The sequence below is a fragment of the Pipistrellus kuhlii genome, unplaced genomic scaffold (assembly GCF_014108245.1).
Source record: "Pipistrellus kuhlii isolate mPipKuh1 unplaced genomic scaffold, mPipKuh1.p scaffold_m20_p_124, whole genome shotgun sequence".
Classification (NCBI taxonomy): Eukaryota; Metazoa; Chordata; class Mammalia; order Chiroptera; family Vespertilionidae; genus Pipistrellus; species Pipistrellus kuhlii.
Window position 1 is genome coordinate 293,717 of NW_023425432.1, and position 72,089 is coordinate 365,805.

Consider the following 72,089-nt stretch of genomic DNA (forward strand, 5'->3'; position numbering starts at 1 on the left):
CACTGCTGGAAGAGCTAATGTCATATCCTGCCCTAGCCAGTTAGGCTCAGTGGATAGATCCTTGGCCTGCCAACCGCAGGGTGTTGATTCAATTCTGATAAAGGGCATGTGCCTAGGTTGCAGGCTGCTCCCTGGCCGGGGCCCAGATCAGGGCTCATACAGGAGGCAACCAATCAAAGTGTCCCTCTTACAATGGTGTTTCTCTCTGTCTCTCCCTCTTTCTCTCTTCCACACTCTAAAAATCAATATCCTCAGATAAGGACAAAAACAAACAAACAAACAAACAAACAAAAGAAATGTCATATCCTATGAAAGACACATCTTGAAAATGCCTAAAGAAAGTTGTAATTTTTTCATGGTTAAGGGACTGGAGTCCGTGTTGAAACACCTTGGAGACTGCGGTGGCTGGCAGTGGCTGTAGCAGTGGGATGATGGGGCTGGCGCCTTCCCCTGATAAGCCCTCTTGCCTCCCACAGAGGGAGGCCAGACTGTGGCTTAGGCCCTTTCCCCATGGGAGTGGGCCTAAGTTGTCAGTAGGACATCCCCAAAGGACTCCCAGTCTGTGGGAGGGGGCAGGCTGGGCTGAGGGACATTCCCCAAGTGCATGAATTTCATGCACCAGGCCCCTAGTATGACAATAATAGGACTTAACCAAAGCCTCACATACCGAATTTTCCATAGTATTTGTACCTCTCTGCTTCAAATTAGCTGCGATTTCATGGAAAGCAAAGTTGTCCTGTGGCTCACACCCCTGGGCAGGCTGGAGGTCAGGCACATGGCAGGTCAGCAGTCTCCTACACAGTACCCACAGGGACTGTACTCGCTTGCATCCACATGTGGGTGTCTACGGGTCTATGGGGTCCTTGATAGGTCCTCTGGGTGCTGGGCAAACATGGCTTTGCCTCTGATTTGCCTTGTGGATACCCACTGTGTCACACACTACATCCTTCCACCCTGCCACGAGCCCACCCCTATCCTTATGACAAATCCCAGCAAAGGGACCAAAGTCAGGCTAAGACCTGGGGCCAATTACTCTCCCAGGACAGCTTCCATACATATCCTGTTTCCCAGAAAATAAGACAGTGTCTTATATTAATTTTTGCTTCCAAAGATGTGCTAGGTCTTATTTTCAGGGGATGTCTTATTTTTCCATGAAGAAGAATATGGTACACATTTATTGTTAAATGAAAATAAAGGAAATTTAATACCTGTATATGGTATGGTAGTACGGTAGTTGTCAACACAAACCAGACAAACTGTGAATCCTACAGTATCAAGAATTTACTTATTTATTCAATGACAATCATGTCATCATCTTCTGGAACATCATCATAACAATCCAATTCCTGAATTTCCTGGTGAATTTCTTGTGACTCCATTTCTTTCAGAATCAGTGGACCAAATCTCTCATGTTTAGCAATAGCACTGTCTTTAAATGAGTACTTCTTGTCGAGGTAGCCTGCTCGCAGTGCATTTGCAATGCAACTGTCAGTGATTTTCTCCCATGAATTCTTCACCCAAGTCACAACTTCTTGCAGTTTAGGTTTCACAAAGTTTCCACGCTGATTTCTCTCCATTCTATTTTCAATGTAGTCATTAATTTCCATGCACAAATTGTCTTTGAATGGCTTGTTTATTGCAATATCAAGTATCAAGAGTCTGGAGATAGGCTGTCATTCCTGCGGAAATCATTATCTGATCTATTTTCCTTTCATGAAGAAATGTCTTCATGTCTTTAGTGCGGTGAGTGCTGGCTGCATCCCAGACTAGCAGACCTCTTTGGCTCCCTCGCATAACAAGTGGCAGCATTAAATCAACCCACTTCCTTATAACTGCTTGTGTGGCCCAAGCTTTTTCAGTTTCAAGAATAAAAATGCCCAAAACACGTTCAATCTTTTCCTTCTTGCCCTTAGAAATGATTAAAGGTGGGATTTTAGTGCCATCCAGAAGAATTGCCAAAATACAGGAAACACGTGCACTTTCGTAAGCAGTGGAGGGAATGTACCCTAAGGAGGCACCCCGCTGTTCAATTGTTGTTTGAGATGATTGGCCCATAAACACTGTAGTTTCATCCATAGCAATCATGTTGGAAAGACTGTTTTTAGAGAACTCAGCATCATCAATAAAGGTCTTGAATGCAAGCACTCGCTTAATAACTTGAGTATCTTCTAACCTAAACAATGTTGTACATCTTCTTAAAGACAGTTCATTTCGCTGAAGGAAATTATCCTGCCAGTGTTGTGATGCTTTGAAGTCTTCGGGGGCTATGTCAAACTGTGGTGCCATGGCAAGGGCAAATTCTTGAATCTGAGCCCTATTCACAACCAAAGCCTTTGCTCTCCTGTCAACAACCCATTCACAGATCAGGTCTTCCAGCTCGGAAAATAATGGTTGCCGACCTGATCCACACTTGCGCTTTTTAGCATTTCCCTTGTCCACTTGTTCAATGAGGTTACCATACTCTGCTCGCCATTTTCGGACCAATCAGATACTCACCATCTTCTCTTTGCAGAAAGCAGTAAGATTTTGGCCCCAAGGGTCTTCCACGATTCCTTTCTTGTACTCCACGGAGTAGCTTTTGCTTTTTGAGCTCATTTCTAGGGGTAAAAAAAAGGAATTGAGGTATCAAGGTGGGGGGAGGGGGATCACTCAAAATGACACAGGGGGGATCAGAGGAGGGGTTACCATTTTAGTAACCCCTTTTGATCCTCCTGTGTCATTTTGATTACCCCCTCTGATCCTCCTGTGTCATTTTAAGTGATCCCCTCCCCCCACCCCTGTGCCACTGAACACCTTCACCAGACATCCCCCATACTCTTTTATCAGACATTTACCCCCTGGGGACTGCCTGAGGACTGTCACTGGGCTTGCTGGGGCCTGGATCTGGGCTGGATCAGGGTCTGCCACTGACTGAGAATCTTCAGTCATCACGAGGGCGGCCGCAAGCATCAGGTAGCGTCAGCAGAGACAGACCAGCACTCACCACCTTCGCTGAGTCCGTCCGCTCTAATTCTCCTGTTCTTCTACACCCATCTTTGAAAGTTTCCTCTTCTCTCCGCCCCATGCTCACTGCTCACTCCGACCTCCGCTCTGCCTCCACACAGCAGTGATGTCAGGACTCCGCATAAGGTCACTGGTTGCTAGACACCAGTCGGGGCGGCCCTAGTGACCAGGTTACGGTAAATTAATATTCATTCTGAGACAGAGCCTAGGGAGGTCCTTATTTTTGGGGGGATGCTTTATATTTCACTCAGAAGGAACCCTGTAAGTAGGTCTTATTTTCGGAAGATGTTTTATTTTGGGGGAAACACGGTAGTTCCTGCAGAGGAGTTTATGTGAGAGCCAGGCAGGAGGTCAGCACCTTGCCCAAAATCCTGGAGTTCAGAACAGGCTATAGTCCTGGCAGAGGAATGGTGATTTCTCATGGGAGCAGGACCATGACTGAGATCCATCACACCAGCCACTCATGGGGCAGGCTCAGGGCATCTAAAAAATTTCAGAACATTCCTACTGATAGGCAGTTGAGTTCCTGTGTGCTTTGCCCCACCTTCATCAGGATTGGCCAGACAACTGGGTAGTGTGCATTTGTAGAGGTTACATTATAGTTTACTGTACCCTAAAAAGGCCTCCCTAAAGGACCTAGGAAATGCTCACGATGTCCAAGCTGTTCCTGCCCTGTGGTCCATAGCCTCCTTGTGTGAGCACTAACTCACTGCAATCAGTTTCCTCCAGTAATGGGCATTTGGTTTTCCTACTTTCATCCTGCAGTGCCCCACAGGATTCTGGTCCTGGCACTTGTCCCAAAGGCAATCATTTTATGATATCCCAAGGGTTCCAGCTCACTTCCTACTGCTGCTTCCCTCAGTTCTTCCACAGGCCAGCCAGGGCAGATCAGATGGAATCTGGCGGGTACTCCTCTTTTCAACTCTCCTAGGAATGCTGAGCCTCTTCCAAGCCTGCATCCCTGGACCCAAAGCTCTCCTTTTCCCAGGTCCTTTTCAAATCCTCACTTGGCTCTCAGGTATCTGGCCTGGGTGGAGGCATCCTGACGACCATGTGCTACAGCCCTTCCTCTGCTCAAATTGCCTGTTTGGAACACAAGGTCCAAGCTGGTTTTGTGGGTGCCTGAGAAGGCACCCCTGCCACCCTCTCTACCTCAAGCTTATCCTCTGACATCAATCCCTAATAATCACCTGAATAAGACCATCAGTTTAATCAAGCATTTGAGCATAACAAAGGAAATTATTTGAAAACTAGTGGCCCAGTGCATGAATTTGTGCACATTGAAAGAAAATTAATTAGAATAAATATTTTAATATCACTTTTCACCCTTTCTCTATAATAGAAATGTCAACCAAGTTTAATCAACAATGACAGATGGAAACACATGTGCAATTGGCCTCAGCAAGATATATATATACACTTAATTAGACCTGCTTTCTGTTTTAGCTAAACTTAATTAGACCTGCTTTATGTTTTAGCTAAACTCTTCCCAGCCCAGTGAAGACTTCTTTTTCAGGTAACTGTCAGCAACATAGCAGTAAATATCAATATGAAGCAGATTATTATTGTAGATTATTCAGGGAGAACAAAGGGGAAAATAATTTTTTGTTTTAATTTTATTGTTTAAAGTATTAAAAATAGTAATACAGATGTCCTATTTTCTCCCCCATTGACCTTCCCCCAGCCTCCCCTACCCCCTGGCACATGCCCTCACCCCCCCCTCCCAGATCTTGTGTTTATTGGTTATGCTTATATGCATGCATGCAAGTCCTTTGGTTGATCTCTTATCTCTCCTCCCCAACCTTCTCCAGCCTTCCTGCTGCAATTTGACAGTCTGTTCAATGCTTCTCTACCTCTCTATCTATATTTTTGTTCATCGGGTTATAATTTTCTTTATTATCCATAGATGAGTGAGATCATGTGGTATTTTTCTTTCATTGTCTGGCTTATTTCACTTAGCATAATGCTCTCCAGTTCCATTCATGTTACTGCAAATGGTAAGAATTCATTTCTTAGAACTCTCCAACAGTTCATTTGGAACAATAAAAGACCCCGAATAGCCACAGCAATCCTGAGAAAGAAGGGTAAAGTAGGAGGGATCTCAATACCGGACTTCAAACTGTATTACAAAGCCACTGTTCTCAAAACAGCCTGGTACTGGCGCAAGAACAGACATATAGATCAATGGAATAGAATCGAGAACCCAGATATCAACCCAAATCAATATGCTCAATTAATATTTGACAAAGGAGGAAAGAATATACAATGGAGTCAAGACAGTTTCTTCAATAAATGGTGTTGGGAAAATTGGGTAGACACATGCAAAAGAATGAAACTAGATCACCAACTTACACCATACACAAAAATAAACTCAAAATGGATACAGGACTTAAACATCAGACGGGAAACCATAAAAATACTAGAAGCATCTTCAGGCAGCAAAATCTCAGACGTATGCCAAAAGAACTTCTTCACTGATACTGCCCCTAGGGCAATGGAAGCTAAAGAGAAAATAAACAAATGGGACTACATCAAAATAAAAAGCTTTTTTACAGCAAAAGAAACCATCAACAAAACAACAAGAAAGCCCACGGTGTGGGAGAACATATTTGCAAATAACACCACTGATAAAGGTTTAATCTCTAACATCTACAGACAGCTGATACAACTAAATAAAAGGAAGATGAATGATCCAATTAAGAAATGGGCAAGGGACCTAAATAGAATATTTTCAAAAGAAGACAGAAGGAAGGCCAAAAGGCACATGAAAACATGCTCAAAGTCACTAATTATACGAGAGATGCAAATCAAAACAACAATGCGGTACCATCTCACACCTGTCAGAATGGCCAACATCAACAAATCGACAAACGACAAGTGTTGGCGAGGTTGCGGAGAAAAAGGAACCCTCGTGCACTGCTGGTGGGAATGCAGACTGGTGCAACCACTGTGGAGAACAGTGTGGAGTTTCCTCAAAAAACTGAAAATGGAACTCCCATTTGACCCAGTAATCCCACTCCTAGGAATATATCCCAAGAAACTAGAAACACCAATCAGAAAGGATATATGCACCCCTATGTTCATAGCAGCACAATCTACAATAGCCAGAATTTGGAAACAGCCTAGGTGCCCGTCAGCAGATGATTGGATCAAAAAACTATGGTACATCTACACAATGGAATACTATGCTGCCATAAAGAAGAAGGAATTCTCATCATTTGCAGCAACCTGGATGGAATTGGAGAACATCATGCTGAGTGAAATAAGCCAATCAATGAAAGAGAAACACCACATGACCTCACTCATTTGTGGATAATAAAGAGCATTATAAACTGATGAACCAAAAGATAGATATAGAGACAGTAAAGCAACAAGCAGATTGTCAAATTACAGCGGGGAGGGGAGGAGGATCTGGGGGAGATAATAGATCAACCGAAGGACTTGTATACATGCATATAAGTACAACCAATGGACATAAAACTATGGGGAGGGAGGGGCTATGGGGGAGGGAGGGAGGGGGGCAAAAAAAAATCATTAAAATATGTAAAAAAAAAAATAAATAAATAAATTTAAAAAAAAAAAAAAAAAAAAAAAAATTCATTTCTTTTTTATAGCAGCATAGTATTCCATTGTATAGATGTACCATAGTTTTCTAATCCACTCATCTGCTGATGGGCATTTAGGCTGTTTCCAAATCTTAGTTATTGTAAATTGTGCTTCTGTGAACATAAGGGTGCATATATTCTTTCTGATGGTATTTTTGTATTCTTGGGATATATTCCTAGAAGTGGTATTACTGAATCAAATGGCAGTTCCATTTTTTAAATTTTTGAGGAAACGCCATACTGTTTTCCACAATGGCTGCACCAGTCTGCATTCCCACCAGCAGTGAAGAAGGGTTCCTTTTTCTCCACATCCTCACCAGCACTTGTCGTTTGTTGATTTGTTGATGATAGCCATTCTCACAGGTGTGAGGTGGTACCTCATTGTTGTTTTGATTTGCATCTCTTGGGTGATTAGTGACTTTGACCATGTTTTCATATGTCTCGGCTTTCTGAATGTCCTCTTTTAAAAGTGTCTATTTAGGTCCTTAGCCCATTTTTTTTTATTGGATTGTTTATCTTCCTTTTGTTAAGTTTTATTAGTTCCCTATAAATGTAGGGATTAAGCCCTTATCAGAGATAACATTGGCAAATATGTTCTCCAATGCAGTGGGCTTTCTTGTTTTGTTTATGGTTTCGTTTTGCTGTGAAGAAGCTTTTTATTTTTATATAGTCCCATTTGTTTATTTTTTTCTTAGTCTCTTGCACTAGAAGCTGTGTCTGTAATGATATTGCTACAACATATGTTTGAAATTTTGCTGCCTACAGAGTCTTGTAGGACTTTTATGGTTTCCCATCTTACATACAAGTCCTTTAGCCATTTTAAGTTTGTTTTTGTGTATGGTGTACATTGGTGATCTAGTTTAAGTTTTTTGTATGTATCTGACCAAATTTCCTAGCACCGTTTATTAAAGAGACTGTTTGACTCCATTGTATGCTCTTGCCTCCTTTGTCAAATATTAATTGAGAATAATGGCTTGGGTCAATTTCTGGGTTCTCTATTTTGTTCCATTGGTCGATAAGTCTGCTTTTGTGCCAGTACCAGACAGTTTTAAGAACCATGGCTTGGTAATATAGCTTAAAGTCTGGTATTGTGATCCCTCCAACTTTGTTCTTCTTTCTAGGGTAGCTGTGGCTATTTGGAGTCTTTTTTTCTTTTTAAATTCCAGATGAATTTTTGGAGAGTTTGTTCCCTTCTGGCCTGATGTGTTTCTGTTGAGAAATCAGTCACTAGTCTGAGGGGGGATCCTTTGTAGGTAACTTTCTGTTTCTCTAGCCACTTTTAAAGATTCTTTTAAAAAAATATATATTTTTTATTGATTTTTTACAGAGAGGAAAGGAGAGGGATAGAAAGTTAGAAACATTGATGAAAGAAAAACATTGATATGCTGCCTCTTGCATACCCCCTACTGGGGATGTGCCTGCAACCAAGATATATGCCCTTAACTGGAATTGAACCTGGGACCCTTGAGTCTGCAGGCTGACACTCTATCCACTGAGTCAAACCAGTTAGGGGAAGATTCTTACTTTGTCATTGGTATTTGCCAATTTAATTATAATGTGCCTTGGCCTCAGTCTTTTGGGGTTTATTTTGTTTGGTACTCTGTGAGCTTCTTGGACTTGCATGAGTTTTTTTCCCCCCTATATCAGGGAAGCTTTCTGTCATTATTTATTCAAACAGGTTTTCTATTCCTTGTTCAGTTTCCTATCTTTCTGGGGCACCTATTATGTGGATGCTGTTTTGTTTCATATTGTCCCAAAGTTCCTTCAGGCTCTCCTCCTGTTTTTAAAGTTGTTGGGTTTTTTTTTTGGTTTTTTTTGTTTTGTTTTTTTATAGATGCTGCTCTGCTTGTGTATTTTTTCCTACCTTGTTTTTTAGCTCACTGATGTGGTCCTCCACTTCTTCCAGTATACTTTTGATGCTTTATATTTAGTTCTTTATTGCAGTGATATCATTTTTCATTTTTTCTTGGTTCTTCTTCATTTCCTGTTGGTTCTTACACATATTGTTGAATTTGTCTTCTAACCTTTTCAGCAACCTTATGACCATTTCCCTGAACCCTTTCTCTGAAATATTGCTTGCCTCCATTTTGTTTACTTCCTTTTCTGGTGATGCCTCTTTTCTTTCATATGTGGGCTGTTTCTTTGTTTTCCCATAATTGCTCCTCTCTAGATGTCTGGTCATGTAGCTCTCTCTCCTGCATTGACTCCAGGTAACAGCAAAAGCATGGGCTCTGTTCCTTCCATAATGCTGTTGCAGGGCTTCCCGAGCTTACAAGTGGGAGGTCACTTGCCAAGTCATAGAGCTGAGAACTTCGTTGGCTCCAGAACTCAGGGCTCTCTAGTGAGGCTGTTAGCCTGGAAGTTGGTATCCTATTGATGTTTTGTAGCAGCAGTAGCTTCCCTATAGGTGAGCAGGGCAAGCTGGGAGACTACTTCCATTCACTACAACAGGAATCTGAAGCCCAGCGGTGCCCAAGGAGGCAAAAGGCTGGCAGGTCCAGGCACCAAAGAGTAAAATATTTAACTGAAGCAGTATGTGACTAAATTCTTCACAGTGACAAAACCTGAAGTCATTTTCAAGATCCACCATCTCTTACCTCTTTTCACATGAGTCAGTCTCTAAGCTTACTAAATCTCCGTTTTCTGGCTAATGAAAAGAAAATAGGATTCCACCCTGTCTCCTATCTACCTACTCCAGGACTTCTGTGAAGATCAAACGAGGTGAGGCACAGGAAAATGCTTCACAGACATTTGGTTAAAATGTGAAATGTTTGCATCTGGCTATAAAGCATGTTGTGTTCCTGGGCTGAAGAAATGAAAGAAGGCTAGTCATCGCTATGGAGAGGAAGCCCGGTGTTGCTATGTGATGTCATTACCCGGTGCCCACAGCAACTGTTTTCTGGCTGGGCTGGGCTAAGCTGTGGACCACATTTTGCACCATGGGGTCTCAGCAGTGTTGGCTGCAATTTGGTGGGCTTTTGCTCTGGGGTGGTGGTAGGACCTGTGTCCCACAAGGGGGAAGCTGAGTGTTGCTTTGTGGGAGGCAGATCTGTGGTGCTATTTCTCTGTAAGTGGCCAGTGTGCATCACGGCAGCTCCTGCACTGAGTGTCTGTTTCCTAGTGGTCAGTGTGTATCATAAAACCAGTTGGATGGACACTTAGCATAGCATATTAACCTTTTACATATATAGAAAATAACTTGCAGTCACAGTGATTAGTCACATGGTCACATGACAGTGATTATTATTTATCAATCACTAGGGCACTCACCAGGTTGATACCTCACATCCTAGCAGCTCTGCCTGAACCACACTGGCTGAAAGGGGATATTCTTCTAAGGGCCGTCATGTAAAGATAACTGCATATGAACATCATTACTGGGAACTGGGTGGTTGTCTGTGGGGACACAGGCAAAGTAAAACCAAGATGTGCATACTGGGGCCAGAGTGGAGAGAGAGTGAGCAGCAGTGGCGATGGGGGCAATTATCAGGGCCCCAGAAGAAGGACACCACCATGCCAACAGGGCCAGTTGGCTCTTGGCCTCCTTACCACCACTCATCACAGCACTGAGTGGTAGACTGGAGTGGCTCAGGAGCCTAGGGATGCAGGAGGAATGAAGGAATTCCTGTAGCTAGCTTCCAGTGGGCCGGCTCCTTTTTTGAGCACCCACATCCCTGTCCAGGGCCTTAAAAGAACACAATCTGGCATCTCACTTCTCAAGGGAAAATTTGCATGGCTTAAGTCCCTGGGTGAGCTAGCACAGCGCTCTGTGTCTTCATTCTCATGGCTTGAGAATGAATCCACGGACCCTGTGCCACCTTCTGTAGCAATGGTTGTGACAAACAACACTGCTGATCAACATTCAGTGGCAAAGGGTCATCACACCAACCCTTGCTAAGTACAAGAGGCCTGGCAATGCAGGGTCCCCATTCATTCAGGGAAGAGGAAGATAAGGTGAGGATGAACACTTGACATCTCCCAGTCGACAGTTGCATGGTAGAAGATCTAAAATGCAGCTGCTATAATCTGTAGTGAAGAAAAAAAACAACAACCTTCATTTCTGGGAAGACTTTCTCAGAAAGTCACATTTCTCTTGAAATTCTCCACCCTTTTCCAGTGCCTCCCTGCTGTGTGAAAGGTGCTTCAAATCCACCATCACATGAATTTTCAAACCATTCTACACTTCTCAGCAGACAGGGATCAACCCCTTCATTCTAGAGGACCTTTATGCACTTTCCATTACAATACTCCCTGAAATCTCATAAGGCTGTGGAGTTTTTCCTTTCTTCCTGTGCAAGATCACAATATCCATCTGTGAATCTCTGCTGCCTCCCACATTTCTGAATGTACATGAAGAAGGAAACTGGTGTATATTGGATTTACAGTGGTTAGTAATTTCTAGTATAATTTTTGACACCAGACTCTAACAATCTCTCCTTTGAAAATGTGTTTCTATGATCAATCAAAGATCTTGGAGCTCAATTAGAAACTAAATAGTAAATGAGCCAAAACGGCTGCTTGGTGAAATTCCCTCCTAAAGGATAGACTATTCTTTTTGGGTGTGGACTCTCAACAACAGAGTGCAATCGACACAAAGCCCCTAGAATTCCAGTCCAAAACCAACTCCTTTCCTCTTTGCAGCTACCTTCCATTAAAACTACCTGTTTTCCTAATGTCATTTCACTAATATCCAGCATTTGTTTACAGTTGGCAAAGGTAAACTGAAGGTAACTGCAATACATTTTCAATTCAGTGGAGTCAGCCCTGGCATTCCCCAGCCAGGGAGAAGAGTGCATGTCCAGTAATTTAGGGGCATTGCTTCAAGGAGCAATACCCTTATTATTCTGGAAGTCCTTGTAGGTAATGGGGATAAAACAGCTATCTCTTCACTGTGTTCTACTGCAATGAGACAGAGGCACAGGACAGACACCCTTCTCTTCCTGACTGGGGTGGATTTTCCTCTCTGGTTTATACATGATTCAGAAGGAAATTTAGAGAAGTTCTCCATTTCAGACTTTTACATTCAAGATACACCATCTGCAGAGCCTAGCCACTGCCACCACCCAGCTCAGGCCATTTATACTTGAGTGCTGCCCCTGGAACCCCACTGCCCATCCCTTTCTTTTACTTGTTCTATAGAACTTAGGGGACACTTCACCACCTTCCTCATATGACTGTGGATCCTAAACTATCATCCTATGGGTGGTTGTGCCCACTACTGACACAGGACCTTCCAGAGGACATAGGCTTGGTAAATGTCTGAGGATTAAATGAACCATTGAGCAGGGGCCATCTTTATTCAGATGAAATCCCTCCACTTTCTTGAATGAACCAAGAAAATCCAATGATCCTTATACAGTTTGTTTCATAGAAAGACAGACAAAAAGGGATCAGAAGCAATAGATAATAACCTTTTGCTTTTATTTTTCTTTTTTGAACCCACTGAATGTACTGATGAGTTCTTTCACATTTCTAAGGAAATCCTTTTCCAATGCCATATTATCTAGTTTGGGATCACAGAGTAGGATGGAAGGTGTCTTAATTTGCGTTACACAATAGCAAAACTCTTGAACTGGATAGTACAAATACATGTACGGTCAATGCCATTCACAAACAGATACTGAAGCTTATGAAACCTTTGATGGAAAGGAACAACATTTGAAAATTTCTACACAAAACGAGGATAGATTTCTAAATCCAAATTTACTAAACCCCTTATTCCTCCAACTTTCCCTGGGCCTCATTACTTAGAATGTTGACTATCCTCTTAAACACAGTGAAGAATTGGCCTCACATCATGTCAGATGTGGGTCTGAAATATGCCTTGGGGAAACTTGGCTCAGGCATCATCTTCCTCATCACTCAGAGCCTCTTGAAATAGGGATGGGACAGAACCGGGATTCCTTCTATAATCCCTGAGAAAAAACTTGAGGACTTTCAACTTGGTGGTCTCAGCGTGAGCCCTGGGACCCCACAGGAACTCATAGCGTGCAGGATCACTGTTGGGCACCTGCCGGTACTCTACGTACTTTTCCTGCACCCAAACTTTGGTGAGGAGCTCCCTGGGCTCCCCATAGATCCAATGCTCTTTCCCATCACACACACCCATGATATTCAGTGTTTCCCAAACATTTTCCTCAGGGGCACAGTCGCCCTCTGCAAGGATCAATCTCAGGAGCATGACCAGGAGGCCAGTGTTGGGCATGGACTGCCCATGGGACACCATCCCATCATATGTAAGCCCCAAAGTGGTGACCAGGACATAGGTAAGGTTGATGTGGTCCACTTCCTTCACATCAATGCCAAAGAGGAACTGCATGCACTCAGAGGCTAGGCTGAAGATCACAGGGAAGTGGTCCTGATAGTTTTTTATGACTCTACTCAGCATTTCTGCCTTAGTAGTTGGCTGTTTTGCACGATACTTCAGGAGTAGAAACTCCACCAGTTCAGTCATCTTCAAATATATGGCATCATGAAGCGCTGACTTAGCATCTCCAGAGTCCTCTCTGCTGCTTGTCTCCTGTTCATCTTGGCTGCTGAAGCCCTCATCTTCAGATTGGCTACAAGCAGGGGCTGCCATGGCAGGGGCACAGAGTCAGGAACCCAGAGGGCTCTCGGGAGGACTTGGTGTCTCAGCAGCACACACCTGCTCTAGGCTGTGTGGGAACAAGGCAGAGAGGGACAAAGATAAGGAGGCAGACATGACCAAGTCCTTATCCCCAAACAGCTGCACCTCAAACAGGCTTTGATTCTCCCTTGAGTCTTCCTTGAGATTAGAGCTCACTTTCTAATCAAGAGTTCATGATGACTCATGTTGGATGTCAACCAGACTATGGGCAGGAGATGGGCCATGGGGAACACCCGACTGGATAAAGAGAAGGAACCCGAGGACCTTGCTGGCATGGTTCAGTGGTTAGAGGATCAGCCTGCCCACCAGAGGGTTTAATTCCTACTCAAGAGCACATATATGGGGTTGCAGATTCAATTCCTGCCCCAGGCTCGGGTGCTTGTGGGAGACAACCAATCGATGTGTCTCTCTCACATTGATGTTTCTCTCTCTTTCTCTACCCACTCTCTTCCACTCTCTAAAATCAATTGTGGAAAGTATCACCATGCCTATGAGGATGAAAAAAGAAGAGGGGAAATGTGAATATCCTAGCTGAGAAACATACTTTCAGTGGCTCTGAAAATGGAGACTTTTAAGGCTATTCTATAAGGGTGCTCTTAGATCTCACAGGGGTCTCTCCTCCTGGGCAACCTTTCCCCTAAGATCCTGAAGGTGGAAGTAAAAAGATTCCTCAGGGTGAAGCTAGCACATTTGGAGATATTGGGTCTGACAGTGGTCCTGTAGGGTGGGGTGGTATAAAGTCTATTTATGGGGGAAGGATCCTCCTGTGCCCACTCAGGGCCTGCCTCTCCCACACCAGCCCCTAATTTCCTGAGATCACACTCTTACAAGAACACATATCACTGAAACTTGAGAAGTGAGACGTCCCCATATTTGGAAGCACCTGTATATATTAAACCCTCTGGTGGGCAGGCTGATCCTCTAACCACTGAACCATGCTAGCAAGGTTCTCGGGTTCCCTCTCTTTATCGTTTTTGTCAAGGGACAAGAATGTGTGGCCATAACCTATGGGTTCCACATGTCCTGGTGTGAAGGGTTCCCTCAGTCCTCACCATGGCCTCTGCTGGGGCCTGGCTTCCTGCATCACCTAGCCTGAGTCCAGATCATCAGACCAAGGCCCTAGCCTTTCTGGGTCCATGGAGGTGAAAATGGAAAGAGGCCCAGCCTGAAAGCCCTGCACCAGGTCTCTAGGGCTGACAATAGGCAAAGACAAGATTTTTTTTAGGGAACCCCATTTCATTCTGGAGATTGGGCTACACTCCCTCCACCTTTAGGGATCTCACCTTGACTCTTGGGAGGACGTAGGACTCTGCTCTCAGTTGAACATGAGAACTTCCTCAAAAGACCTGATGTACTCTCAGAACAAGGTCCTCACCTCCATAAAAGACTACAGAGCAAAGTGAGGAAGCTTCCTATCTGTGCCCCAAATCACTCCAACCCCTGTCAACATCACAAAAGTCTGGCAACAGAGACAGGGCTCTCTATCCTGTTTGGGTTCCCCAGTGCCCCTATAAAGTATTCACTTTTACTCCTGCCAGGACCTGCCCTTCTTCCAGTTCCTCCTCTTGGAACTCTTGATCTTTCCTACCAAAACCTCTCCTCTTTGATGACTCCCCACTTTCCTGCCCATGATAGAAAAGAGCATGCCACTTAAAGCCGACATGCTTCTTTTAGGTCTGAGAATAGAGGACATTTGGACTTTGTGTCATCCTTCCCTTTCTGAAAAGACTATGCACATTAAGGTTTCACAAAGGGTCAGCACATTGTCATCTGAGAGATCATGAAATACTTCTCTCCCTTGACCTCACATTTTTCTTAGACGCAGGTCCTTACAGATCAAGGCCTCTCATATATCCCAAGTGAAGTCTGGGGATATTGCATCAGGCCACAAAGCCAGGGGATAGAGCCAGGCTCCCATCAGGGGACTGAAAAATTCCTTGGAGTGTTTAACCCTTCCTCTCATACTCACTTTGTTTCCAGGTATAGTTTGGACTATGACTCTACAAACCTCAACTTGCTGCTTTCTGACCTGTCCTTGACTCCAGAGTTCTCTGAATTGGTGGGGGCTGGTGGTTCCTAGGAAATAATACTCAGCCAGACAACCCAGCCTCCAGGACTCAGGGTGCTGACAGCAGAGGCAAATCTGGATTCTGTGGGAACCCCCCTATCCCCTTTATGGTAATAACTTGATTATGTGCAAGATTGGGCCTCTTTCTTCTATGGGCCTATAGCCAGCCTCCCTGATGTGGCCCTTACCTCTCTCAGACTTCCCAGGTAAAAGTCAGTGAACATTATTCATGTAAAGCATTCATGGTGCCTACCAGGGCTAAAGTAAGAGCATGCTTTTGTGGGCCTCTAGTTGGGGTTCCTGGATCCACTCAGTCCTCCATCCAGGTCCTCATCTTAACTCTGGCAGGCTCTGGGTCCTCCCTCTGCATCCCTGAGGCCCTATTTGTTACAATAAAACCCAGAGTTTCATGGGCCCAGATGTGAAGTCATGAAATACCACTTGGCTCTGTGAAGCATCTCTACCCTATGCTCTGAGGACCTGAAGCCCTACACTTTTTAAAAATTTTGATCTTTATTGTTGAAAGTATTGTAGATGGGAGAGTCAAGATGGCAGCTGGCAGGATGGCAGTGAGGGAAAGAGTGTGAATGAAGGAGGGAGATAAAAAGGGAGGGAACAAAAGGGGAGAGTGTGGATGTGTGTAATGTGTGTGTGAGAGTGAGGGACAGTTAGATCCTGCCGGAGTCTCGGGTGCTTATAGACCAGGCTATAATAGACGGGGGCCACTGCTACCCCTGCAAGCACTCCTGGGGTGGCTAGCTTTAGCACAGAAATGACACCATCTTGAAGGGGAGAGCTGTTGTGACTAGGACCCCAGCCTTACCACCACCTAGACTGGCATCATACACTATACAGGTACTTACAGCCACTCCAGCCAAAACCTTGTTACCTCATCTTCAGACCCACAGATACTGGGACTCCAGTCTCCCCAGTCACAGGATCCTGTGAGCCATGGAGTGTCCCCCCTTTCTGCCAAGCCCACCACTCGGCCACAGACCCTACCCAGCTATCCAATGCCAGGGCATTCTGGTGAGTCTTGCAATGTGAAACTCTCCCACCAATCCCACTGCTTCAGAAACAGGCCCCACATGACTCAGTACATGGACTCCTGAGTGAGAGCAAAAATGGGGAGAAAAAGAAACAACCCCCAAAGGAAAGAAAAGGAGGAATAGCTAGAAAATGAATTAAATGAAATGGCAGCATGCAATATTACAGAAAAATAATTCAGAGTAAGGGTCATACAATTCATAAACCAGCTGGATGAGAAAGCAAACCTATGTAAGAATCAAGAGAAAATGAAGAATGATATGGCTACAATAAAAAAAAAACACAAGGGAAGGTTTCAATAGTAGAATAGAAGGTGAGAACTGAATTAGGGAGTTAGAAGACAGGGCATAAAAATATACCCAATCTGAACAGCAATTGGAGAAAATATTAAAAATAAGGAGGAGAGCCTAAGGGGTCTTTGGGACAACATGAAATGAATTAACATAAATATACTAGGGGTACCAAAAGGACAAGGAGATGAGTAAGGACTAGAAAACCCATTTGAAGAAATAATGACAGAAAACTTCCCTAATTTGGGGAAGAAAAAAGTAACACAAGCACAGAGAATCCTATACAAGATGAAATACATACACCAAGACACATTGTAATGATAATGGCAAACATTAATGACAGAGAATCTTAAAGTCTACAAGGGATCTCCCATTAGATTATCAAATGATTTCTCAACAGAAACACATCAGGCCTGAAGGGAATGGAATGAAGTATACAATTTGAGGAAAACCAAGGGACTGAATACAAGAATATTCTATCCAGCAACAGTATCATTCACAATTGAAGGGGAAATCTGGAGCTTTGCAGACAAAAAAAAAAAAAAAAAAAAAAAAAGGCTAAGGGAGTTTATCACTACCAAGTCAGTCAAGAAGCAATGCATGCTAAAGAGACTGTTGTAAAAAGAATAAATAGAAAAGGAAGAAGGGACACAGGCATAAAGAATAAACATGGGTCAAGACCATACTGTTGGAGATTAAAAATGGTGACAGAGTAAGTGGATGCTGCACAAACATGCCTCCAGGAGCAAACTGATATCACAACTAAAATACAGAAAAACTTCCAGAATAATAAAAGAAAACTTGCAGCAGAGAACCCTGATACCTGAGGACCGAAAGCAGAGATCGCATAGAGACTGGTAGGAGGGGCATAGGTGTGAAAGGGCTGGCAGGGAACCCACAGACAGCAACTGAAGTCCCAGAGAGATATTTCAGCTGTGGAGGTTTACCACTGAGAACTCTGGGATCTAATCCCCAAGCTGGGCTCACTCAGAGAACTGAGGTGGGTACCCACATATCATCTGGCTGTGAAAAACAGCAAGGCACTGTTTTCCAGGGAGAGATGGCTGAAAATTTCAGCACGCTCTTAAGGGGGCAGTTCACAAAATTCCCTGTGGAGCCACCCACCTTGTGTTCCTGCAAAGGAAGGGTGAACTGCACTGGAGCTGTGAAGGCAGGAACCAGAACTGGGGACTCAGGATATATATCCCAAGAAAACAGAAACACCATTTAGAAAGGATAAATGCACCCCTATGTTCATAGTAGCACAATTTACAATAGCTTAAGATTTAGAAACAGCCTAAGTGCCCATCAGCAGATGAGTGGATTAAAAAACGGTGGTATATTTACACAATGGAATACTACCCTGCTGTAAAAAAATAAAGAACCCTTATCATTCACAACAGCATGGACAGACCTGGAGAGCATTAAGCTAAGCAAAATAAGCTAGTCTGAGAATGATAAATATCACATGACCTCACTCATTTGTGGAATATAATGAACATCATAAACTAATGAATCAAAATAGAGCCAGAGGAAAAAATATTTTAGAATAGCAGTAATCCTGTTATTTTCAGATTTTTAATATTTCCTACAACTTTTGTGATATTATACTATGTTAGTACAGTTTTGATATTATTATATTTAAAATCTTTTTTCTTGAAATGTTCTCATTGCATGTAATATTATTTTATTTTAAATCATTTTTGCTGAAATATTAATGTTTATTGTATGTAAAATTATATTTAAAATCGTTTTTCTTGGAGGAAAGAAAAAGAATAAAAATGTCTACAAAGAAGTACCTGTCTACATATAATATATAAAAGTCTAAGTGACCTTTTGACTGATCACTACGATGTGCACTGACCACTAGGGGGCACATGCTCAACACAGGAGATGCCCTCTGGTGTTCAGTGAGCTCCCACAGTTTGAACATGGCTCAGCTGACCAATGGGCACCAGATACTGGGCTCATGGTTGATGAGTACAGCTGTTGTGGCATGAGCCTCTCCCTCAGACACTCCCACTTCGGGCCCCTCCCCCATCAGGATCAAGATTGGGACCAGCATTGGGACTGACTGGGTGTGAGCCCACAGCTGCTTCTCAGTAATGGGCACACTAGTATTGCCCTAGGATGGGCACACGGAGACTGCAATGGAGCGGTAGCGAGCCTACCAAGTGGTGACAGCAGCAGGCCTATCAGGGCCTGGATGAGCAGGAGTGGCTTGACACCCAGCCTGGGGTTGGCCTCCTCCATGGCTGCCTGCCACTTTGGCACTATTACATCCTCAGGGTATGTTGGACTGCCGGTTTCAGCCCGATCCCTGAAGGCCAGGCTGAGAGACCCAACCAATGCACAAATCTGTGCAATGGGCCTCTAGTCAATAATAACTTTAAATGTAAATTGATTAAATGCTCCAATCAAAAGACAATGAGTGGCTGAATGGATAAGAAAACATGACCAATATAGATGCAGTCTACAAGAGACTCACCTCAGAACAAGGGACTCACACAGACTGAAAGTGAAGGGATGGAAAAATATTTTTCAGGCAATGGAAATGGAAAAATAAGCTGGAGTAGCAATTCTTATATCTGACTAAATAAAGTTCAAAATGAAGACCATAACAAGAGATAAGGAAGGCCACTTCATAATACTAAAGGGATAAGTACAACAAGAGGATATAATTCTGATAAACATATATGCACCCAATGCAGCAGTATCCAAATAAAACAAAACTTCTAGAAGATATCATGGGAAAGATGGACAGTAATATAATCATAGTAAGGGACCTTAATACCCCATTGGAATAAATCCTCTAGACAAAAAAATCAGCAAAGAAACAGCAGTCCTAAACAACTCACTGTATCAGATGGACTTAATTGATATTTTCAGAACATTTCACCCCAAAGCTATGGAATATACATTCTTCTCAAGTGCACATGGGACATTTTTGAAGATAGACCACATATTAGGACACAGGTAAACTCTCTTCAAATTCAAGAAGATTGAAATCATATCAAGCATTTCCTCAGATCACAATGGCATAATATTATAAATCAACTATAATAAAAAACAATGAAAAAAATCAAACACTTGGAAACTAAATAGCATCTTATTAAATAACTAGAGGTGCGGTGCATGGGATTCATGCACTGGTGGGGGGTGTGGCCTGCAGGGATCAGCCTGCTGTGGGAGCATTGCTAATCCTGGTCATCCAAGCTGCTGTGGGCCTGCCCTCTGAGTGGCTGTTCCCTGGTCCAGCACCTTTTGTGGAGCCTAACACTCACCTCTCCGGTCGACTGGTCGGGCCAGGTCCCGAGACAATAGCATTGAGAGGCAGCAGAATGGGCCTCAGTCACGCAGCAGCCACAAACCCGCCTCCCAGCCTCTGGGGCCAGCTCTGCAAGCCCAGCAGCGGCTCTGTGTAGCCTCCCGGTGTCTGGAGGAGGCAGCAGGGAGTGAGGAGGAGGAGGAGCCTGGGGCAAGGAGGCTATAATTGCTGCCCGGGTTCCTGCCCATAGGCTCAGGGTTTACAACAGGAGAAGCCACTCATCCTGATCAGGCAAGCATAGTGCACTGACTACCAGGAGGCAGCTCCTGCATGGAGCATCTGCCCGGTGATGGTCAATTGAGCATCACAGAAACTGGTCAACCAGTCCTTCTGGTCATTCCACTGTTTGGATGCTGAGCTTTTATTATATAGGATGATTGGGATAAAAAGAAAATAAAAAACATCTTAGAAACAAATGACAATGAAAACACAACAATCTAAAATCTATGGGACTCGGTGAAAGCAGTCCTGAGAAGAAAGTTTACAGCATTATAGGACTACCTAAAAAAAAAAAAATAATAAATAAAAAAATAAAAAAAAATAAAAATAGTTAATTATCTAACTATGCAACATAAATAATTATAAAGAGAACAACAAGAAAAGCCTAGAGTGAGCAGAAGGAATGAAATAATAAAGATTAGAGTGGAAATAAATGACATAAAAAACAAACAAAAAAATACAAAAGATCAATGAAACCAAGAGCTGGTTCTTTGAAAGAATAAACAAGATTGATAAACCGCTAACCATGCTCACCAAGAAGCAAAGAGGGATGATCCAAATAAACAAAATCATAAATCAAAGAGGCAAAATAACAATAGACCCCACAGAAATACAAAGGATTTTTAAAAATACTATGAACAACTCTATGCCAACAAACTGGTCAACCTAGAAGAAATGGACATATTACTATAAAAATATGACCTTCTAAAACTCAATCAGAAATCATAAAAAGTGAATAGCTATGGATAACTATGGGGGAAATCAAAGTAGTAATAAAAAAAACTTCCATCAAACAAAAGCCCTGGGCCAGACGGCTTTACAAGGGAGTTCTACCAAACATTCAAAGAACTAAAACCTATCCTCTTCAGATTATTGCAAAGAATTCAAGAGAAAGGAACTATCAAGCTCTTTCTATGAAACCAGAATTACCCTAATCCCAAAACCAGATAAAGACATTACAAAGAATCAGAGAGGCCAATATCCGTGATGAACATAGATGCTAAAATCCTCAACAAAATTCTGGCAAATCAGATCCCACATTACATTAGAAAGATCATACACCATGACCAAGTGGGATTTATTCTGGGGATGCAAGGCTGGTAGAATATCCACAAATCATTAAACATGATACATCACATAAATGAATTGAGAGACAAAAATCACATAATCATATCAACTGGTGCAGAAAAAAGCATTTGACAAAATCCAACACCCTTTTTTTTTATAAAAACTCCCAAGAAAATGGGAATAGAGGGATTATACCTCAACATAATAAAAGTCTCATATGCAAACCTACAGCCAACATCATACTCAATGGGCAAAAACTAAAACCATTTCCCCTAAGAATAGGAACAAGACAGAGATGCCCACTCTCACCACTCCTATTTAAAAGATTGCACATAGAAGTCTGGAAGTGCTAGCTATAGTGATCAGACGAGAGGACAAAAATTAAAGGCATCTAAATTGGAAAATAAGAAGTAAAATTGCCATTATTCACAGATGACAAGATATTGTACGTAGAAAACCTGAAAGCCTTCATCAAAAAACTACTAGGCCTTAAAAAAAACACTCACTAGACTTGATAAATGAATTTGGCAATGTACTAGGATACAAAATTAATACAAAATCTATGGCTTTTTTATACACCAATATCGATAGATTGAACTCACAGAAAGAGAAGCTAAAAATACAATCCCATTTTCCATTGCAACAAAAAAAAATTAAGATACATAATTAAAAATTAAGATACCTAATTAAAAAATTAAGGAATAAACTTAACTAAGGACATAAAAGACCTGTACTTAGAAATCTACAGGACATTGAAAAAAGAGATAGAGGAACACATAAACAAATGGAATAACATCCCGTGTTCATAGATTGGTAGAATCAACATCATTAAAATGTGCATACTACCCAAAGCAATTTATAGATTCAATGTAATCCTCAGTAAAATACCAACAACATCCTAGCTATTGTAGATTGTGCTGCTATGAACATAGGGGTGCATATATCTTTTTTGATTGGTGTTACTAGTTTCTTAGGATATCCTAGGAGTGGGATTACTGGGTCAAATGGTAGTTCCATTTAGGATTTGGAAACAGCCTAGGTGCCCATCAGCAGATGATTGGATAAAAAAACTATGGTACATCCACACAATAAAATACTATGCTGCCATAAAAAAAGAAGGAATTCTTATCATTTGCAGCGACCTGGATGGAACTGGAGAACATTATGCTAAGTGAAATAAGCCAGTCAATGAAAGAAAAACACCACATGATCTCACTCATTTATGGATAATAAGGAACATTATAAACTGATGAACAAAAAGGTAGATACAGAGACAATAAAGAAACAGACTGTCAAATTACAGCGGGGAGGGTAGGGAGATATGGGGGAGATAAGAGATCAACCGAAGGACTTGTATGCATGCAGATAAGCATAACCAATGGAGAAAAAACTATGGGGAGGGAGGGCTTGTTTGGGAAAGGGGAGTGGGGATTGGTAAGGTATGTACACATATAATATCTTAATAAAAAATAAATTAAAAAATAAAAATGAAAATTCAAAAAAAAAATACCAACAACATATTTCACAGACCTAGAATCAACTCTCCAAAAATTCATATGGAATTTAAAAAAAAAGACCTTGAATAGTCATAGAAATTCAGAGAAATAAGAACAAAGTTGGAGGGATCACAATACCAGATATTAAGCTATATTTCAAAAGCCACTGTTCTCAAAAGTGCCTGGTACTGGCACAATAACAGACATATAGACCAATGGAAAAGAATAAAGAACTCAGAAATCAACCTAAGCCATTGTGCTCAATTAATATTTGACAAAGGAGGCAAGAGCATACAATGGAGTCAAGGCAGTCTCGTCAATAAATGGTGTTGGGAAAATTAGACAGATGCATGCAAAAAATTGAGACTAGACCAAATTATAGCACACACAAAAATAAACTCAAAATGGATAAAGGACTTAAACAAGATGGGAAATCATAAAAATCTTAGAAGAATCCATAGGCAGCATAATATCAGACATATGTCATAGCAATATCTTTACTGATATATGATAGCTCCTAAGGCAATGGAAACTAAGAAGAAAATAAACAAATGGGACTATATCAAAATAAAAAGCTTTTGCACAGCAAAATAAATAATCTACAAAACAAGAAGAAAGCCCACTGCATGGGAGAACATATTTGTCAATATTATATCTGGTAAGGGCCTAATGTTCAAAATATGTAGGTAACTCATACATCTTAACAGAAGGAAGATAAACAATCCAATTAAAAAATGGGCAAAGGACCTAAATAGACACTTTTTGAAAGAGGACATAAAGAAAGCTGAGAGATATATGAAACAGTGCTCAAAGTCACTAATCATCTGAGATATGCAACTCAAAACGACAATGGTGTACCATCTCACATCTGTCAAAATGTCTATCATCAACAAACCAACAAATGACCAGTACTGGTAAGGATGTGGAGAAAAAGGAATCCTTGTGCACTGCTGGTGGGAATGCAGACTGGCACAGCCACTGTGGAAAATAGTATGGGGTTTCCTCAAATAATTAAAAATGAAGCTCCCATTTGATTCAATAATTCCACTTCTAGGACTATATCCCAAGAAATCAGAAACACCAGTCAGAAAGGATATATGCACACCTATGTTCATAGCAGCACAATTTATAATAGCTAAGATTTGGAAACAGCCTAAATGTCCAACAGATGAATGGATTTAAAAATGGTGTACATCTACACAATGGAATACTACTCTGCTGTGAAAAAAGAAATAACTCTTACCATTTGCAACAGCATGGATGGATCTGGAGAGCATTAGGCTAAGTGAACTATGCCAGTCAGAGAAAGCTAAATATCAGTGGATTATAATCAACAGCATAAACTGATGAACAAAAATAGATCCAGAGACAGAGAAGCATCCAACAGATGGTCAAACCTCAGAGAGAAAGTAGGACAGGGTGGGGGTGGAGGAATAAGAGATCAACCAGAGGACTTATTTATATGCATGCATATAATCATACCAATGGATACAGACACTAGGGGGGTGAGGGCATGTGCTGGGTAGGTGGTTGGAGTGGCCTGGGAGAAGTCAATGGGGTAAAAGGAGACACATGTAATACTTTAAACCAGCTGTCTCCAACTGGTGGTCCAGGGATCACTGCTGGTCCATGAGGTCTAAAAGGCTGGTGACCACTGGTTTAAGGAAACCTTTGGAAGAGTGATTGCCAACTGGTAGTCCACTGACCACTGGTGGTAAGATCTGAAAGGTTGGCAACTGCTGCTTTAAACAATCTATCTTATCTAATAATAGAGAAACATGTAAATTGACCTTACCTTCGCTAAGCTCACAGCCAATAAGAGTGAGTATGCAAATTAACCCAACAAAGATGGAGGTTAATTTGCATATGTTGCAGGGCGGGCATCACCATGGCCAGCTTCTAGGGGTTGGGTCCATCTGGGTGAGAAAGGCCAGTGCCAGACACCACCCACAAGGTACCAGTCCATCAGGCCAGGGAGGGGGATGGGGTGGGCAGCACCAGATGTCACCTGAGGGGTCCGGGTCCATCGCAGGCCCCGGGAGGGGCGAACCTGCCTAGCCACACCTGGGGGGGCCTGGGAACATCGAAGCCCTGGGAGGGAGTAGCTGGGCTGGCCTAGACACTCCTGTGAGGCCCCAGGAACATAGCTGCCCAGGGAGGCATGACTGGGACCCTGGGAATATCACAGGCATGGGGTTGCTGAGATCCAGACCAGGTTTCTGGCCACAGATTCACAGCTTTGTGCAGACCAAGGGCAGGGATCTGCCTAACTGCAGAGAGAGAGAGGTTCTGCAGTGGCCCCAAGACGTGGGTGGGCCAGGCCAGGGATCAAGGGGCATGGAAGGAAGCTGGGGGGAGGGGCAAGGACCTGCTTCTCTGAGGCAGGGGTTAAGGGGTGGTGCCACCTCAGTGGAGGGTACTGCACTGTAGGGCACTGGACTGACTGACTTGATTCAGAGAAGTTCCCAGAGGTAACCTGCCTAGGCCTCGCCCGAGTGGCCTTCGCACTTCAGAGGCGGCAACTCCTGATCCCTCCTTGACCCAAAAACAAGCTCACGCCCGTATGCCCCACAACAGAGCATGCCTTGGCGGTGAGTGCAAAACCTTCCACCTGCTCCGGAGACCCCGGGAGGTGGGGGCGGGGCAGTAAAGAATGGGGGCAGGGGACTGAGGAGAGGAAAGAATGTGGAGTGTCTGCAATGAAGAGGTGCTTAAGAGGCTCGAAGGTTTGTTCTGTTTGCCCAGTGGCTGCCACTTAGGAAAGGTAGAGAGCATGGCTCAGAGGGTTCCCTGTACACTGAGTCAAGTTCCACAGCCAACTGGAATTGGCTTCAGTGTCCTGGTCTGTAAAATGGATGAAGCGTGTCCCAGTGCCTTCACTGAGCCTTGATGGCCAATTGAGATACTACATAAGGAAAATGAGGAAAGAAGTGATAAAGAAAGGAAAAGGTGAAAAACACCAAAGAAACACTAGAAGGAACCTGTAAACCCATTGTCACTTAAATAGGGAATATAGTCAATAATGTTGTAATGATGGTATAATGCCAGGTGGGTACTGGAAATATCGGGGAACACTTTGTAAAGTATATGATTCTCTAACCACTATTCTGCAACTAATATAAAGCCCTAAACCAATACAAAATAAAATTGAATGTGAAGAAATGAAAATTGGAGTGAAATTTTTATAAATGTTTATAAATTTCAAAATTTAAATAAAGGGGCAGAATAAAAAAATAGTGTTTTTCATTTTACCACTTTATTGTCTTTCAGTACATAAAAAAGACAGTTGTCTTTATATGGTGCTTTTATACTTTTTAAAGTCTTTATCTCATTTTAATTTCAGGGCAACTTAAAGACAAGATAATTATTCCCTCCACTATTCAAATAAAGGAAAGCTTGGTGTCTGGTCCCAATGATTCAATTGTCAAGCCCTTATTGTAAAGCAGGGTTAGTAAAATTTTCTGTGAAGGGTCATATCTATAGTAATAAAAGCCTTGGGGGTGATCAGATCAGCAGGGAAAAGTAGTTGGGGGCAATAAGGCTAGCAGAGGAGCAGTTAGGGAGCAATCAGGCAGGTGAGCGGTTAGAAACTAGTGGTCCCAGATTGTGAGAGGGATATCTGACTTCAGGTTTAGGCTCGATCCCACAGAGGTGGGACACCTTGTTGAGGGGTCCCAGATTGGAGAGGGTGCAGGCTGGGCTGAGGGACACCCTCCCCAGAGCACGAATTTAGTGCACTGGGCCTCTAGTATGTATATAAAAGCCCAGCAACTGTTATAGTAGAATGACCAGTGGCTATGACATGCACTGTGGCAGCCAGCCAGCCTGACCCATTCCTCAATCAGCCCTGATCAGCCCTCAACACCCCTAAATCACTGCCTAACTCCCTGATACATGTACATTTAGTGAAAGCACAAGAAAATAATTATCAGTCCCTTCTGTCTCTGACCAGAGTCTCCAGAGGGCTCTGCTAATAATGCAGCCAAGGTATAGAATTCTCCTTCCATGGCCCACAGCCCCAGGGGACCTTCCAACTTAGTAAAAAAGGCTACCTAAGCATTAAAGGGATGGTGGCCCTTTGCTGAGGAATGTAGCGAGTCTAGGTGTGAATTTTGTGAAATTGTGTTGCCTTGAAGATTAGGTGAGCTTTCAATCTCTCTTTAAAATGGGCAGCGAAGAGAACCCGCAGGCTGCCAGGAGCAACAGCGAAGGGTAGGCACATTCAAAAACAGAAAAACTTAAACAGACATGAAGATCATATTGGGATACTGAGAGCACAGACCTGGGAAGAAAACAAAAATCATTAGAGGTCCATCATTCATCTTAATACACATTTGCAAACAACACATAAACAACTTCATCTCACGGCATGTGAAATGCAAAACAGTTCTGTTGTGGGCTTTCTTTTGGCCATCCTTAAGGTGTAATTAGATTCAGCTGGGAGAAAGCTATAGCTTCCAGCATTAGATCACACAGCTGGCCAGACCCCACCCATGCATGAATTTGTGCACCAGGCCTGTAGTAAAGAATAAAAAGTAGTATTACAGATATCCTTTTTGTTTGTTTGTTTTCCCCCAAATTCACCCTTTACCCAGCACCTGCCCCTCCAAGTCCTTCATCATTGTGTAGTCTGTATCCATGGGCTATAATATTGTATGATATCTCTCATATGTGGAATCTAATGAACAAATACACAGATGAACAAAATATTGTAGAACCAGAGATACAGAAGCATGGCTGTATACTTTTTATCAAGTTCCCAATTTTGCTCAGACCTGCATGCTGAAGTCAGGGGATACCACACAAGGTCATTCTCCCTGGAGCATTCCAGGGCTGAGAGCAGGGATGGGCTTTTATGGGGTTCCCTACATTGCAGGGACCAGGGTGCCCTCAATGCTCCCTTAGCTTACCTGTGGTGCGGCTCCTTACACCAAACTCAAGATTGTTAAACCTGGATGTGGAAGTAGGTGACCTGTGGTGACCCCGCCCTCTCATCCTCCCAGGACTGAGTATTCTGGTGTCCAGGGTCCCCTACTTCTTCCTCAGTGCCCTCAACTTGACAGCAGTTAGACCTGGGGTCCCCCTTTCTGCTGTCTGAAGCCCTGTTCCTTCTACCAAACCCCCAGTGTCTCTCAGACCGAATGCAGTACTAACAAAGCTCAATGTGTGAGGTCACCCCTCCCCCTCTCTGGGAGGCCTGCCGGATGGACACTGTTCTGGAGTCCAGGGACCCAAATCTTCCTCAATGTCCTCAACTCTTCATCAGCAGGACCTGGGGTGCCCCCTCTTCTGCGTGAAGTCCAGCTCCTTCTACCAAACCCCCAGTGTCTCTCAGTCCGAATGGAGAAATCATAAAGCACAATGTGTGAGGTCACCCCTCCCCCACCTTGGGAGGCCTGCCTGGTGGACACTGTTGTGGGGTCCAGGGCCCCCAATCTCCCTCAGGATCCCCACACTGACTCTGGGCAGGTTCCGGAGACTCTCTGCCCACTGTATGAGAGGACATATTTGGCAATGATACATCTGATAAACGGTTAATATCCATAATATGTAAGGAATTCATACAAGTTAATAAAAGGAAGACAATCCAATTTAAAAAAGCATATGACCAAATAGACACTTCTCCAAAGAGATGGACAAGAGACATGAAAAAATGCTCAAAGTCACTAATTATCCCAGAGATGCAAATCAAAACAACAATGAGGTACCATCTCACACCTATCAGAATGGCTACCATCAACAAATCAACAAATGACAAGAGCTGGTGAGGATGTAGAGAAAAGGAAACCCTTGTTCACTGCTGGTGGGAATGCAGACTGGTGCAACCATTATGAAAAACAGTATGGAGTTGCCTCAAAAAATTAAATATGACCCAGTGATCCCACTTCTAGGAATATATCCTAAGAAACCCGAATTACCAAGCAGGAAGAATATATGCACCTCTATATTCATAAAAGCACAATTTACAATAGCTAAGATCTGGGAACAGACCAAGTGCCCATCAGTAGATGAATGGATTAAAAAAAAACAAAAAACCTGGTACATTTATGCCATGGAATATTATGCAGCCATAAAAAAGAATAATATCTTACCCTTTGAGACAGCATGGAGGGTCCTGGAGATATTATGTTAAGTGAAATAAGTCAGAGAAAGACAAGTATCACATGATTGCATTCATATGTGGAATCTGAGTAATAAAATAAACTGATAAACTGAATGGATCCAGAGACTCAAAGCATACAACAGAGTATGCTCAGAGGGAAGGCAGGGGAGAGTGGGTGGGTGGAAGGTAATCAACCAAAGACCTTGTATACATATACCGTTAAGCATAACCCATGGACACAGACAATAGATTGCTAAAGGCCTGTGGCGGTGGGAGGAGCAGGGGTGGGCTGGAGGGTGTCAGTGGGGAAAAGGGGAATATGTAATACTTCAACAATAAAACTCTATTGGAAAAAAAAAAAGAACTCACTTAAGGAACAATACTTTGGTAGGCAATTGAAGGGAGCTGGTTGTTTAACTAGAAACACTTAGGGGCTACCTTTGAAAAGCCACCCATTCTTAGCCTCTAGGGCCATGTCCTCCAAAAATAGACTGATTCTTGAATGAATGCTTGTAAACCTGTTTAGAAGCACAAAGGCCATGAACTGAACCTGAATCTAGACTTAGGGGCCCCACTAAGGATAAAGTATTTTCTTCCCCAATGCCTCTGGCTTTCCTTTCAGAACAAAGTATTGACCCTCAGAGAGGACAATAATACCACTTAGTGGCAGAGTTGGGAAAAGGACCTAGGATCTGTGCAGGTGGAGCCTTTCCATAGTTCCACTTTATTTCTCAATACAGAGTGATTATTAAGACCAAAGTTGTCCACAACTACAGAACATGGATCACCAAAAACACTGTAGTATCCTCTACTCTATGGTGAAGATGTCTTGAATTTTGCTTTTGTGCCATCCCACACCCAGACTCTCTTCTATGTTCAACTACATATTTACAATTATCTTCATATCAACTTCCTTCAGTCACAGATAGCTAAACAGGTTAGAATTTAACTTGGTAGTGAGCTGTGTAAAGTATGGTTTATGAAAAGTATCTAATCCAGGATCAAACAAAATTATTAAATGTTCCTATCTTTAAGGCTATGGAAGGAGAGGAATACACACGTAGACTTCTGGCAAGAAGAACAGGGCTGGCATGAGAGTGCGTCAATGAATGTTTTGTTTCCACAGAACTGAATGTATACCTAACCTCCAAATCAGTAATGAAAAGCGAAAGTACCAAAGTAGATCCAATTTGCAAGTGGGAAGCCTGAAATCTTAGAAAGCCAAAGTCCACCCACCTCACTGGGCATAGGGGAGGCCTCAAAGGAGTCTGAATTTGAGAGTCTGGGGAGGGTGATTTGAAAAGACTAATGCAGGTTTCCCAAAGTGAACCCATCTTGGGTAGTAAGAAGAGTTCCTATGTGGAAGACATAGAAACTAAAGCCAATGCCATTGTGACCCGAGAGTGGTGAGATTTGGGGGCAATCCAAGCTCAAGAGGGGGCTCCATATGACATCAGAGGGTGCGGCTGTCCATTCCCACTACAACCCCGTGTTTAATGTCTTATCTCAGGTGCTTTGGGTAGCACTGAGGTTGAGGAAAGAGAGGAACATTCCCACCTGTGCTGGAGCACAGCCCTATTCTAGGGACAACTCGACCCAGAGCTAAGAAAATAAGATTCTCTTTTGGGCTCATCTTACCAGGACCTACTAACCAATAGGCACAGTTGGAAGAGACCAAAGCAGGAAGCTTGTGAGGGGTGCATTGAAGAGGTGGGCTACCTACTGAGACTAGGCGAACCACCATTTTATGGAAGCAATAGTCCCCCAGGGGCCCATCTGACCCAGGCAGTATTGGAGGTTGCCCAAGTTAGGACTAACCAGGACCTGGGCCTTGAGCAACAAAGAGGCCACCAACTGTCCCCCCTCCTCTCTGTAGGGATGGAGGTAGAGATAGGATTGGGACTTTTCAGCACACATCCAGTGAACTAGCAACAAGAAACAATCTTTCTGGAAGCAGATGAGCACATTTTCTATTAATCTGACCCTTATATTTTGTACTATTTGAAAAGAGAGAAGATGGGGGATCTAAAGATATCCACTCCCCCACACTTAGCCAGAGCCCACTGTCCAGAGCAGCCATAAGTCACCTTTGTGACATCACATGACATAAGCAGCTGGTTGCCCCACGACCGAGACTCTAGAATTTTGAGGACAGTATATATAGGGCATCGCTGCTGTGACCACAGGCATTTCTGACCCCACTTTTGAAGTGATAGGATCCAGAGTGCCAAATGCGTGTTGATGTAGACTCTACATTGTAGAGCATCAACATGGCTAGTCAGAGTACCAATGAGATGCAGGAAGCCAGGCTGGCCCCATCAGAGGATGGGCAGCCACCAATACTGGTCCAATATGATACATCTCCAGGCCCCCATGTGGGTCCCAGAGAGGCTTTGGAGAGGCACGGTAGCCAAGAAGAGACCCAAGATCCAAGCCCACAAGACAACCCTCAAGCACAGGCCCCAAACCAAAGCGCCGACAATGTGGAAGGAAACAACATTCTTTATGGACTGTCCTTCCCAAGAAAGCTTTGGAGGATAGTGGAGGATGATGCCTTCCAGTCTGTGTGCTGGAATGAAGACGGAGACACCGTGATCATCAAGGCGAACCTTTTCCAGAGGGAGGTTCTCTGCCGAAGGGGTGAGGAGCAAATCTTTGAATCGAACAGCCTGAAGAGTTTCATCCGCTTGATGAACCTCCATGGTTTTAGCAAAATACGCCCTGATGATTCTTCAGTTTGCTCTCCAAGGAATAAGATAATGGTAAAGTACAAAGTCCTCCCATTTCCCATGTTCCCTGTTACTCAAACATCTTCCTAGTGGACCCAGAAGAATGATATACTGAAAAGGCTTCATTTCAGGGCCTAAACCTTTTTCACATGATACAGTATTTATCAAAAGATGAGAAAGTATAGATTTTTATTTGAAACTATAACTCCCTTAGAGATAACCTGCAGGGATGAGTAGACTCTGAGAGGCCAGTTAATGTCAAATAGATATCTTTTCTCCACAAATGACTAAATTAATTAATTTTGTTTCAGATCTACCAAAACAGAAATTTCCAGAGAGACAAGCCTTGGCACCTCCTAAACATTAAAGCAAAAGGCGATCAAATGGCTCGCGTTTGTCCAGGTACCAGTGCCAGCCCTGCAAAGAGAAAGAAGAAGATGGCCCCCACAAGACGCTCTCCAAGACTACACCAGGAGGACAGCAAAAAAGAAGCCGAACAAAAGGCTCAGGAGACAGATAAGAATGAATGGGAATCCAGTGCCACCCAGGCATTCGAGTTCTCCGCTCCTCAGCCCCTGAGCAGTGCCAGGGAAGTTCAGTGTCCAAGTGCAGCCAGTGGTTCAAGTGGGGAGGACACTTCTGGTAATTTCATGTTTGTGCCCACGGCTACTGCCGGAACCGATGGCACAGGGGATCTGTTCCCCACCCTTCCAAATAAACCATCACAAGGTTCAGTGATGTCTTTATACAACATATGCTATTCAGTTCTGATAGCTGAACTTTTAGACTTGGCTCAACCTGAGGATCTTGAGCAGGCCGAGGAGGAAGACCATGAGGGCTCCTCAGATAACAAGTATTCACTCTGTGAGCAGTTCAAGGACAGTACAGTCCCATAATGTCACAGGCTTTGTAACCACAAATCCATTTCTGCTATAATATAGAAAGGCAAAACTAAGTTACAAAATAAACAATCCAATGAGAATTGTGAGTCCCTGTTCTTCTGTTTCCATGCCACACACCTAATCAGATGAGCCTGAGGACGCTAGAAATCCTGGCCCGATAGGCTTTTTCCCTGTTGTCCTCTTTCATTTCACACACTCAACCAAGGATCTGGCTGGGGGGTCCTGAGGCAAACCCAGGAAGACCTGGTCCCTTGAACCTTGCCTATTGAACAGGAGACAGAACTGCCTGACTCCTGACCTTGGGGGAATCACTTTACATTAGTCATGCATCCTGAAACAGGAGGGTCTTTACTCCCAGGTCCCCCTATGATGCCAGGAAGTTTCTGATCGGCATCTGAGTGTGTCTAGCCCAAGTTCCACGGGCCTTCCAGAGAGGTCCACCTAGAATTCAGGCCAACCCATCTGCTAAGTGGTGTACAACAGAGCCAGTCTGGTTTAAAAGATGGGCCATTCCAGTCAATGCCTGGGAGAAAGCCCATCATCCTCACAACTAACAACCATTAGTAACCCTGCTAGAAGGGATCCAAATAAATTAAAGATTGCCCACACAGGAAAACAAAAACTCTACCCATCACTTTTCCATCAGAGCTGTATTTCAGATCTGTCCTTGGATCCCGAGGTAGCTATGTGACATGTGTAACACAAGCCCTCATGAGCCAAGGGACACTTACAGCAGACCAGTCACTTGCCAGGAGAGACAGGTGCTTTCCTTCAAAGTCTGATGAATGAAGCCATGCCTTGGCTGGTCACCCTCCGGCAACCATTCAGTGCCCACTCCCAGACCTCCCACAGGGTCCCTGGGTGCTCCTGAAGTGTTCTGTGAGTTTGACCAGAACAAAGAGACTGGAATCCCAAACAATAACCAGTTCTGCTAAAACATTTTTCTCTGTAAAACCCAGTAATGAGCAGGACCAAAAAGAGTGATAGTACCAAGATATGTCCTGGCAGCTTTCCCTTTTCCCTAATGTCAGACAGAGTGCTTGAGACAGGCAATGAGCCTACAGAGGCATCTCACAAGGACAGTCACCTATATTTGAGCACAGAAATGTGTGTATGTGAACAACAGATGGTGGGTAGTGCTCTCCATGGTGATGCCAATTCAGTTGAACCTGACTTCTATGTCTATGGGCCTTTGAGGGTGATGATTCATCTGGATTCTCAGTAACCTTCCTGTGGAATCCCCCTGCCCCTAGAGGATCAGGAGCTGTGGGATGCCTACCTGGAAGATAGCCTTCCCCCCTTTCTTGGGTATGCGCTCCAGTAACCACCTGGGGCTTGAACGTGCAATCGGGTACTTCTGCTTCAGGTTGGTCAGCACAGCCTGCTGTTCGAGTTCTACAACCTCCTCAGGAGCCAAATTTTTGGGGCATGCAGTTTCCCCAATGTCAGGGAGCCCAGTGCACCATGAGAGAAGCACTAAGATATTTTCTCTTCCATAAACCAAAGGCTTCCTATGAGAGGAAAGGGTTCTTCAATGTTATGCCCACGATTTCACCAAAGGGACACGGAGTGAGCTGGGGCCCTCTGACTGAGCACTTCCAATGTGTCAAATACTGTTTAGGGAATTCTCGGTGAGGCCAAGGGGGAGAGGGAAAAGAAGAGGACAGAGCCTGGTCCACTAACGGGCAGGTCCCAACCTGACTGCTATGGGCAGCACACACAGGTCAGAAGAGCCCTGACTGCTGTGGAGAACCCACCTTCAATCAGGTCCCAAGCTCTTCACCAGGTGAAAGGAGCTGGTGTGGGACCTCAACCACTGAGGGGTGACCGAACGGGCCCAGGATGTCACAGGATGTCATGGACAGTGGGGGTGGGGTAGTGGGGGTGGGGCAGGTGTGTGAAGTTAGGCAGAGAGCCTGAGCCTGGAGGCCACACTATATCCTCTGTGTGCTGTGCAGCTTCCCCTGGTCTGTCTCTCTCTCTCTCTCTCTCTCTCTCTCTCTCTCTCTCTCTCTCTCTCTCTCTCTCACACACACACACACACACACACGTGCATCATGAGAGAAGCACATGTGTGTAGATGCATAAACACATGTGAGCACACAGGCAACAGCACATGCAGACTTGGACCTGCCTCTGCCCCTCACCAATTGGAACTGAGCCCAGTGTGGACAGAAGGGTTCACCCAGGTCATAGGAACTCGGCCCATGGAACCCCAGCCTGGGCCCCTTGCTGCCCCTTTAAAGGTGTGCTGCTTACAGAAGCCACAGCCCCACCACCACAGGTTTAAAAGAAAACAAGCCCCAAACCCCTGAGCAAGGTCCTGGGGGTACTCTTGGAGGGGTGTGAGCTGCGCTCAGGGTGTCATGCCTTGCCAGCGATCACTCCTCAGCCATACTTCTCCCTTCCCAGAGCAGGGCCTGAATCTGCCTGGGGTTCCACCACAGCCTCTCCAGCAGCAGCTCCCACCAGAGGGCGTCTTCCCAGTCCCTGTGAGCAATTGGGTGGCTATGGTACAGTTCCCCTGGCTGCTCACTAGGGTTGCCAAGGAGTCTGCAGAATCTTCACCGCTTTTAAGACAAAACCTGCATAAGGCTGCAGGAAGGAGAGGCAGGAGAATTCCATCTCCCTAGAGATCCGTGGGCCCCACATGGCCTGGGGAAACCCACAAGTGTGACTGTCCATAAGCATCGTGCATCAGCCCTCCATGTTCATAGTCTGTGGGCTGACCTCTCCCCAATGTCCCCTGGGGCCCTGGAACCCCACTGACAGGGGTGGTAGCAGAACAGAGAGTGTTGGCTCCTTCTTCCTTTCCCCATGCAGTCAGCGGCCAGGCCCAATGTAAAGGGGTGGCAATGCAGATACCTCGTCCATCAGATGCGTGTTGGGGGACTTAAGGAAGAAGGTGGAGACAGGTAAAGAGAGGCACTCAGCACAGGATGTGGTCAGTTCCGCAAAGGAGGTCACTGAGGCCAGGGGAGCACAGAGGAGGGAGAAATGGTGCTTTGCCTTCACACCGTGGGAATGGGTTCTAGTCTAGCGCAGACCCTCCTGGGCTTTGCTTCTTCTCTTCACCCCACCCCCACCCACCCCAGCACAGTAAGCTAACGTCATCCTTTCATCCCAACACCAGAGAGGTCCCTAAGAATCCTTGTCCTTCTCCCAGGACTCCTGATTGTAAATTCTTATAATCCAACCTCAGCTGGGAACTTGGTCCCTTGGCCCCTTTGGGAGCCACCCTCCTCCATCCCCTGGCTGCACCACTGCCATCTGCTGTCAGCAGGCACTCCTGGCCCCACTGCAGCCTAGAGAAAGGAATAACAGGAGCAGGAAGAATTGGCACTGGTACCCACACTCCATGCCCATATCAGGCCCTGGGATGGGCATAATCCAGGGATCCTAGAATTCAATCCTCGAATAAGTGCTATTGTCACCCCATTCTACATTTGAGAAGGTGGCACCTAGGGATGAAAAGATGGCCCACAATCTTGGGGCCCTGACTGCCTCACCCCTGTTCTTGCCTCCTTTCCTTGTCCTCCTCGTTGGAGGGCAGAGCTGTGCAATGGCAGGACCAGAAACCAGCCTGAAGATTCAGCCCAATCCTAGTACCTCTCGGAGCTCAGTCTCCACAGAGCTGTGAGTACCTGACACTTAACAGGATAGTCAGAACTGGTGGCTACAGATAATCATTGTAAGGCCTGGCCTCAGTACCGCACTCCACATGAGCACCCCCACTCTGCATGTCTCTCCCCTCCTGTCTTTAAAGGACATAAACCTGACGTCAGCAATTACGTCCTCATGTTTATGAAACATACCCACTCTCAAAGACAAGGCCGGGGAGACAAAAGCTGCCACTTGTTCACTCCCTTTCCAATTCAGTGTCCTGACAGTCCCTGTGCCCAGCTTCTCTGAATTCACTCCCTTTCTTTCTGGCAGGGTCTTCTATCCCTAATCTCTGGATCCCACCTCTTGCTCACCCCAGGACCTTATCCATAAAGAAAAGGACTTTAAAGAGGTAATCAAGTTAAAATGAGACCCACTTCCAATGACGTAAAGAGGGAATTTATAGATAGACATGCACACACGAATACCTTGTAAAGATGAAGGCTGAGACCTACAAGCAAGGAGTGCCAAATCTTGCTTGAAAACCACCAGAAGCTGGGGACAGGGATGCACAGATTCTCTCTCAGACCTCAGTATAGGCAAACTGGGCCCACATTTCCATCTCTGACCTCCAGCCTCTGCAACAGTGAGATAATACATGTCTGTTGTTTAACCCACTGGAGCTCTGGTGCTTTCATGTGACCACCCCAGCAAATGACCACAGAGGCATAGCTCTTTCCCACACCTCTCCACAGGGTAGAAGATGGTTTCGCCATCCACAGCTCATCAAATACATTCTTTTATGTCTACATTGTCTTCTAGCCTATATTTTGCTGTCTGCATGGTATCTCACTGTGGTCCCCAAGACTGACTGATGTTCCCCTACTGTTGAAGAGTCACAGACTGCTTTGCGTTTTCTGCTACTATAAGGGACACTACCACAAACACTCATTAACTATCGACTTGTTAGGTGGAGGCCTGGGTCACATGTACTCACAGCTGAGATGCAAATACACTTCAGCAAATGGCGTTCCACAGAAGTTCACCTTGTATGCCTTGCCAACACAGGCCAGGGTACCATTTCCTCATAGGCTTATCGGCTGTGAGCATCATCTATATGCTTAATGTTTGCCCAGTTGACAGGTGATAAAGGGTCTCTCTATTCATTGGATTTGGATTATTTATGTTCCCTTGTGGCCTGGCCATTTGTATTTGTTCTACGGGTGTTTATGCCTCATTTCCTCCATGGAGTTTTGGCCCCTTTTCTCATCAAAGCCACAAAATCACAAGGAGATCTGATCTGCATGGGTGGCATCCCTAGGGAGAGCTGAGGCCCCTGTAGAGGCACGAAGGGGGCTGAGTGCCCTCCTGCCTCACGATGCAGAGTACCTGCTTTGTTGCCTGAGGAAGACACACTCTTCCACTTGCCTTTGCTTCTTCACCTGCATGAGGACAAGAGGAATAATGAGTCAAGGTCATTAGGGACAAAACAGCAATGTTGGTTAACATACCAAAACAGTCTTCTACTCAGCAGGAATTGGAAACCACCAGGACCAAGGAGGTTTCAACTGGTGGGAAACAGATGTGGCATCTTACTTAGGGTTTGGTTCTGCTAATCATAGCAGTGACTCTCTCCTGCCTTACCTGTTCAGGGACCACATGATGGCCCAGCCAGCTGCACACAAAACTATGTAATGTAAGTGGCTCATTGTAACCCAGCAGAGCCCCCTTTACAGGAAAACTCCCCCTCCCATCACATCATCAAATGGGAAGGATTTGGGGATCCTACACTCTCATTCCCCTCAAAGTAATCCTGGGTAGGCCCACTGGGAGGGTTGTCATGGGCAACCAGCTAAGCAACACACTGCCTTGGGTCTGGCTGAGATGGTGACAGCCTAAGGGCCAAGCACGAAGCAGGGAGGACAGACCTGTGAGTGTGGATCACTACAGTCATTCCTGTGAGCAGAGGCCCATACACACACACACACACACACACACACACACACACACACGGATGATGGTGGGCAAGTGAAAGTAGCCAGAGGAAGACACAGAAAAATGTGGCCTGAGCTGGGGAATGAGTGCTTCCATCTCCACAGCAAACCACAACCCTGGAGCACTATCTTTCGGAGGGCCCAGCAGGCCTCAGCTGAACTGAGCATCCCCACTCCCTTCTGGAGACTCAGGTCTTCTGGTCCCACTGGCCACGGAGGTGGCTAAGCTCTAGGTTGACCCAGCTGAGGCCACCACACAGGACAGTCCTCCTCCTCCCCACAGCCCAGGGAGACAGACAGTGCGGAGAAGAGCCCTCCCAGGACCTGATGAGGAGAGGATTCTGGGACTCTGACACCACAGAGCAGCAGGCCAGCATCCTGGCTTCTCCTCAGCTGCTCCAGGACTGTTAACAGGTGACTGTTGACACCCACTGGCGTGGGTGAGCTACCCTGCACTGGCTGAGACAAAAAACCCTTTTTCTTGCTGGCTTACAAAGGCACATAGACACATACATCCTTAAGTAGCAGGCCAGGACACAGCAGCACTCCATGACGTAGCAGCACACGTGCCGGGATTCTGCAGACACTTAGCTGGCGCGCAGGTAAGCAGTCGGGTAGAGACTTAGACACACATGCAGACTACGGTTGCTAGGAGACATTGTTGGACTCACCGGACACAGAGGCTCACAAGATGACCAGGACAGGTTGGGACCTCCTGACCAGTGGACAGTGGGCAGGGCTAGGCAAAAAGAAGGGCGGGGCTTGGGGTGAAGGCAGTGCTGGGGGAGGAGTATCTGGGTGCGACCATTGGAGAAAGCCAGGGGGAGTAACAGGGACCTGAATTGTGAGAAAGCAGGGGAGGAGCTGTGGAATGGGGTTGGTGGAGCTGTGGAAAAGCTGGTGGCGGATGATAAATGGGATGGTGGTGAGGGAGCTGTGGAAAAGCTGGTGGAGGAGGATCTGCGGGAGGGGGAGGAGGCAGCGGAGCTGTGGTCTGAATTGTGAGAAACCTGGGAGGATCTGTAGGAGTGGAGGAGGATCTGAGGGGAGGGGTAGAGGGAAGCTGGAAAGGCGGAGCTTAGAGGCAGTGAAGGCGGAGGAGGATAGGGGGGAGAGTTGGAGGACAGTGTCTGCCTGCAAATCAGTGAGAAATAGCTCTGGGAGTAGATGGGAAGGAACTGTGACAGAGGCAGAACAAGGGGGAGATGATCTGTGGGAAAGAGCTACAGGAGTAGCTGGGGCAGAACTGTGAGAAAGCATGGGGTGGAGCTGCAGGATGGAGGTGGATTGGGTTGGAACAGGGCAGAGGGGGTGGATTGCTGTGGAGGTTTAGGGCTCAACTGCACATAGTTGGCTACAGGGAGCTGAAGAGGATTAGCTTCTAAGGGGGAGAGGGGGAAGCCACCAGGAGAGTGGGGCAGAGCTGGCAAGGATGTTCTATTTGGGCATTGGGAACCATGTGGCAGGTGGCTTCCCACTCAATGGCCAAGGCCAGACAGTGCCCCTTTGATTGCCATGACCCCTGCCCCCAGTCTGCCCTGCACCAGTAAGCATGCACCAAAGTGGCAGCTCAGGGCCTGAATGACCTAAGGGGACCCTGAGAATGGACCCTGGGGGATATGGAGACTCCAGACAGGACAAGTCTGAGTCCTGCACAAGTCTGAAGTCTGAATGGCCAGGCCAGCTCTGCTTTCTGCAAGATCATCCACGCCTCTATACAGCCCATCCCAGCCACTGGTAATGCCTTGAACTAAGATCTTCATATTAGCTTTATTTATTTATTTATTTATTTATTTAGTAGCATGTGAGAATAAAAATCCCCACTGTGTTTCTTGCTGTGTCTCAGAGCTGACATGTCTCAAACAAAGCCATCTTCCCTATTGGCTGTTTCTTCTCTTCTAGCTCTTAGTTACAGGCTTAACCCTCTCAGTGCCACCACACTTGATTCCTCTGATCCACTGACCCACCCGCTTCCTCAGTTTTGCTTTGACCAAGGCCCGTGTCCCTGCCTCTAAAATGCCTAATCAGAAAAAGTGCTACACTTTCTTGTCCCCGCTGCTTCTCCCTGAGGTCAGGCTTCATGGTCTGGGGCCAGCGCTATTACCTAAGTCCCCCCGCTGGCCTGAACAACCCTATCTTCCCCTCTCCAGTGGGTCATCCAAGGTGCCATGACACTGCACATCTGTTCTCATCAACCCCAGACAGAAAACCCTGTGGAGTCCTTTATTGTTTAAGGGCAAACACCTGGGGGTCATAGAAGGTCCTTCCAGTGGTCCCAGCTTTCTCTCATCGCCCTCTGGGTCATAGCGCTGCGGAATCCCTGCATCCTTGGCATCTGCACGCCTCCTATCAGGACTCTGTCTTTGGCGCCTGTGCTTCCTGAGGCCTGGAGCACCTGCTCCTCCTGTCCTGGCAAACTCCTGTCCTTCCAGGTGCAACTTTAGCATCCCTTCTTCACCCCACAACCAAGCATCAGGTACTCTTGTGTCCCAGTTCTGGTAGCGCCCTGTACCTTCCCACATACCTTCCTTCACTGGGCTCTTACCTCCCAGGGTTGTAATTCTTGCTGTTGAGAGATGTTCAGGGGCTCTGAGTTCTTTGAAGGCAAGGCTTGTGTCTTACTGGTTTCTGAAAACTGGGTTCCCTGGCCACAGTAATTGCATATAAATGTTGACTCAACAGAGGCCTTTCTTTTCCAGTGAACTGCACCTACTCTCTTCTTGCAGAAGATGGCGGTGACATGAATTCTGGCCATGAGGTGAGGGACAGAGGTTACCTTCATAAGACTTAGGCTTCAGGGCTGCAAGGAGCTTTAATGACCACCAGGTCCAGCTCCATCCATGCTGGCCTCCCCTCCTTAACTCCTCATCCCCAAAATGGTTCCCAGCTACTGTCACTGAGGAACCCAGACCCTCGTGTGGGAGGTTCAAGACATGAAGGAGGTTATCTCGACTGGCCAGCTTGTATTGTTCCTCCCAAATCCTCTTATTTGAGGAAACAGAACTTGTCCTTGAGCTAGAGATACTCTATGGCTCCTGATGGGAGACAATGATGGCACTACAGAGAATAGGGTATATGATCTTCCTTTTTGGGGCAGAACAGTAAAGGTGAGGAGGGTGGTCTAATGATGGGGACCTGCAAGGGTGGTGGTTGCAAGGTCAATTCCATGCCAGGTTGGTGGGCTCAGGAAGAGTGGCCTGGCCACATTGCAGGTGGGGGTGGGATGGTCTTGGCTGCCACTCTCTTAGGGACCCAGTTGCAACTCAATCCTGATTGTCGGTACAAATAAAAGCTTGGCACAGAAACCTGGAGCAATCTGATTTCTCATTGCCAGGTGACATTCTCATTACCAACTGCTGCCCATCCCCTCTCAGGAACAAAGTCCTGGCAGGTAAGAGCTCAGTGAAGGCAGGTACATCCATCTCACCTGGCAGACCAGGCCCCCTCCTGCCTTCTACTACTTGGCCTTGCACAGGTACCCTGGAGATCTGGCAGTTCTCAGGGGATAGTGAGGCCTTCTCGGGACTCCTCCTGCTACTTCCTAGCCACCTGCCATACCTCTGAGGACCCCCCCCACACACACACACACATACTAGTACAGTGCTCACTGCCTCCCAGGGCAGAAGAGCGGCTCCTCCTCAAGCTCCATTTCTTCCCCAGCCTGCAGTGCCATACCATAACTCACCCAGTCTTCCTTTCAGGAAGTCCGTGCCATTTCTGTCCCAGCTCTTTGAGGGGGCTGTGCTCCTGAACACAGCCACCTCTTTAGAGCCCAGAGCACTTGCTAAAAGTCAGGCTGCCTTTTCTTGTCCCCCTGCTGACATCCTGGAGAACTCTCTGTCCCCCGTGGCCCTCTAAACACTTGCCTTTGCAGTTTGCTGTCTCTCTTCACCCCAGTGTGCATCATTTGGCTTCAAGGCCTTGAGGGCATTCCATTTTGCTCCTGCCACAGGTTTTTTTGAACCACCCTGCTCAGAACTGCTTGTCCCAAATTCCTGATTTCCCTCCTCAGCATCTCTTGTTTCCTCCTCCAAGAACTCCCTGTGGTCCGTCCTTCTCCTGAGCTGATTGTCTTTTTTGTGTCAAGTTGTGGGCAGATATTGTGATTAGGATGCTAATCCCACAATGGTTGTTTCTGTTTCAGATCCCTCCTTGTGCCTCTCAGGGACTGATTTCCTTCTCCGTGCAGGCCTGCTTTGGATGCACTGTTCACCTAGACCCGTGGTTGGCAAAGTGCAGCTCTCAAGCCACATGTGGCTCTTTGACCCCTGAGTGTGGCTCTTCCACAAAATACAACGGCCTGGGTGAATCTGTTTTGAAGAAGTTTAAGTTTAAAAAATTTGGCTCTCCTATCCAAGTACTAACCAGGCCCGACCCTGCTTAGCTTCCGAGATCAGACGAGATCGGGCGCGTTCAGGGTGGTATGGCCGTAGACTTCTAAAAAATTTGGCTCTCAAGAGAAATTTCAATCATTGTACTGTTGATATTTGGGTCTGTTGACTAATGAGTTTGCCTACCACTTACCTAGACTTTCCAAATTGTAAGCCACCCCACAGGTCAAGAACTGTCCTTCTTCCACTCCCACTGAAGGCTGCCTGCCACCTGGGAGGAGATGTCCCCTGAGAGGAAGTGCCCTTGGGTCCAGCAGTCTGCCTGTGACAAAGAGCGCCTTATCTCTAATTCACTTGGCCAGGGCTTGGCCTCAGTTCCATGCCCTGGACTGCAGCAGTAGAAGACCAGGGCAGCCTTGGCTGTGTGGGAGGACAGCAAGCCTTCTTACTTCTTCCCCGACTCTCCCATTTGCACTCCTGAGCCTCAGACCTGTTTCCAATATGCATGCTCCCTGCACCCCTTCCTCTCTGTCCCCTGGGCAGCTCTGGTTGGCAGTGTCCCTCTTAGCAAAGTCCAGATCAAGTGGTCCATCCTGCGAGCAGTACTTAATTCTAGTTTTGTCTTCCTGGCACTTCAAGGTTGTGGAAAGAAGCTGCACTACTGGGATCCTGCAGATACGGACAGGTGACTTGGACTCCCTGGTTAGGTGTGGGGCCTGCTCACAGAACGTGGCACAGCAGAGTTGGCACCTTAGGAGTTTCTGTGAACTTCTGGCACCCATTCATCCACATTCATATTACAAATGGTTACATTAACTTTAATTGGGGGTGGGGCTAGGAGCCACTTATTTATGTGTGTCCATCATTTCTGGTCTCTTCCTCTACATGTTCTTTAGTGTTCTCAGTCTCTAAGCAAATAAGCCACGACCCAGGCTCCGGGCCCTCCCTAACTCCTGGGTGGGCTTACAAACATCATACTGTGCATTCCAGGTGTTGTGTTTAGGAGATTCGGGTATGGGGGAAATGGAACACGTGTTTCCAGCCCAGGACCATGGTTACAGGGCACTAAGGGCTAGCCTAATGGGCCATGTGCAGAAGATCTATTCCACTGACTCTTGAGTATCTGCATGCTTACTGTGGCGACTATGGAAAGGACAGAAAGGGCATGAAGAATCAGGTCAAAGGGTGCTTGTGAGGCATTACCAGGAGGCGAGAACATTCACAATTTGTGAGTATTCTTCCAGTTCTTTTTCTATGCATTTTCTCTTTGCCCAGTTGAGTTTATGCTGTAATGCTATTTTGTCTTATTTCTGAAAGATTCCTCAGAAGACATCTCACTAGGCTCAACACCTCATTCTGGGGTATATTGATGCAAGTCTCTCCCTGCACAAGACCACTGAAATCGTCAGGACTGGCCCCACTATACCTTGGACCCAGTGACATCCTCTGCTCTGAAATTTCAGCACAGGAGGCCTTCCTTAATCATACACCTATGCAGTTCACTGAGTCACCCAATTCATTGTCAAATTGGGCAGAATTTCCCCAGCCTCCAACTGTCTGGGTTGCCCACTTTCCAATGTTCACTCACCCAATACATAGCTGGTGATCCCTTTGGGAAGGGCTGGGGGATCGTTCCAGTGTCTTCCTGCCATGGTGGTGAAAGGTTCTTTTCTCTGGGGACCCAGGCACCTCCCTAGTCCATGGTTCAGTAGCAGAACCTTGGCAAGGCATCATGACTTGTTTATTGTGGTAGCTGCCCTTAGCCCCCTGTTGTCCATATGTGCTCTTTTGAGTTTCTATTTCAGGCTGTATCTGGGTCAGTTGGCCATCCATTGTGCCCCCAGGGAAGCCATGTTTTATTGTCTGCCTATGGTGAACTCCTTGTCAGTGGTATTTCTCATCATGAGCCCCGGGATCCTTTCCTTCAGTGACTCCCTGGGATCTCTATTGCAGTTTCTGGAGAGGGAAGGTGTAGTCCCCTTTTTTCCCCTTTCCAGGCCCTGCATGCCCTCCCTGTGTTGTGTGGTGACTTCATTCTGGTTGGTTCCTGCCTGCCAGTAGGCTGCCACATCTCCCTGATTTTTCTGGAACTGACTGAATTGTAGCACTGCCAGTCCCTCAGCAAACTGGGACTGTTAGACATCCTCCCTGAACAGATGGAGGGACCCTATGGGGAATAACGTGTACCTCAATTCCTCCCCCAGGCGTGGGGTGGGTGCACTAGCTCTTTTTGGGAAGGGGTGAGCTCTGCTGCAACAAACTCAGACCTTCCAGAGAAATCAAATCTTCTCAGGCCTTTTCCCAGATGCCCCTGTTCCTTATGTCAGGAATGTAGGTTTTCCCAAGGGAGCTTCTGATGTTGGAATGGAAGAATTACCTTGATTGAATATTCAGTAGACTTTGAACATCCTTGAAGTTCAGCCACTCCAGTCAAATCTTGGCTTTGACCTTTGTCCATTGCCTGAAATGGGGACTACTTTATAAGCTATGGAGGAGACACAGGGGTTCTCCCTTTGTTTTCTTTTTGTTAGTCTCCCTAAGCTTCTCATCACCTGGTGAATGCACAGAAGTCACCTCCACCCATTCACACATGTTGCACCTAGCTGCATCTTCTCACCTGCCAAGACATTCCTCTCCACCTGCAGGTCCAGTAACTGGGCTATTGCTTTGTGTCATGGTTATCTGCACACCACCTGACCCCAGGATGTGTTCCTCATTTCCAATTGGGTGGATGAGGAGTAATCATGCACCAAGGCCCCAATCTTACCACAATCTTTTGGGACCATTTTAGAACCCACCATCTCAGCTAATGCTGAGAAGGAGGAGTCTAAAGGCTTCTTGGGTACTAATATCCACTAAGGGAGGAGGGAGGAGGCAGGGTTGGGCAGTCTGTCCTTTCATACTGCAACGTCAATCTGACAAGTCTCTACTAACCCCTCAGGTACCTGCAGAGCCAGGGTCACTGTCAGAGGCCTGTAATAGGCCCAGAGGTCAGACCCTCAATGTGCCTGAATCCTTATACCATATACTGATGGAATGGGTGAACCAACATCTGGGATTGGTACCCTAGGAGTGGGTGTATGCTAAGTAGTACACATAGGTCAGCAGCTGCCTTTGCATAGGCAGAACCTGCTACATCTTGTGGTTGGCATCTTGTGCATCAGGCCTCTGCTGGACCAGGAAGTGGATATTTTTCCAGAGCACTTGCTGGAGTGCACCCGAATGTAGAGGGCAGCTATGGGTACACAACCTAAGACAAAGCAGATTAAAGTCAGTGTGCTGTGGCCAGCACTGCCAAGGATTTGGCAAGCCTGAGGGAGGCTGGCGAAGGATGAAGAAAAGACAAAAAGAATAAACTGGATAGATCTTCTGTGCCTGGCTGAATCCACAGAAAAGATCCAGAAGGCAAGCCGATGCTTTATTTTATAGTCAGAGGTAAATAAGGTAATTTAAAATGTTCTTATAAGTTTCACTTGTTTTGGCAGCACTTGCTGCACCTCCCACAACCCATTAGCTATCCAGGAAAGATCTAGGGAGCATCACAAGATCAAGCTTAATTATGCTAAAAAGGCTGTGGCCTCTAAGCTGGGGCTTGTTTGTGGCTTTGCCAACAGGTCAGTGAGAGGCTTAACCCTATAACTGCTCCCTACAAGTCAGAAGGTACCCGCTTTGTAGAGTCTCCTTGATGGTACAGGTACATAAGTGCACACTCCCCTTTTACTCTCTACATTACGCAGGGCTGGGAGAGTGTACCTTCCAAGCCGACCTGTGAACTACAGAGTGTGAAATCAGGCAGAATGAGGTTTGCTCAACATGGAGAGGAAGGAACTTCTGGGAGAGGCTACAGAAAGCTTCAGAGAAGAGGGCCTTTTCAACAGTGTTTTAAAGGTGAAAAGTGTCTCCTTAGGTGAGAAATATCAGAAGGTCCACCTGAAGAGACCAGATATGTCCAGGGAACTGAGAAGGTTAATGTTGTAGCAGATGCATTTGTGGAATGAGGTCATGGAAGTTGAGTCTGAGAAATTAGCTTTGGTCCACCTGGAAGAAACAATATTTAGGATCTGTGTGTTGTTTGGAGTCTGGACTGTGCTTTGAATGCAGCTGGTCAACACTTTAACTTGCCTTTTTTTAAAAATCCTCACCTTAGGATATGTTCATTGATTTAAGAGCAAGAAAGAGAGATGTGAGGGAGAAATATTGATTGGTTGTTACCTCTCATATGTGCCCAAACCAGGGATCAAATCCACCACCTTTTGGGACACCAACTGAGCTACCTGGCCAGGGCCCTCACTTGCAGTTTTAATGGTAAACTTTTGCCTCTGTCCCTGAGAAGAATTTATTTGGTTGGTCAGTCATTTGTCAAGACTTCGTGTATCTCTGATGGACAGGCAACCTGTAGAGATTGGGCACACAGGTGACTATGCTGGAGCCCTGCGTGGCCCAGGAGCAGCCTTCCACAGATGAACAGTGATTCCATCAGCATGTTCTTATTCTTACTTGATGAGGTTTCCAGTTCTTGTTCCTGAATTTAGAAGGAAACATGGAGAGATGACTTTAGGTCTTTAGGTTTTGAGGATTATTATGGGGGGTATGTGTGTTGGGACCCAGATCCTCTTGGCCCCCACTAGACAGTTTATTTGCCTTGTGTGGAACCCCAAGTAGTCCAGACTGAGCAGATCAGCTGCTGATGAATCATAGAAAGAAAGCTTCATGTGGGTTTGCTCCAGCTGGCTCTCCAATGGCCTGAACTGTAACAGTGTCCAAGGATGGGAGGAGTTTGGTTGTGCGGGCCCCTCACTCACTGCCTCTTAACATGCTGCCTTTGCAGGAGGAGCATAGGTGGTGAAGAAAAGACAATGAAGCAATCTCCTTGGCATGCTGTATCACCCAACTAAAATATTCCCAAAAATGATACTTCAGGAAGCTTTAGTAAATGACACTAGTGTTTGACAATAGTAATGTGCTGCTTGCTCATTGTGCCATCTGCTGGCTGATTCATCCAACTTCACTTTCAATTAAATGTGGTAGGTGATCAGAGCTTAATCAGTGAGTAGCTTCCATTGCAGAAAGCTCCATGCAGTGCTTGGGGGGGCGGGGAGAGGGGGAGATGAGGAAGGGAGTGTGAGTGTAAAAACAAGGTGCTAAGATGAATATGTTGATACATTGTACAATATCTCTTCTCTCCTTTCTCTCCTCTGACCATTCCTGCCTCTTGATCTAACTTTCCCAAGACATAGATATGGCAGATATAGAATGATGGATATTAAAATAAACAGATTCCTAATACCCATTACCATGAAGGTATAGCAAACTACCTTGCATTTTCCTTGATAAGAGCCTTTACTAGGAGCCTAAGCGTTGGCACAGGAGCCTGTTGTTTGAATCCAATGGGTGAATGAGGATAGAAGGCTCCATTGTTTGAATGAACATGTGTCTCTGCAGCTCATAAGATGAACCAACATATAGGGCGCACAGTGGGGATGAGCAGGGGATGTGTGGCTGTAAGATGGTGGAATGATGAGATCCAGAGCCTGATCTTTGGGACCCAGTAACCTGGGTTTGGATGTCAGCTCCTCTGTTCCTATGTGGCCTTGGAACTTTCTATTTCCAGGTCTCTCTCTCCCCTCTTGTAAATCGTGTGGCATAAATGCCACATGCTTCATAGGGCATTTGCTAAGGCATAGCCTTACACATTATGTCCTCTCCTGGTGGGGTTCAGGTTCTCAGTCTTTGCTTCTACTTTTGCAGGTTGGAGGCAATTCCAGTAACACTCTCTGTGAAGGTTTTTATTGGTTCCCAGGCTTTATAAATTTCAGAGTTTTCCTACAGTGTTCAAGAGATTATGATGTGATCTTGGCAAAAGTCCCTTATCCTGTTTTTTAAAATCTCAGTTGTGCATAAAAAATGAGATAATTAATCTAGAAGAGTGCTTCTCAAACCTTTGTGGTCTTGGAACATCTTGGTCTGGCTGTAGGTTCAATCTCCCAAACAGATCAAGACAGGCTACTCTTCTTCTAAAGCAAGGCCCGATCCCTATACCTCTTCCCATCTCTTCATGGCCCACTATTCATAGAAGGCCATAAAACATGCCACATGAGACAATCGGAAAACTAGTGTTCTTGATCCATGGTTCTCAAACTTGAATGTGCATTCAGATCCTTTAGTCATTATGTCAAATGCAGCTCTGATTCAATAGTTCTGGGGTAGACCTGAGATTCTGCATTTCTAACCACATCCAAGGTGATGCCCAGGTGGTTGGTCCATGGGTAGTTTTTGGAAAGCAAGGGTCTGATCTCAGAATGCCTTTTACCCTTCACAGCCATTGACTTTGAGTTCTTTACCTACTAGTACTCTGATTATATCATAAATTGAAAATTTGGGTAGAATGAATCTATTGAGGACAAATCCTCAATTATGCAGATGTGGAAACTGACCTTCTGGGATATGAAGAAGACAGCAAGTATTGTTTCTCTCCCAACTTTGAGTGAGTGAGGCATCCATGAAATATTTAGTAATGGAACAATTTGGGCTAAGAAGCTGTTGACTTATCCATGGAGTTAGTGAGAGTTGCACTTTGGTTTGATTGCAATCTGGATCCTAAGGAGGTCTTATTATAAGAGGAAATGGGCAGTTTTCCAAGAGAGCTTCTTGCAGAAACAAATGTAACCTGCTTTCAGACCCTGGATAAGATCTGCCTCCATGAGCTAAGTCTAAATCAAAGATTTAGAACTGTGGACAACTGTCAGTGTATCTGGCATTAATGTGCTTTCTTGATAATCTTAATGCAATGTTGTGACACCTAGAAATGGGCCTTCATGTAAATGGCCTCCATCATTTCTACCCAATGTTGAGTTGGCAACAGTCAAAGGGTGGGGCTAGCATATCTCCCATATTGGGGAGGTGTGTTAAGTTCAATGTTGGTAGAGTACTCTGTCTTCTGCATTCTTTGCTGGGGCATGTCCTGTGTGTGTGTCCAGAAGCCCAGCTGCTGCTTTAATGGACTATAGGGCTTTGCCCATTAGTCTTTGATTCAGTTCAGTAATGTCATGGTTAAGATGGGGAGCCCACTTTGACAAGGAGACAGACAACCCAACTACTACAGTGGCCAATGTGTTTAAATGTCACTTGTCCTATATAGAATGTGGCATAATAACTGAGTGTTTTTTTGTGGCTTTGTTCCAACACTTCATTAAGAAAGATGAATGTTTTCCCATGGGGGAAGAGGTTGTTTGTGCACTATCTGAGAAAGGGGGGGAAGAATGAATGCTGGGTAGGTAAAATCCTAACACAAAGGTATTCCTTTTGTGTTTGATTGGTGAGGAGAATATTGTAGTAGATGTGTGTTCAAGGAGCTTGTCAATGGACTCAATTAGTATCCGGCATGTGAGGAACACAAAAGGAGGTGCCAGGCCTTTTCTTTTTCCAAAAGCTGACAGTCTGGTGACTGGTCCATCAATACTAACATCAGCTGCCATTGGTGATTCTCATTCTTTTCTTTATTTCTTGATCCCTTCACTCTGTTTGAGCAACACCTTTGTACCAGGCACTGGGTCTATAAAGATGGAGAAGACAGAGAACTTTCTCACAGTCCACAGACAGTGTGGAGGCCTTAAGAAAGGCACCCTTCAAAGGTTCTGAAATATCTGTGGTATCCTAACATGTGGTCTATTTTAGAAAATGTTCCATGTGCACTTGAAAAAAATGTATATTCTGCTGCTTAGGGGTGAAATGCTCTGAAGATATGTTAAATCCATCTGATCTAATGTGTCGTTTAATGCTGCTATTTCATTTGTTTATTTTCTATCTGTTGATGTAAATGGGTTGTTAAATCCCCTACTATAACTGTATGCCTATCTCTCCTTATATGTCTATCCAAATTTGCTTTATATATTTAAGTTCTCCTATGTTGGGTCCATAACAGGCAGCCGACAGAGGCCAGTGGAGACAGGAGGAGGTAGATCTCAGGATGATTTGGGTCTTTTGTTGATCTGCCCTGGACTCAGTGCTGGTGGAAGCCAACCTTGGTGTGCAATTTGGTTCTTCCCACTCTCACACAGGCCCAGCAGAGGGAGACACAAACTGTGTATTGCATGTAACTCCAAACAGGTTGCCAGAGCCAGTCACCTAGTTCCTACCAAGAGGCCCCAGAACCATCACACCTAGTGGCAAGCTTCATACAACATCAGAACAGGATGTAATTACACAGTGTCCTTCTATGTCTTTTATTATAGGCTTTCTTTTAAAGTCTATTTTGTGTGATGTAAGTATTGCTAGCCCAGTTTTTTTAAAGTTTCCATTTGCATGAAATATCTTTTGTTGTAGGGCAGGTTCTCAGGGAGCTGCCAGGATGTGGCCACCAGAGTTAACCAGACACAAACAGACCAAGATTTGGCCGTATGAAAGGGAGGTCTTCACTGGTCAGGTGTGCAAGGCAAAAACGGCCTCAGTCCTAGAGCCACACAACTCAGTTTGTTCTGGATTCCTCCTGAACCTCCTGGAGAGACCTAGATTAGTATCTATCCACGGGGAATCCAGAGGATGGGGCTGCCAACAGTTTAAGGGTGGGGTTAGTGTATCTCCCATGTGGGGGAGGTGCTAGTCAGGCTCATGGGAATGTGGGGGAAATAGCCCTTGCTCCAGAGCCACAAAACTCAGTCACTTACCTCTTGTGTTTGCTCAGACCTCTATATACTGAGTCCAGGCAGCTGACTCCTCTTCAGGGCATGATCTCTGCAGTGTGGGGTAACAGGAAGTCCAAAGGATGGGGCTATTGTATTTCCCCACTGCTGCGACCTGCACAGCTAGGGTTCAGAATCTGAAGGAGGGGCCAACACCCAAATGAAAATACTATACAAGAAATATGAATTTAGAAGGCATGGGGGGCCAGGTGGAGACCTCTCTCTTGGAGAGGCACACCGAAACTTGGCCTTATCCTCTTTTATTCAGTTTTAGATACACATTGTGCCCTCAGTAAAGCACAACAAACAGGCTGCAGACAGACAGTCTCTAAGGTCAATAAAGATCAATAAAGATCGGTAAGGTCCAGTAAACATTTGCTTGGAGGCTATAGGTCAGAAAATTGCTTCAAGCCACCGCTATCTCAACAGAGCTATGGTGCTTAGCTTTAGCCCTGCCAACACCCAAGGTCTATCGGCCTTCAGCATTCCTTGATGCACTCTCATGATAGTATCTGCAGTGGGTGGCTTCCCGCACCCCAAGCTAATACCTTTGGAAGGGAGTACTCAATTCATGAAAGATTGTGTTTGTGGTGTATGAGAGGGACTCAGTACAGGGACACTGATGGCTGTGCCTTCAGATCACTCTCTGGAACCACAAACCCCAGTCTGTCCTCACAGGACTCTTGTCTGCCAGAGCCTAGGTTGAGTGTCTGAGAATGAGATTTTCTGCACTGGCCCTTTAAGAGATTGCCTGTGTCTTTAGCAGACTTTTGTCTCTCCCTGGCAGTCGGAATCCCCTCTGATTTTCACAGCCAGGTGTTATGTGGGTGCCTCTTTCTGGCTCTGGTGCTCTGGGCTGGGAGCCCAGTGTGGGGTTGAGACTTCTTGTTTTTAGTGGGTGTGGGTGTGGGGCCAGCCCTTTTTGCATCTCTGCAAAAAGACATTCCTCACAGTCTCAGTGTGGCTTCTGTAAATCTTTGGTTATAAGACTTCTGGTTTCTCAGGTTGATTGTTCTACATTTTCATTGTAATTCCAGTTTAATCTTGGGAGTAGATGAATGTAACTTCCACCTATGCTGTGCCACCTTAGATCTCTGTGAACAGTGAGCAATTTAGTTTGACTGGAGTATAGGCTTATCATAGGAGAATTACATGAAATATGTTTAGAAAGTTAGATTGGGACCACATTTTTTAAGGCCTTGAATACTATATTTCTACTCATTAGTAATAGGACAATGGTACTTTCTTCATTAGCCAGTTGGGAGACATTAAATGTTTTTGTACACGGGTTGGAGAAGAAATATGAAATGCCCAGAGTTAGACATTAAGAATATTAATATGGCTAAAATGTGTAGGTGGCCAAATTAGGACAAATAAAGACAGAGAGTTCAGTCATAAACTTGAAACATTCTAGAGGATAGGTTTTATCAAGATTGTCCCATTTTTGTGAGTTCTGTTATTGTGCTGGTGTTTAGAGGCAGGTGAGGTGTTACTTCTCGAGTTCCATAGACTTGCATGGAATTTCTCTTGGCTGAATGACATTTCTCTTGGCTAAATGACATCAACTAGAATTTCTCTTGGCTGAATGACATCAACTAGAATGTCTCTTGGCTGAATGACATCAACTAGAATTTCTCTTGGCTGAATGACATCAACTAGAATTTCTCTTGGCTGAATGACATCAACTAGAATTTCTCTTGGCTGAATGACATCAACAAAAAATATTGTATGCCTTGCCATTCAAAGATACTTGTCCAGAATGAGCTTCTCATGCTGTGTATGCTAGTTGTATAGTACTCTTGGCATCATGAAGTCTATGTGGTTCCATGAAACCCCGAGTCCTGATTGACTGTCTTGTTTATTGCATTGAGAGAAAGGGCATCACTTGACGCAGACCAAGTCTGAGGTATTTAACCTACACCTGTTTTTAGGCTTGTTATGTGTAAGCTTGAGGAATGGACCCTTATTCTATTCTGATGTTAGAGGAAATGCAGAAATTTCCCTGTGCTCAGTTTTATAGCCACTATTTAGCTTATATTTGAAAGAGAAATATAAGGGCTGTGCAATTTTCTTTTAATTCTCATCCAAGGATATGTTTATTGACTTTTTTTTAGGGAGAGAAGAAGGGAGAAAGAGAGCAACATCGATGTTGATTGCCTCCCATATGCGCCCCAAGGTGGGATTGAATCTGCAATCTAGGATGTGCCTTGATTGAGAATTGAACCCACAGCCTTTCTGTGTATGAGACGATGCTCCAACCAACTGAGCCACATTGGCCAGGGCAGAACTGTGCAATTTTGACCTGAGTTTTTTTGTTTTGTTTTTTTGTTACTGGAAGTCTTTTCCCCCCCTAAAACACTAGTCTGTGGCATGGGACACCCAGCAAATATTTAAAGGACTAGTAATTTGTTTTAATGAATAAAAGTTATTTTTTTCATATCTTCCATTGTATGAACTTTAAGAAAGGCAATTTCTCCCTTTATATACTTTATATGATAAATTTCTTCTTCTCCCCACTAAGAAATAATGCTGAAAATGTTTGAATAACTTTAAAATTATGCAAATACAATAGCACCCCAGAAATCTTGAGTAAGCATTATAAAATTTGACCCTTATGGCTACTTTATAAACCCTTGGTAGTGAGATAGGATGTGTTACTTCCCTTTGAAACAAAGGAAACTTATCACATCACAGGGAAGTTTGTATATTGACACCATATTGACTTTATGCTGCCATTTCCTTTCACAGAGAGTTCATCTGATTCCCACTGTTCCACTTATTTGTGATGTGTGTTTTTTTTCTAAAATCTGTTTGAACCACTTTATTTTTATTTTGATCCATTTTCATTACTGCCCATGCCTAGTTAATTCCACTAGGTGGCATTCTTACCCATGAAACTACTGCAGTCTTGCACATTAGAAGTGGCTAAGCAGTGGGCTGGGTTATGCTTTCCTGCTAGGATGAAACACTTCTAGGTTGCTGGTATTCTTGTTCATCGACTCCTAAGTCAGGCACCATGATGCTGTTTTATACCTACCTGCCTTTAAAAGTCTCATAAATGCTAATAAAATACCCACTCTATTTTATGCAAGGTGCTGTGTTAGGCACAGAGGCAAGATTTGAGATAAACCACAGTTCCATCCTCCAGGAGCTCACAGTCTACACACAGTGAGAAGATGGCATAAGAGCTAGAGTAGAGGGGCATGGCAGGGATCAAATGTTTCTGACTGGACACTCTGCATGACTGGAGGTTCTGAAGGAGTACAGGTACATTACTCTGACTTGGGGGGGCTGTTGGTATAGGGTAAGGGGCTCTCTGGCATATAGTGGAATGGAGAAACTAGCATAGTTGCTTTATTTCACTGGTAGTGCTTCAAAGTTCTGCCCCGGAAGCCAGGGGAGGAAAGCAGTGGCCATGGATCTATCTCCCATTTCAGGAACTGACTGGGGTCTCTCATAGTCTCAGAGATAGAAGATAAAACATGTCCCCACTGTCCCATTACTAATGAGTAGGAATATATTTCATTTGATTTTATTTATCTTATTGTTTTTATTTTTTTGGAAGATAAAAAAAAGCATATTCACAAAAGTAATATTTGCCCAGGTCCCTACCAATAAGAATTAACCATTTTTATGTGATACCATAATCAATAAAAAAAATAATAAAAAGAATTAACCATTTTTGACATATTGGTTTCCAGGGTTTTCTATGTTTATACTTATTATTACAGTAATCTGTCTTTTCTCTCTCCTTGCTCCTCAAATGCAAACAAATTTGCTTTTGGAGTTTAGAATTAGATATATTGTGAAAAGATGTAAAATGCACAAAGAAGAAAATAAATCATCTGCAGTCTTATTACTTGGAGAGTACCATAGTTGAGGTTCATTTTGGTATATTTCCATTGTCTTTTTTCTACAACTTTTAAGAAAATAAGCTTTGTATTGTAAATGTTTTATAATCTCCCCTTCTACCTCATTTTTTTTTTGTGTTTGTTTATCCTCCCTCTAGGATATTTTTTCCATTGTTTGTTTTTTTATTGAGTGGAAGGGAGAGAGCGAGGGAAAGAGAGAGAGAGAGAGATCTATGGTCATCCCATCCTGAATGTGCCTGATCTTGTATGATCTCGGAAGCTAAGCAAGGTGGGTCTGGTTAATGCTTGGATGGGAGAGAGAGACAGAAACATTAATTGGTTGCCTCTCACATGCACTAAACACAGGCTCAGAGATCCAACCTGCAACCCAGGTACAAGCCATTAACTGGATATCAAACCCACAACCCTTCGGTGCACAGGACACTCCAACCAACTGAGCCACACTGGCCAAAGCTGTGAAGTGGATTTTTTGAGTTAAAAAAATATATAAGCATCAAAGAACACTCTTTTATTGAAATTGTCTTTAGCAAAAGTGATACTTCTTTATTATAGAGCATGTAGAAAATAATTATATATAAAAAGGGGAAAATGAAAGGACATAAAAGTCTTCATATTCTTTTTGCCCCCTTTTTCTTCTTTTTTTGTTGTTTAAAGTATTACAAATGGTAGTACATATGTCTCCTCTCCCCCCCCCCCCCCCCCAATTGACCTTCCTCCAGCCTCCACTAGCCCCTGGCACATGCTCTCACCCTCCTCACAGTGTCTGGTATCCATTGGTTATGTTTACATGCATGCATACAAGTCCTTTGGTTGATCTCTTACCTACCCCCTACCAACATCCCTCCACAGCCTTCCCGCTATTATTTGACAGTCTGTTTGATGCTTCTCTGCCTCTGTGTCTATTTTTATTCATTAGTTTATAATGTTCTTTATTATCCATAAATGAGTGAGATCATGTGGTATTTTTCTTTCACTGACTGGATTATTTCACTTAGCATAATGCTCTCTGGTTCCATCCATGCTGTTGCAAATAGTAATAATTCCTTCTTTTTACAGCAGCATAGTATTCCATTCTGTAGATGTACCACTATTTTCTAATCCAGTCATCTGCTGATGGGCATTTAGGCTGTTTCCAAATCTTAGCTATTGTAAACTATGCTACTATGAACATAAGGGTGCATATATCTTTTCTGATTGGTATTTCTGTTTTCTTGGGATATATTCCTAGAAGTGGCATTACTGAGTCAAATGGCAGTTCCATTTTTAATTTTTTGAGGAGACGCCATACTGTTTTCCACAGTAGCTGCACCAGTCTGTATTCACACAAGCAGTGCACAAGGGTTCCTTTTCCCTCCACATCCTCGCCAGCACTTGTCATTTGTTGATTTGTTGATGATAGCCATTCTGACAGGTGTGAGATGGTATCACATTGCCGTTTTGATTTGCATCTCTTGGATGATTAGTGACTTTGAACATGTTTTCATATGTCTCTTGGCCTTCCTTATGTCCTCTTTCAAAAGTATCTATTTAGATCCGTTGCCCATTTTTGATTGGGTTGTTTATCTTCTTTTTTTTTTGAGTTGTATGAGTTCCCTATAAATGTTGAAGATTAAACCTTTATTGGAGATAACATTGGCAAATACATTCTCCCATGTGGTGGGCTTTCTTCTTGTTTGGTTGATGGTTTTTTTTTTTGTTTGTTTGTTTTGTTTTGTTTGTGTGTGTGTGTGTGTGTGTGTGTGTGTGTGTGTGTTTTTGTTTTTTCTTTCTGTGCAGAAAATGAAACTAGACCACCAACTTACACCATACACAAAAATAAACTCAAAATGGATAAATGACTTAAACATAAGATGGGAAACCATAAAAATCTTAGAAGAGGCCATAGGCAGCAAAATAGCAGACATTTGTTGTAGCAATATATTTAACAGAACAGTTCCTAAAGCAATGGACACTAAGGAGAAAATAAACAAATGGGATTACATCAAAATAAAAAGTATCCCATATTTTCACCACTCAGAGGTCATTAGTAGTAACATTTTATTATAACCATTCAGTCTACTTTTCTCTACTAGTGTATTAGATATGTTCTTTCATAAGCTTTTTACTTGGTGTATTCTGAACATTCTTTTATGTTCATTATTCTTCCAAACCTTCAGTGCTCACATAGTATTTCATTGTATGAAAATACCACAATTTATTTGACTAACTCACTATTGTTAGATATTTAGGTTATTTCTATTTTTCCCCTACTATAAACAATGCAGAGATAACAATTCTGTGGCTTAATTGTTTGTGAAAATATTTTATTACTTTTTTTAAAAATGTGCAATTGTTGGTTCCACATGTATGCCCATTTTTAAGGCTTTTGATGGATATTGCTAAATAGCCCTGAAATAATTCTCATCTTAGAGGCAGAATGTGGGCATTCCTTGTTTGTCTGAGAATTTGGTATTACTGAATTTTTGCAAATTTGACTGCAAACAATATCTTATTTTTACAATTTATAATTATTTAATAATTAGTGAAACTGAACATTTTTTTCTTTACTTTTTTGCCCAAATTTCTATTCTAGTAGGGATATTTTTCTTATTTTAAGGGATTTAAAAAACAAGTTTAATACATTAATATTTGCCTTTCATACAGGTAATTGTGGTGATGAACTATACTATATGTCTATATTTCCTAATATTAAAATGCACTCCTGGAATCTTTTCTTGTGGTGTAGTGTTCATTTTGTCTTGCTGAGTTTGGTTTGCTGGTATTTTATTTTGCATATATACTTGTAACTGACATTAGTCTTCAGTTTTATTTCTCTGCATATTTGTGTGTATCCATCATGTTTTATGGATAATTTTAGTTTTATAAAATGAATGGGGCTTATTTCCTTTTTTTTCCTTTACACTGGAAACTACTTTGAGATCATGGAAATTATCAGTTTATTGTAAGCTAAAAAATGTGCTCAAAGAACTATCTGGGCATGATAATAATCTTTAGAGGAAATGTTTTCTAACAGCATAGTTTTTAGTCATGTTTTCTATTTCTTTGTAATTCTAATTTACTAAGTTTCCTAGAAAATTATCCATTTCATTGAGATATCTAATTCATTAGTATGTTTAAGCTTTTATAAGGTATAATAAAACTACTATTAATTCAGTCATTAAAGTGGTTTTTAATATATTTACAGAACTATCCATCCATAACTACAATCACCACAATAAATTTTAGAACATTTTCAAAATCCCCCAAAGAAACCCTAGAGCCATTAGCAATTGTTCTCTATTGCTCCTTAATTCTCTCCAGTCCTAGATATCAATAATCTACTTTCTGTCTTCATAGATTTCCCTACTCTGGACCTTTCATATAAATAGAATCATAATATGTAGCCTTATGTGACTAGCTTCTCTCACTTAGCATAATGATTCCAGGTTCATGCATGCTGTAATATATACTAGTACTTCATTCTCTCTTAAAATTTTCTATTTAATTAATAGACTTAATTTTTAAAAACAGTTTTAGGTTTACAGAAAATTGAGCATATAGTGCAAGAGTTCCCATATAGTCACCTTTCCCCTCTCTTGAATATAGTTTCCCCCACTAACATCTTATTTTGGTGTGGTACACTTGTTACAATTGATAAATCAGTATTGATACACTATCCTATATAATAAAAGGCTAATATGCAAATTGACCAAAGGGTGGAATGACCAGTAGCTATGAAGGAGTCTCCCCCTGGTGGTCAGTGTGCTCCCACATGGGGAGTGCTGCTCAACCAGAAGCTGGACTAATGGCTGGCGAGTGCTTCCATCTCCACAGCAGCATTAAGGATGTCCAATTGCTGGCTTAGGCAAGGAGCGGACCTAAACCATCAGTCAGATATCCCTCAAGGGCACCCAGACTGAGAGGGCACAGGCTGGGTTGAGAGACCCCCTCCCAAGTGCACAATTTTCATGCACTGGGCCTCTAGTCATTAAATAAAATTCATAGTTTACATTAGAGTTCATTCTTTGTGTTGTATACTTCTATGTGTTTTGACAAAAGTGTAATAGAGAAGAGTTTTCATGAATAGTTAGAAAACAAAATTTTTAGGGAAGTACTCGCCTCCCCTAGAACCTCTAGCAACCACTGATCTTTTTACTATTTCCATGGTTTTATCTTTTCCAGAATGTCATATAGTTGGAATTGTGCAGTATATTCAGCCTTTTCAGATTGCTTCTTTCACTGAGTAATGTATATTCAGCATTCTTCCATGTCTTTTCATAGCTTGATAGGTAATTTCTTTTTAGTACTGAATAATATTTCATTACCTGGATGTACCACAGTTTATTATCCATTCATCTATTGAAAGATATGGTTGCTTCCAAGTTTTGTCAATTATGAATAAAGGTGCTATACATATATATGAGGAGGTTTTTGTGAAGTGTATTTAACACGTTTGGGTAAATAACAAGGAGAGTGATTGGTGGTCATATGGTAAAAGCATGCTTAGTTTTGTAAGCAAACGCCAAACTGTTCTCCAAAGTGGCTGTACTATTTTGCATTCCCACCAGTGCTGAGTGAGAATTAATGTTGTTCTACATCCTTGCTTGCGTTTGGTGTTTTCAGTTGTTCAGATTTTAGACATTCTAATAGTTGTATAATTGTACTTCATTGTTGTTTTAATTTGCAATTTCCTAACAACATATGATGTGGAAGTCTTTTCTTTTTTAAATTATTTTTACTTTTTAATAACAGTTGATATACAATATTATATTAGTTTCAGGTGTATATGTCAGTATATGTCATTATATAACTTACTAAGTGATTATGACAATAATTCTTGTATCCATCTGACATCATACATAGCTACTGGAATATTATTGATTACATTACATATGCTATATTCTACATATCCATGACTATTCTGTAACTACAAGTCTGTAGGTCTTAATCCCTTCATCTTTTTCACCCAATGCCCTCCAGTCTGGCAACCATCAAAATGTTCTCTGTATCAGTCTGTTTCTGTTCTGCTTGATTATTTATTTTGTTCTTTTAGATTCAATTGCTGATATATATGTACCGGTATTTATTCCTTTGTATGGGGGATTTAAAGTTATGTGAGTAGCAGAAATCTCCAAGGAAGTGTATGTAGAGAGTGCCCCTTCAATTATTCTATCCCTTTCTATCTTCCAATTTTGTTCTCATGGGAAAACAGAATATTTTTTAATGTTTCACCAAAGCCAACTGAGGTCATGAAAATAATGGCACCTGAGTTAAAAAGCATTGCCTCTGCCACCTCACCACTCTGCAACCCTCATCAGTAACTGAATCTCTCTTAGCCCCCATGTCTTTATTGATAGAACATGGGTAGTAGGAATATCTGTCTCACAGGGTTATTGATAAAATCCAATGAGAACACATATGTGAAAAATGTCATGTAAAGAATCATTAAAACATTATTTCCCTGTCCCAAAAAAACCTGGACAGATGTGTAGGAATTATAGGGAGGTAGATTTTGGCCCAATCTAAGGAAAGACTATCTAATGTCTTGAGCTGTTGGATGATAAGAGTTTTGAGATATGGGAACCTCTGAGGTTCTGAAGGTCTTTAAGCAAAATCTGGGTTTCTGGGCTTCTGCTAAAAGTTTTCTAGCCAGGGATGGGTTCACCCTGAATGACTTCTGAGCCTCATTATGGCTCAGATAGTGTTTCAGTTACTAGAAGACTTCTTTAATCTTTTCCTGAAATTTTTACATTATTTAGATTTTTTTTAATTGTCAAAGCAATAAAGGTATATGATTGTATTTTTTTCCTTTAAAATATCTTATAGTTCTGGCCTTTTGGTTCTTAAATAGAGTATTGGTTTATATAACTCTAATGGCAAACTGCTTCAGGTCTAACTGGATGGGCATTTATAATCATTTTTATTCCAAATACTCTTTAATGAGGCTTCAATGGATACTAAAATGTGTCTGTATAGTGCAGTTAAACATCTCTTATACAGACTGGGACAAAGCAAGGAGAGATGGACATCCACATATCCTGTCAATCCCAAATTATAGGCCTCTTTAAAATTATTGATTTTCATTATTTGCAAGCAGAAATGATATTATAAACAGATAACAAAATATTTCCAAATAGAAGTCTTGATAAAGTATGCTCCAATGAGTAGGTAAAGATCATTTGAAATCAGCACACTAATTATTATATGTGAATAAATGTTTAAAAGTGCTTAGAAACAAGTTGTTCTCTGAACTGAGTTAAACAGCCCCTAAGAGTTCAGGTTTATAGTTTTAATTTACTCAGAATCATGTGGTTGCTGTTTGTTTTTGTTTTTAAATACAGAAAATATAAAATCTGTGAGCCAGCCCATGATCAAATTATCACAAATTTAGCAATAGTTTGAATTAAATTATATTTTTATACATACATTTATTTTATTGCCAATCACTAGTGTAATACACATTTGCTAAGTGAGGCCTAATTTTTTTTTGCTAATTTTCTCTACACACATTATTTATCTAAATAAAATATCTCCACCCATGCTGTTTGATGAGAAATTATCTTTACGACAATTTAGGTAACCTTCTGACTCTTTTAAAAATATCACCAAAGCAATTGCCTAAAATAATAGTAATTTCATACCTAGCAAACATTCTAGCTAGGAAGAAGTTACTATAAACCAAATAGATGTGAGCAATTTTGAAAAGCCAAGAATATAAGAAATGCAATTCAGTCTTAATTGTGGATAGAATCTATTTTTATATTCTCATTCAGCAGGCCTTTCGTGATCTTTGCAAGACCTCAAGTCAACTTTTGATTATCCTTTTTAATTTCACTGCAGCTAGGCCAAGGGGTTGTTGAGAAAAGCTTCTAGCTGACACTTTGAAAAGCAAATGTTTAAATATTCTGTCTCCCCCACCTCATTCTCTGCTCCTGGTCCTCATTCACAGGAACTAGTGGACCAAGAGAGGGCGGGACTACTCTGCTTGTAGTGGCCTGGACTTCAAATCCTGAAATAACAGGGCTAGGTGGGGTAGCAGTAAAATAGGAGATGCAAGGGCAGAGATTATGATGGGATGGAAGTTGAGAGGAACGGGATAGAGTGTTAAGTTACAAGCCACACCACAGAAAGATGTGTCAGAGTTAAGGGTAACATATGCAAGAAACAATGGGTCATAGTTTAAGTCTAAGCCAGTGAAACTCTGCTTAGACCATGGTGTCCCAGCAAGTTGTTAAACTTTGATCTGAACCCAAGGGAGCCTGAGCAGCTCAATAACCAGGTCATTCTGTAAGAGCATTGGAGTTGATGTTAACTTAAAACCTCATGTGTATCTCTTTATACCGGTAAATTACTCCATATGACTCACTGGTTGGATAATTTCTAGCAAGTTGACTTTAGTAGGTGATGCAGTGTGTTAGAGTCTTGCTGTGAGAGGACAAAACTCTTGAGTTTTAGCCAGTGCCTGCCCCTAATTGGCCATGAATCCCTAGGCAAGTCATCTAATCTTTCAGAGTCTCAATTTCCCTATATATAAAATGAGGATTGAAGGGATAAATTAGTTCAGCCATCAGTTGTGAGCTCCTAAAGCATAAAAAGAATTCTGTGACCTATGGCATCTGGCTTGTATTTAACTTGAAGAAAAGAAACACATCCTAAACATTACATTTGTGCTGAACCTATGGAAACCCCAAAAGTCAAAATCAAGCTATAAATAGTCAAATCCTTTTCAGAGTTTATTTGCCAGAGCCAGGGATGGTGAAGACAGTCTGTGTTTTGTTGGGCTATTTGGCATTTGTGGAAATGTCATGAAGACAAATGAATATGGTTGAATAGTTATGCTCAGTCTGTGCAGATGCAATAGCTCACATACCTGTGTTAAACCAGAGGTTTGCTGTGTTCCAGGGACACTGATGGGGCTGATAGCCCTCTAGTGACTAATGCACTTACCACTGGCAAATTGGAGACCTAAAGTCCTTTGACAAAATCACACATGGCTCATTTGCTGAGGGACAGGATAAGATTTAGTGCCTTTTCTGAACAGTCCATCCTGTTTGTCCTGTTGGTTTGAGACAAAAGACATAAGGGCTGTCAGTGTACTTTAAAAAGTTAATTTAAAAATAGTCCTCAATTATTTTTTTAAATGGCCCTAATTATAGCTTACAGCAGGCAAGCCATTCATTTCAGAATAGTTTTACAAACTGAAGAATAATTGGTAAGTGCTGGTGAGTTCATTTGCATGCTGTCCTACACTCAAATTGTAATACTGCAATACCACAATTTTCAGCCAAGTTACAAGCACAACAAATTAACACAATTTGTTAATTTCCTTTTTAATTGCACTACAAAGAGGAGTATTTCTGTCTTTTGCCTTTAAAAAATATATATATTTTATTGATTTTTCACAGAGAGGAAGGGAGAGAGATAAGAGAGCTAGAAACGTCGATGAGAGAGAAACATCGACCAGCTGGCTCCTGCACACCCCCTACCAGGGATGTCCCCGCAACCGACGTACATGCCCCTGACCGGAATCGAACCTGGGACCTGCCAGTCCGCAGACCGACGCTCCAACACTGAGCCAAACCAGTTCCGGCTCTTTTGCCTTTTTTTTTTTTTTTTTTTTTACATAGAGGCTTCATCTTAAAATCAGAAAAAACTTTAATATAGCTAAATCTATATTTCTATAACAAAGTTTGTTTTTATTTTTGTTACCCAGCCAGTTAAGACTTACACATTAATTTATTCAATTGATCCATCTTATACATCCTGGTTAAAATGCATACTGCTGGCCAAGAATTGTTCAATCCCAAGCAGACTTTTGTTTGCCTGAAAGAAATATATACTTAGAACTGTAATTGGATAAACTTTGTCTTTCCATGTGTCAAGGTCAACTGAATTAATAGTGAACACACCAATAGTAGAGAACTAATTATTTTTGTGATTCAAGTAAGTGATTTCTTAGACATTTTAGCTGTTGTGCAGTGGAATAATCGTAAACCCATGAGGAAGAAATTGCAAAACAACAACCTACTTATCCTTTACCCAAGTGTTACAGAGAATTTTATTTTATCTGTTCTGCAGCCTGTGCCAACCTTGTATTTAATCATTAAAAAGAATGTTATTTTAAGTATTGCTTCCTCAATAATGGTGTTTGACTGAAATCCTACAGAATGATGACTTTGCCCTGAGTGTGACTTCAATATGCTGGCATGATTTGAGGCAATTGGAGCTATTAGTAATGGAATATAGAGCTCTGTAGTTTTGTTTAAGTTAGTATTACAATAGACAAATGTAACCATCTGTATCCAGTCCCATCAGTGACAACATAAAATTGTTAAACACTATTTTATAGGCATCAACTGCTTTGGCTTGGGTATAATTTTATGATCATTCCTTAGTGTACTACTTTATTACTATCATTTAAATATCAGTAACATCAGCAGCAAATATTACAGGCATACCATAGAAGCCAAGTTAGAGGGTATGCCAGCTTTGTGACTAAATTCTTCCTCCTGCTTGGTCTTCACATATTCTGTTGTTCTTTCCAGGAATATTCTTCCAGTCTTGGTTTAAAGGCCTTTTTGGGATGTCCTCCTTCCTGCCTCTGGTATTCTTGATCACTGTACCTATTTGTTTCCTTCATAATATTTATCACAATTTAAGATGTTATTTGTATTTTTTTCTTGTTATTTGTCTTCCCTGCTAGACCATAAGCTGTGCAAGAGCAGAGACCATGTATTTAATTAATTAATTACTTCATTACTTTATTACTTTATTACTTTATTTATTTATTTATTTATTTATTTATTTATTTATTTTAAAATTTTATTTATAGAGATAGGAAGTGAGAGAGAGAAACATTGATTTGTCATTTAAGCATTCATTGGTTGATTCTTGTATGTGCTCTGACCAGAGATTGAACCCACAACCTTGGCTTATCAAGACAACACTCCAACCAACTCAGCTACTGGGCTAGCTCTCTATTTTTATTTACCTATATATTCCCTTGCTTAGCAAAGTGAATGGGAACCCTAAATATTTTGGGAGAACTCTAAATATTTTAATGAATAAATGATGACACAACGTGACAAAAATTACAGGGATGCAGGGGTTTTATATGCTGAGAATTTCCAGATTAATCTCATGGCTGCATTTGATCCTGCCTAGACCCATAAAACTTTACATCAGTATACCCACATGCTTCTGGCCATATTTACCTGGTGGTTTACAAGCATCTCATAGTCAACATTACAATTTTTAATTTCTCATGTTGCCTTTCAAATCTCTTTTATCTTCTCAAAGCCATAGTTTAGATAATGGCACTGTCATGAATGTTATCACCCAAGTAAGAAATCTGGTATTTATTTTACCCCTCACTCCTCCTCAACTCCTTCACTCAGGCCTGTCAGTATGCCCTCCTGAATGCCATTTGGACCTGTCCTCTCCTTTCTACCTCGATTGATATGACTTTAGTTCAGGTCCCTAACAACTCTTTTAAACTATGGCAGATACTTCCTAATTGTCTCTCTACTTACTTGATTTTATACCTTAAAGACAACCTTCCTCCCACACAAAAGTCATTTACTGTTCTCTCTCCCTCTATCCAGAAGTCAGTAAGGACTGGCAATGTGCAGAAACAGCTGAAACCTTACTGAACTAGAGATATTCAAAGATTGCAGACATACTCATGTTATTTCTTTAAGATTAATTTCCTTTTTTGTTTTTCTGCTATATATCCAATGGAATAAGCTATTAAAATGTTTTTGAACTTCTGAACAAAAGCACAGAATTATGCCAAGAGAAGAACATAAAGCTTTCCTTTCTTTATTTTCCCCCTCTAGCATCTATCTGTGATGGATGATATGGCCATGAATATTCTCATAAATATGGAATCCTGAAATATCATAAAATCCCAGTGTCAGAGCTGGACAAAGACCGTCTGGATCCTTCAGCTGAGGCTCAGAGTATGGGAGGGCCTTATTAGTCACAAAGTGTGTAAACTAGAGAATTAAGATTCAGATCTAGTTCTCTGTATTTCTCAGGTAATCATGAGGCTTCCTTTGGATGTATTATTAAAACATTTGGAAGCCCTATGACCCACTCTTCAAACTACTGTGGCATGAGTTTCTTTATCTCTCCTTTAATTTAATTCAAAATAATTTAATTTAATTTAATATTTTTGTTTCTCTTGTGCCTGAGTGCTAATCAATAGTATTAGGAAGACAACCTGACCTTAGTAATGTAACATATGCTTCAGTGGTGATTTGTAAAGGGGCACTTTGAAGCACTACATGTACCTTGGATACCTCTGTGTATATCAATTGTGTCCCAAGTAAATAGGGCTCTGGGGTGCCAAATACATTTCATACTCCTTGTGAAGTTTTGTCTTCATATGTTTTATCTGGGCTCACACTACTATTGGATTTAAGGTAGTTCATGTTGAAAATGTTTTGAAAACTGTGGCTCAGGAATGTATTTGGTGGTTTGCTCCCTCAGCTGAATATTCCAACTAAATATGTATGTGATTTTGTGTTTATTTATTATTTTTACCCTTCTTATTACAATGATAAAATAACAAACTCCAGGCTTGCTCATATGGGTCTGGTAATTTGTAACAAGTTAGTGGACCAGTGTATGGGATTTTGTGGCTTCTCAGCTAAGTGTTAATATGGATGAGTCAGGTCTACCCTAAAGGGTCCTGCCCTTCCTCTCAGGCCAAGGACTACATGGGATTGCTTGGTGAAGGTGTGTTGCCATTACAAACCTAATGTCTCTTCCCCAGCTTACTTGAGTTTCATATCTTCAGTTTTTGATGCTGATCAGTGCTGAGCAATGTGGAATGTATGATTTCTGAGAGCTAGACACTATGGTGGAGTAGTAAAACACTGTGTGAATGTATAGAAAATTAATGGAGTGTCATTATGAAGTATCCCAGGGGTAGTCTTCCAGCTTCTGGCATGGGAGGTGATGGAAGGAGGTGTATAACGGTTTTGAAGAAAGGACAAATGGTATGTCCCCCCTGAATGTTTTCCTTTGTTGCCCACAGATGGTTGATATACTCTTGATATTTCTTGGCATGATGAAAGGCAAGGCCAACCCTACCTTTGGCAGGCCTGGCTTAGGGGTGCAAAATGCAGGCTCACTGCCAACTCTTCCTTCTCTTTAACCTCTTGGCTCTTTCCCTTACCCTGAGGGGCCTTCCCCACATGCCTATAGATACCAGCCTCGCTCCTTAAAGCATGGACCCCAGTTCAGAGCATCAGCATTGTGTGAGTGTTTGTTAGAACTGCAAATTCTCAAGGCCCACTCTAGGATTACTTAACCAGGACCAGGACTTTAATGAGATTCAAGATGATTCACAGCACATCAAAGTTTGAGATGTACTGTTGTAGCCCACATGTTGAAACTCCATCATCACTGAATGGAAGGGGAACAGCTTCCCCATGACAGCCTTCATTTACCCCTCCAGCCTCAGGTTGTGCCCACCTGTGGGTTGATCCATTCTTAGAAAGGCAGATCTAGGGGAAATGATTGCACAGGTCAGGGACACAGGCTTGGGGCATATGGGCAAGGAACATCAAGGTCTTGGATATGAGAGTATCCTAAGGGAGGGAAGCATAGATTTAGGGTGGGCAAGATCCCAAAGCCCCATAGACTCCTTGCTCTATTGGGAGCAGTGTAGCAGAGTAGAGCCAGAGAAAGGCCCTGTAAGGTATGGGTACTAGGGGCAGGACCTGGTTGTTCTATTTTAAGAGTGATACTATTGAAAGGTGTCCTAGTTGTTCATGTGATTGGGCTTGGTTCATGGCTCCTTGAGGTTCTAAGCAATGGCCAGTGCTTGGGGGCTTTTGGGGGTATGGGAAGTAGTAGTGGTGTGGCCATTACTGCTTTAAGAGGAAAAGTTAACTGTTCTAAGCAAATTCTTCAGTAGGGTCTGGCCAGTGTGTCTCAGTTGTTGAGTGTTGATCCATGAACCAGGAGGTTACAGTTCGATTCTGGGCAGGTCACATGCCCAAGTTGCCAATTGATCCGCGGTAGGGAATGTGTAGGAGGCAGCCAATCAATGATCATTGATTGATGTTTTTATCTCTTTCTCCCTCTCCCTTCCTCTCTCAGAAATCAATAAAAAAACAATATAAAAAAAAAAACCTCTTTGGTAGCTAGGGAGACCCATTTGTTGATTTATCTATAGAAAGTAAAAGTGCCTCTTTTGGTACCAAATGATAACTCAATTAGATCAGTTGTTGGCCTCCAGCAGGAGACAGTTGGATGTGGGAGTGAAGGGCTTTGAATGGTGACTCCAAACTGAGGATGTAGGCAGTTTTTCTATATGAATTAAGGGCTGTGGCTGATGTGGTTGGGGTAAGGTAGGTGGTGAAGGGGTGAAGTATGCCATTTTGTGTTCACCACCACTTGGATGATGCCATGGTTGTGGGACAGAAGCAGGTGTGAAGTTCATTAGATTGCTATTCTAGCCATCAAACCTGCAAAATGGATATAACAATACTTACCCTGCCTACCTGGCAGAAATGTTGTTGGGTAGCTCTAGTGAGATAATGAATGCAAAAGTACTTTGTAATCTGTCAAGTGGGGCACACATAAAGAAATGATGATCATCCTACCATTTGCTGTCCCTTCTTTGTGAGTGTGCCATCAGCTGCACATGAGTTTTAGGTTTAGGTTATCTTCCTCTTAGCAATGCAAACGGCCTCATGCAAAACCATCTCTACCCCTCTGCCCAAATGCCTCCCAGCTCCTTCCATGCAAACACTCTGCTGTGATTATTATTTTTTTAATTTCTTCCTCTTCTTTTCTTTTCTTTTCTTTCTTTCTTTCTTTCTTTCTTTCTTTCTTTCTTTCTTTCTTTCTTTCTTTCTTTCTTTCTGTCTTTCTTTCTTTTTTTTTTTTTTTTTTTTTTTTTTTTTTAAGTTCCACAGGTGGGACAGGGCATTTTGTATTGGCAAACATTTCTCTGAGACAAATAATTGCCTCTGGGAAGAGAATCTTACAAAAATTCATATTTGCTGGTTTAAATTGATGTGACTAATTTTTGGCTAGTGCTCTGCAGTATTCCACTGAGCCGTAATTATTCCTTTGGCATTGCAGGAGTTCGCTGGGAGAAGGAACTAAATCTAAAAGAATAATTCCATCTGGTACATATGTTGAAGCTCTCTCTGAGGCCACTGACACTGAAATGTTAATGCTAGAATTTTATCTACTGGTATTTAGGTATGATATAATGTGAGATGATGCCCTGGATTGCTCAATCAGGAGCTGAATTTCACCATAGCTGGTTTGGCTCAGTGGATAGCATGTTGGCTTGTGGACTGAAGGGTCCCAGGTTAGAGTCCAGTCAAGGGCATATACCTCAGGTGCCAGGTTCAACCCCTGGCCCTGGGTTGGGGCACAGGTGGGAGGCAACCAATAGATGTGTTTCTCTCACATCGATGTTTTTCTCTTTCTCATCTCTCCTGCTCCTTTCCACTCTAAAAATCAATGGGAAAATATCCTCAGTCGAGGATTAACAAAAGCTGAATTTCATTCCCTTACATGGAACTGGATGCCCTACATAGTGTATTAGTGACCATCTTGGTAGAGCACAGTTGTAAGACAGACCCTACATTCTAGTCCTGCCACCTTATAATTAGAGTCTGGTTACCCCAGCCCCAATCAGGGGTATATAGTAAAGGTCAGCAGCTAGAAGACTCAATGACTCCCAGTACCTGAAGCATCAAGAACTAAGCTTGGCAGGATAGAAGTCCCTGCCATAACCAGTAGATGGCATTTGGAATTAATCTGATATCTCAAGTATTAAGTGCCCTTGGGAAAAGTCCTTGAGACCCATGAGGGCTCATTAATCTCTAGCCTTCCTTTATACATTATGGTGTAGGTGATGCTGGGACTTGTTCCAAGAACCCACTGCAGATTATCCTGCTTGGTTGGGGTGCTGACATCCAGCCTAGGCTTTGTTTGGCCTTTTCCTGAGGATGCTTGGCTCTTTCTCTACCTGGTCACCAGCTAGGGGCCAAACAAAATAAAACCTTGAAGAAACATGGTGCTTCCATCTGCCTGATGACTAGTATTGCCTATGCTGCCAGGTTTTTGTTAACCAGATTGCCATAGGAAATAGCCAGCTTGCTTTTGTTATGGTTTTTGGTCTTTGTAACTTACTTTGCCTGATCTGTGTTCATTCTTCTTTTCCTGCTCTCCTGGCATTGAAGTATTTAGAGTTTCCACGATCACTATAAAAGTTTTGCTGAAAAATATGAGAAATAGTCTACTTTATTTTACAGTTTGGTTACATATCGGTGGGAAGCTGTGATTCTATCACAGTTCACTTGGGGTTAAACCCACTCACAGTTCCTGCCTGCTTTCTCCAGGAATCATTAAACAAAGAAGCCAGCCACAGGGGATTTATATTCCAGTTTCCTATGAAATAAAATGCTATGTGGTAACAAACAAGCTAACCATTGAGATTTATTAGCAAAATCTGGCTGCTCTAGCTTTTTGATAATTTTCTATTTCCTCTGTAGTCCAGTGTAAAATAACTCTCCGGGTGAATTGTTATTAGGAGGAATTTGGAGCTGCCATATGTCACTGGTACATGACCAAAGAGAAATCAACAAAAGGATTACCACCATTTCCCCAAAAATCTGTTAGGGAAGATTTTGCTGAGATTAACTGATTATTTTTCAAATACCTCCCACCTTGAGCATAGGATACCATGGTCATTAAAGAGGCACTATCTTGTAACTTTTTAAAAATAGTTTTCTCCTTTTGTTTTCTTAGTAGTCACTGTGCCCTGGTCCCTCTTTAGAACCCAAAAAAGGCATTTATTTCCTTGCCTGTAGAATTTGTCCTTGCCCTTCTGGAAAACAGACTTGAATTGCTACTGTTTCTGTCTACTGGCAGCTGGGTTTACTACAAGATCTTGGGGAAGGCTAGACAAGTCCAATTACAGAAATCATTGTTGATTTCTATCAACCTACTGTCCTCTCTCACACATTTCTTTCTCTACCTGTACCCCCCTCTGCTTTCCCATAGGGTATCATTTTTCTATTAGAACTACATGTTTTGAGATAAAAATTATGTCTAAAGGACCATATCAGCACTTTTGGTTGACATCGTGAGTGGCATTTAATCTAAATAGTAACCAGCTTTCTATTATATGTAGACTAGAGGCCCGATGCACAAAATTCATGCACGCGGGAGGGGGGTGTCCCTCAGCCCAGCCTGCACCCTCTCCAATCTGGGACTCCTCGAGAGATGTCCGACTGCCCATTTAGGCCCGATCCCACTGGGATTGGGATTGGGATTGGGTCTAATCGGGCAGTCGGACATCCCTCTCACAATCCAAGACTGCTGGCTCCAAACAGCTTGCCTGCCTGCCTTCCTGATTGCCCCTAACCACTTCTGCCTACCAGCCTGATCATTCCCTAACCACTTCCATGCCAGCCTGATTGATGCCTAACTGCTCTCCTGCCAGCCTGTTTGCCCCCAACTTCCCTCCTCTTCTGGCCTGGTCACCCCTAACTGTCCTCCCGTGCAAGGTTGATCGCCTCCAACTGCCCTCCTTTGCAGGCCTTGTCTCTCCCAACTTCCTTCCCCTGCTGGCCATCTTGTGTCCACATAGGGGCTGGCTCTTTGACCACATGGGGGCAACCATATTGTGTGTTGGAGTGATGGTCAATCTGTATATTACTCTTTTATTAGATAGGATAGAGGCCTGATACATGGGTGGGGTCCAGCTAATTTGCCCTGAAGGGTGTCCCAGATCAGGGTGGGGGTTCTCTTGGGGTGTGGGACGGCCTGAGTGAAGGGCCTGTGGTGGTTTGCAGGCCAGCCATGCCCCTTGGCAACCCAAGCAGAGGCCCTGGTATCTGGAATTTATTTACCTTCTACAATTGAAACTTTGTAGCTTGGAGCAGAGCCAAGCCTCCTGCTAGCTCGGTGGCAGGCAGCCATTTCTGTTTGGATTTGTTTACCTTCTATAATTGAAACTTTGTAGCCTTGAGTGGAAGCTTAGGCTGGCAAGGGCAGGCAGAAAGCTTGGCTTCCTCCATTGCCTGGGAAACCGAAGTCTTCCTCCTGCTCTCTGTGGCTGTAGCCATCTGAGTTGTGTTTATTTGCATACTCGCTCTGATTGGCT

At 43.3% G+C, this 72,089-nt stretch overlaps 2 protein-coding genes across 6 annotated transcripts; one reads left to right on the top strand and one right to left on the bottom strand.

The window, feature by feature from the left end:
• Positions 1-12,012: 12,012 nt before the first annotated feature.
• Positions 12,013-39,118, bottom strand: LOC118716957 (melanoma-associated antigen 10). 5 transcript variants are annotated; one of them, XM_036434469.2, is made up of 3 exons: positions 38,755-39,118; positions 37,601-37,657; positions 12,013-13,264 (listed from the first exon to the last, which is right to left on the bottom strand). In XM_036434469.2, the coding sequence occupies exon 3, from the start codon at positions 13,186-13,188 to the stop codon at positions 12,448-12,450; it is 741 nt and encodes a 246-aa protein (XP_036290362.1). In that variant the 5' UTR covers positions 13,189-13,264; positions 37,601-37,657; positions 38,755-39,118; the 3' UTR covers positions 12,013-12,447. The 5 variants fall into 5 exon arrangements, with proteins under 5 accessions (XP_036290362.1, XP_045436343.1, XP_045436344.1 ...); XM_045580387.1 differs by lacking the exon at positions 37,601-37,657 and adding an exon at positions 37,479-37,531 and having other exon boundaries at positions 38,755-39,117; XM_045580388.1 differs by lacking the exons at positions 37,601-37,657; positions 38,755-39,118 and adding exons at positions 37,479-37,531; positions 38,597-38,747.
• LOC118716962 (heat shock transcription factor, X-linked member 3-like) lies at positions 31,150-32,480 on the top strand. The gene is made up of 2 exons (XM_036434472.1): positions 31,150-31,617; positions 31,896-32,480. The coding sequence occupies exons 1-2, from the start codon at positions 31,150-31,152 to the stop codon at positions 32,478-32,480; spliced, it is 1,053 nt and encodes a 350-aa protein (XP_036290365.1).
• Positions 39,119-72,089: the final 32,971 nt, after the last annotated feature.

What these genes read in the sequence shown, in the direction of transcription:
- LOC118716957 (XM_036434469.2), bottom strand. Translation starts at nt 13,188, where the DNA reads ATGGCAGCCCCTGCTTGTAGCCAATCTGAAGATGAGGGCTTCAGCAGC.
- LOC118716962 (XM_036434472.1), top strand. Translation starts at nt 31,150, where the DNA reads ATGCAGGAAGCCAGGCTGGCCCCATCAGAGGATGGGCAGCCACCAATA. An exon ending in CTCCAAGGAATAAGATAATG is followed by an intron (nt 31,618 to 31,895) that starts GTAAAGTACAAA and finishes ATTTTGTTTCAG; the next exon opens with ATCTACCAAAACAGAAATTT.